The 71,056-nt window shown below is 53.7% G+C and overlaps 1 protein-coding gene across 1 annotated transcript; it reads right to left on the reverse strand.

The window, feature by feature from the left end:
• Positions 1-20,009: 20,009 nt before the first annotated feature.
• On the reverse strand, positions 20,010-41,384 carry FOXO6 (forkhead box O6). Its single transcript, XM_027108915.1, has 2 exons — positions 40,459-41,384; positions 20,010-22,200 (listed from the first exon to the last, which is right to left on the reverse strand). The coding sequence occupies exons 1-2, from the start codon at positions 40,870-40,872 to the stop codon at positions 20,935-20,937; spliced, it is 1,680 nt and encodes a 559-aa protein (XP_026964716.1). The 5' UTR covers positions 40,873-41,384; the 3' UTR covers positions 20,010-20,934.
• Positions 41,385-71,056: the final 29,672 nt, after the last annotated feature.

Here is a 71,056-nt window from a genome sequence, read left to right on the forward strand (position 1 = left end):
GCGAGGCTTGCACTATGTGCAACACTTGGGCCAATCAGCTATGCCAGGGGCTGGGTTTCTATAAGAACATGGCAGCTCACACTATGGCCGCAGGGCTGGAGGGGGCTAGGGAAGGGCTGTGATGCCCAAGAGACAGTGCGGAGCAGATAACACTCCCAATGTCTTTTACGTGGTATGTGTCAGCTGAATTCCCAACCAGAGAGATGGAAGGGAACCACGAGAACAAGGAAAAATTTGCAAAAGTTTGGAGAATTGAGCAGTTGTTACTTGGAGGCCCAGGAAGGGCAGCCAGAGAAAAGCCCATGGCCCCAAAGCCATCTACTGAGAGCAGAGGATAAAAACCATTGTCCCGATGGAGTTTGTCTGTGTGAGAAGCCAGAGGAACAGTGTCCAGACTCTTGGACTGGTTGGGTAGCGATCTAACTATGCATAACTGTAATATCTGGTAAAAGTTTGAGAAAGACCTTTATCTCCCCCAGAGACTGGGGCTGCCAGCAAAAGGGCTGCAGATGGACGCTGAATTTGCAAAGCAGACAAAAGTGCAAGTTAGTCAATTGCTTTCTAATGAGTTTCAGGCTCTGGAGCCACTCACTAGCTGTGCAGCCTTGGATAAATTAGGTTTCACATCTCTGAGCCTTGGTTTCCTCTGATTTAAATGGTGAATGTGTAAAAAAATAAAAATAAATAAGGAAAATGTAAAGTGTAAATGCAAAGTGTAAACTGAAATCATGTATGAAGGAGAGTGCTTCTCTCATAAGGTCAAGTGAAGAATAGATGATAGAAGGCAGGTAAAATACCTGCTCCAGAGCCTAGCACATAGTACGTGCTCAATAATATTATCTAATACTTTCATCACTGCTACAGAGGAGGTGTGTGAAGGGGGTAGGTCAGAGAGCGTTCCATTAACTTTCAAGTGCCTCTGAGAGGACAGTTTCAATACAGGAGGCTTTAATTTGCGGCCATGACTCCACCCCAGGCAACTATAACAGCAACTTTACTCTCTGATCCCCTGCCATGTGCCAGGCACTCTGCTAGGAACTTTACTTCCATTATCTCCTTTTTGAGCATTACCAGCAATGATTTGAGACAGTGTATCAGTTAGCTTTTGCTGCCTAATAAGTCACCCCCACATTCATAGCTTAAGACAACAACCACTTACAAAGCTCATGATTCTATGGTTGGGAAATTCAGCTGGGCTGTGCTTCTGGTCTTGGCTGGGCCCACACAGGAATCTGCAGTCCACTGCTAGTTAAGTGGCTCCACTTCTGAGAGTTGCCTGGCTGTCATCTGGGTGATGGGGATGACTGAGCCATGTGTCTCTATTCATCCAGTAGGATAGCCCAAGCTTTTTCACACAGCAGCTGGGCAGGGTTCCAAGGGAACATATGAAAGTGTGCAAGACCTCTTGAGGCTTTGGGCTCAGAACTGGCACTGGCACTTCTACTGCATTCTGTTGGCCAAAGCAGGTCATAAGGTCATCCCAGATTCAAGGGGACGGGGAGAAGCTCCAGAGTTCTATTGCATGGGGCATGCTCAGAAAGGGTGGAGAACTGTGGCCAATCTTGCAGTCTACCACAGATAGCGACTAGTATTACCGCCATTTCACACATAAGAAAATTGAGACTCAAAGAGGTAAAAATGTCTTGCCCAAATTATGCAGCTAGTAAGCGTGGCAGAGCCAGGATTTGAACTCAGGGGTCTCCATGCTCGACTGCACTGTGACATTTAAACTCCATTCTCTCAGGGGAAACTGGCGCAATCCAAACTGCCCAATCTAACAGGCACCAGAGAGCTTGACTGAGATGAGGGTGGCGCAGGAGCAAAACAAGTTGAGTTGAGGCAGGACAAGACCGGGAGATTCAGACAGAGCCTGTGGCCATGACAAGGATGCCAGTTTTGTGACATGGACTTCAGCCTGCCTCACAAAGCCACAGAACTCAACAGGACAGGCCGGAGCTGACCGTCTTCCAGGCAGAAACCTTGCCTGGGCCTCTTGCTGGCAGGGGCCCGCCGTGAGTCCTCGGTGAGGGAGCTGCCTCTGGTGTCTGCTACTGAGTTCCCTCCCAGACCACGGGTGGCAACAGCGCCGGCCAGAAGATGGAAGAGTCGTCACAGGTGAAAGTAGAGCTCTGTCCTCCCGAGAGCACACTGAGCTGGTCACTGTCCGTGCCCAGGTGTGAGCAGAGGGGTACTGGGCTGGCCACGAGATGCCCCACCTCCTCACCTCCACTGTGACCGGCCCCTCCCCCACAGAGATCCCAGTGCCAGGAGCACAGCTGTGCCCAGCCAAGCTGCCGGGTGCCAAGCCGGGCCTGGCGGACTCCCTCTCATCTGTCTCTCTTTACCAGGAACAAATGGGAATGAGGGAATCAATTAACAAGGCTCCTTAGCCAAATGACTGCTGCTCCCTCCTTCCCCAGCCTGTTAACCCTTTGCCTCCAAGGCTGGGAAGGGCTGCCCTGGCTGGCCGACCTCGCTCAGCCCTGGAGCCCCCGGCTGGATGCTGTGCTCCTGCCTTGGCTGTGACATTCAAACTCCATTGAACTTGGGCCCAGCTGCCAAGCTGAGGGACCAGAGCCAGAAACCTCCACTCAGCCTCGGTGGAATTGGGGTCCGTCTCCAAGGATACTCAGGGGCTCTGGCCCACAGGGCAGGCCTGGCCCTTTCTTTTCTCTCCAGAGACCTGGGCCCCTCTCCTGGATGAAAAACCCCTGAGAAGAAAGTTCAGGCCGGGAGGGTGGGTCACAGCCAAGCCTCACCTGGGGACCCCACTGGGAAAGGTAGGGGCCCAGGAGACAGGGCAGGACGCATCAGGCCGCACTCCGTAAGCCCTGACAACTCAAGCTTCAGAAGCAAATGGTCAGTCTAAGCATTCTCTCCAAGGAACTTAGACAGGCCACTGTGGTGGCCTGGTTGTCCGGAGTGCTGGGTTCAAGTTCCGGCCTGAGAACTGACATGGGGTCCGACAACGTTTGGAATGATTAATCAACAGGCCACTCTTTGTCCCACCCCCTCTCACTGAATGTCTTTATTTGTTCTCCAGGGGTCTTCCACCACCGCCACCGCTCCCTTCCCCCCACCCCACCTGCCAGCCTCGCGCCTCGCACTCAGGCTGTGGCTTGAGCCACCGCATTACACCATTCAGGGACTGCCACACATAGCCTGATCCACCATATGCTGTGGCATTGGGGTCACAGAGAAACGTAGACGTGCGCTCTTGGCCTTTTACATCCAAAAGACACTCAGATTCTAAGTTCAGACCGAAAAGAATTGAATGCAGCTTGCATGGAGAGAGCTATCTGCGCCCACCCCCTAGATTGGATAAAAGACTCCAAAGGCTGGGAAGGGAGCGGTGAAAGGGACCAGAGAGGACAGGTCAGCAGGGAGGACCACCCACCGAGCCCTGACACTGGAGAGTGAGCTCTGGGCCCAGCCAAGGCCTGAGATACATGTCAGTTCACCCATTCGTTCATTCATTTCACAAACGGACAGTGAGTGCCTTCTGTACTCCAGACACTGTTCTGGGCACAGTGGACAAGTGACAAGGGCCCTGGCCTTGGGCAGAGCGAGGCTGAGGACGTGAGAGTCACTCAGTGATGGCACTCAGCCATTTACCCACCTATTGTCCAGGAGGAGTGACGCCGTCTGTGCGCTGAGCCTTGTCTCAGCAACCCCCCACGTCATCCAATGGACACAGCCCCTTCCTGCCTGGCTTCTGTACCCCAGGACATTTGTGAGACCCCTGGGTGAAGGTGGGCCCAAGACAAGCCGGGAGCAATGGGGGAAGGGAGGAGAGGCCTGAGCTGGAGACTGCCCAGCAAGACAAGGTCATGCTGAAGCCACTGAGCTGCCCTTCCCTGCCCCTACAGTGTTTGCCAGTTTCCCTTCTTCCTGCAGAAGGGGATCTGGGCTGCTGAAAACTCCAGAAACTCACCTTGGGCCCAAGTTCAAAACTCTCAAGCCAGGGCTCCAACTGGCCGAGTATGAACCATGAGTCCATCACTGAGCCAATCAGCACTGCCCAGGAGGGGGGAATCTGTAAAGGATGGCAGCTCCCATTCCAAAAGCAGGGTGAGCACAGTGGGGAAATGGTTCCCTGAAGACAAAACCACCGATGTCCACCACACTGACCTTGGGCATGTGGAGATACATTGAGCCTCACTCTTCTGACCTCTACAATGGATCTAATGAGAGTGCCAGCCTCACTGGGCTGTCTTGAGGATTAAAGGAGATCATTCAGATGAGAGTGCTTCTCACACAGCAGGTACTGAAGAAATGGAAGTCAATTCTCTGGCCTCAGTCACACCGTCTCTAAAATGGGTGGGTGTCCAGGTTCATCTCCCCAGCCCCGATGCCCCAAGATCCCATGGCCCTGAGCCTGCATGATAAGCGTGAGTGAGCACAGACCCTCCTCTCAGAGGTCAAGAGCCCCCCTTTATTCCTCAGGACTGGGAAAGTCCTCCTGCTGCTCTGCCCATCCCCCACTTCAGACTCTCCACCTCCTGTGACTGCTCCCCAACCCTCTGAGTCCCTGCCTGGTGGGTGTCCTAGGGAAGAGCGCATGCAGGGCTGTGCAGAGCTGGACCACCAGAGTGCAGATCCCAGTTCTGCCTGTCGCTTAAAGGCTGGGAGATCTCGGTCAGGTTTCTTAACCCCTCTGTGCCTCCCCCATTTCCTCATCTGTAACAATGGGCGTGCTAACAATAGGCATCACCCCATGGGGTCGCTGTGTCTGTGGCCAGGCCGTGTAAGTGTCAGCTATTCGAGTTCTCTCTCTGCTGGCTCCCACTCCACCCAGCTGCGGAAGTAGCTTGGATGGTAAAGAGGGAGCTGAGCACTGGGGACAGAGCGGTGCCCAGACTGACTGCCGCACCCCCGGCCTCCTCAGTCTCCTCGAGTTCCCTGCCTGGTGGAGGCAGACACATCAACAGGCAATTTCAGTGTAGCATGACCAGGGCCACTCTCTAGGGAAGCCTGCCGGGGGCGTGGTTAGTGTGCACAAGGAGGGGCCCGACCCCGAGGAGGAAGGCCAGGACCTGCTGCGGGGCAGGCGACACCTGGAAGACAGTACAGGTGGGCTGGGTGAAGGGGGTTCAGGGTGGCGGTCCAAGCAGAGGGGCCAACAGTACAAGAAACTCAACCATGAGGGTGGGCCAGGAGACAGGTTGGTGGGGAGGACCCAGGGGGAGGCAGCTCCCACCAGACTGTGTGCCTGGGTGTGACTCTGTGATTGACTGGGGCCATTATGTGTATGTGTGTGGCTGTGTGGCGGACGGTGCGTTTGTGGGTTTGTTTCTGTGAGGGACTGTGTGTGAGGGTGTGAAATAGTGTGTTTAGAAGTGGGGCGGAGCTTGGCATGCCTGTTTGAGACACTTTAGGGTGTGACCACTGGGGGGGAAGTTGTATGTGTGTGATTGTGTGTCCATGGGTGTCCCTAAGCTGTAGCTATGTAGCTGGCTGGCTGTGACCAGGAGTGTCTCTATGTGAGGTGTGTGTATGTATTGAATATATACATAGATGTCACATGTGTGTGTCTGGGTGTGGGTAGTGTGTGTGTGTGTCTTTGTGTAGGGGTGTGTGTGTGTGCGTGTGTGTGTGTGTGTGTGTGTGTGTGTGTGAGACATATGTATACTGCTGTGTGTGGAGTCCAGGGCAATGAGAGCTGCTTCTCCCTCTTCCAGCCCTGCTGCAGAAGACACACACACACACACACACACACACACACACACACACACACACACACTCATGGGGCTGGGAGGGGTGGCTGCCCGTCGCTGCCACAGCCAGTCAGAACTTGCTAATTTGCATGTTAATGAAGCTCGGGGAGCTTTCCAGCTCGAGACTGACAGGAGCCCCCGGCACCCCCCTACATCCTCCCCTGACGGGCCTGGGAGGGGGGAGTGGAGAGGGCTGAGAACCGGCAGAGGGAAGAAGAGGCGGAGGAGGCTCTGGGCTGAAGCTTCCCTTTCTCTCTCTCTCTCCTCCCCCACCCTGTGCAGGCCCCAGGCCCCTCCACGTGGCCGCCGGCCCCTCGGCCCCCCTGCACTCTCCCTCCTGGCCCAGCTTAGGGAGAGGGGGCTGGGACAGAGCCCTGGGGCGCTGGCAGAGGCGGCTGCTCAGGGGTCCCCACGAGGTGAGGTGAGGCTGCCCTCCCCGGCCCCCTCCAGGGAGCACCCGGCAAGCCACCTGGGGCAGACGTCGTGGGATGCACATCTGAGAGCGAGAGCGGCTTAGTGCCAACACAGCCAGCAGGCCCTCCCTCCTGCCCCCCACCGCCATCAGGCTTCAGTGTGGCAAAGGGGGTCCCCGTGAGCTCTTCGGCCTGCACCTCTAGAGAAAGGGCTCAGTCCGCGTGGGATCAGAGCTCCTGCCCAGAAAGGGAGAGAGGCGGACAGGGTGGGGGGCAGGGATGGGGACGATAAGATGTGTAGGGAGACTGGGGTACAATGGAGGGTGCCTTCCGCCCGGCCTCAACCGGGGGTGTGCTCCCAGGGAGGGAAGGCTGGGTGGCAGGTGGGAGGTCAGAGCCCTCGCAGCTTTGATCAACAGGTCAGTCCTGGTTGCGAGGCTGTCTCCCGCTCAGTCCATTCCCTCTGCATTCTTGTCTGTCCCAGGGTCCTTCACCCCTCCCCTCCCCCCACACCCCTCCTGCCCGCTCCCCTCCTTCCTTTCTTAATCAGCCACCTCCCACAGGAGGCTGGGCTCTCTGGGGAGCCCTCCGCAGCAGGCTCCCAGAAACACTGTCTGGTTTTGTCTCAGAGGTGTGTCCCCTGCCTTGGCAGACAGACGGTCTCCGGCTGGGGGTCCTGGCTGCTGCCTCCTCAGCTTGGCTCCCAGCGGGCATTTCCTCCCCTTCTCCCCCATCACTCTCGGCCCTGGGTCTGGCCCGCTGCCCCCCCCGTCTCTCCCTGAGCCTGGGTCTCCATCTCTCCCTCCTTCTCTTCCCTGAATGCTCAAATATTCATCTTCTATCCCCGCCCCCCTCCCTCTGCCTTGCCCTGTAGGTCCCTGGGCACCCACCCCTGCCCCTGCCCTGGCCCCCAGGTGTCCCTTCACCAGGGCTGGGAGGCAGAGAGGTGAGGCTGCCTGAGGCCCTGGGTCTCTGCAGGTGAGAGGGGAGCCGGGCAGTTGCTGGTGTTAATTGCAGGGAGGATGTCTGGCAGAAATAAGGTGGTTTTTCTGCTTCAGTGACGACTGTTACAATCAAATTGTCCACAGACAATTAGCGGAGTGGGAGAAATAAGAATTAGATTTCTAATTATTTTCCCAGTAAAAGCCGCCTGGACCCGGTGGGTGAGGGGGAAGGGCTCCTCAGTGGAGCCAACAGGCACTCTGGTGGGCCCCGCTCCCCTGGGCAGGGGGCGCCTCATAGAAGCTCCCAAGGCAGGAAGGAAGGGGCAAGACTTGCCCCGCCAGGGGCTGGAAAGGGCAGAGAGTCTGGCCATGTGGGTCCCAGAGCCAGCCTCCATGGCCTTCGTTTGCTCGTTCCAAAATGGGGGAATCATCATTCCCAAGCAGCAGAATTGTGGTGAAGAGTCCAGGAGGTGAGGTGGAGACAGCGCCTGGCAGACATTGGCACGGCTCCGGCTCACACCCACGTGTGTGGACGTGCAAGCTCACACACTCACCCCCACACGGGAAGCCTCTCCTTCCACCTCCTCTGCTTTCCTGCATGGCAAGGCCTGTGTCTGTGACACAGGGAGGGGGCTCTTAGGGAAAAGGGGACTGAACCCAAAGAGAGCCTCACACAGTCAAATTCCTCTCCCCGATCTGTGAGCCTCCCTCCTCCACTTCTCTCAGATGAGGCTACCGATGGTGCCTCCCACCTGGGGTGAAGTGAGGGTTCAGTGACACTGGGGGTGAGCCTCAGGCCCGGCCCAGGGCACATGCTCAGTAAACACGGCTGATGGTGAAAGTACTGTCCAAGGCAGCCAGACCAGGCCCGTAAGGCTGCACACAGGGCTCTGTTCGGAGTGTTCTGGGATCATCAGACCCAGCCTTCATCGGGGGCCCAGACGCTCAGAGAGACGGACAGAAGACCAAGCTGAGAAGGACCCAGCAACAGATAGGACAGTCCTGGGCTCCTGTCTGAGCTGTGCCCTTTCTAGCTAGTCAGACAGCGTCCACTTCCCCTCTCTGAACCTCAGTCTTCTCCTCTTTAAAGTGGGAAGAGAGCAGTGGCCTCCTCAAGGAGTTGCTTTGAGGCTGTGACAATAATTTGCTCCTGGAACGTTCTTTAGGGGAGGGAGGGGCTGGTGGCACAATCACCTAGACCCGAACACAGTCGCCCCTTCCCCCCATGCCCCGCCACCGTGTCCGTGTCCTGCACGCAGACTCGGGGAGCGAGGGTGGGAGCCTCTGGGCCACCCCCGGCCTTCAGGCCCTGCCCCCCGTGCAGCTCAGCTCACTAACGTCCTCAGGGCCCAGGCCTGGTGGCAGCCAACACACCTGCACGCAGAAGAGCCCATGCACGCGCCACACCTGATGGCGCTCTCACCGTCACGTTTGTACATGCGTCGCACAGGCACACACACACACCCCCTTCCCGGGGCAGCCAGAACGTCCCGGAGTGAACTGAGGGGAAACTCACGGCCGCACCCACCAGGGCTGTGCTGAGGCCGGCAGCTGCAGCCCGGCGGCAGGATCTGGCATGGGTGAGGGGAGCTGCCGGGAGCCCCAGCTGGGCGTCAGGCAGGAGGGGCTCTCAGCTGCCTCTTGGGCTCCAGGCCACCTTCCCACCTCTGGGGCCAGCTGGCTGGGCTTGGCAGGGTGGAGGTCACCTGCCGGGAGGTGGCGAGAGCCTCTGCCTGTATTGCTCTACCCCTCCCCTATCGCCCTTCATTCAGCAACAGTGACGTGACCCCGCCCGCCTTCCCCCACCTTCGGTGCCGTCTTCCCCCTCCTCTCCCATCTCTCCATCTCTGTCTCTCTGACTCCCTCTGTCCGTCGCTGGGTCCCTGGATCTCGGTCTCTCTGGGCCTGGGTCTCCCCACTACCCCGGTGCTGGGCTATGTAAATGTGGTATTTCCCGTCTCATCAGCAGGGCTGCCTGCTTGGCTCACGTTTAATTTGATCCATGGCGGCGCCTCTGCGGAGGCACTCATCAAAGCAGGAAGACAATTAGGTGAATGTCAGGGTGGCCTAGGCCCCACGGGGCGACCAGGGCCTGGGACTGGGGCCCTGAGGGGTGAGGGGCAGGGGCCTGGCTGCAACCTTCGTCCCCCTAGGGGCCTGTCCATACTTGGCCCAGAGTCTGTGGGGTGGCCAGCTGCCTGGACGGCCCCAGCGAAGACCAGGCTCCCCTCTGCCCAGGACCTGGTGCCCCTGGACTTGCAGAACCCCCTCCCCACCCCCAGGCCACAGACGGCAAGGGGCCTGGGCATCTGTGTGACTACAGTCAGGTGGACTCCTGGGCTGGGCCCGAGTTGGGATCGGGAGACCGTCCGAGCTCTGAGCTAGTTCAGGGTCCACTGGGAAAAGCATACATTCTTTCCACAGGCCCTGCCCGGCCCGCCCATGCCGGCTCCGAGCCAGCAGTCCTCTCCTGAGCTTCAGCCTGGCCTTTTATCCTCCCTGTTCTGTCTCACTTCCACTCCTTCTGTCTTTAGTTCTCTGGTTATCTTTATTTCTCTGGTCTCTTCCCTCTCTCTGCCTCTTTTCTCAGTCTCATCCCTTTATTCCCAAACTCTCCCTGTTCTGTGTCTTATACCCACCCCCACCCCCCATCCGTCATCGTGTCCTCGGTCTCCTGGGACCTTCTAGCCTCAGCTACTTATCTATAATTCCCCATCCCTGTCCATGGCTGACCCTGCCCCAAGGGGTCACTTAAGACTGAACTTCTAGGTAAATCCCAACATGTCTCCAGCCTTGGATTCCTCCCCACTGCCCTCCACGCCCCTGTCCCCGGGGACCCCTGAGTCTCTGACATCTCCCACCCTACTGGCTTCTTCCTTTCAGTCGTCAACACATTCAAGTCTCTCCCTTCTTAAAAACAATAATAATAATAAAATACATTTTAAAGAAATACTCTCCTTGACAGCCCAACCTCTTCCACCACGGCCATCTCTCTCCTTGCCCTCCAGGGAAGCTTCTGGGAGAGTTACCTACAGTTGCCTCTTGACCCACTGCAAGCTGGCTTCGGTACCCCTCGCGCCCTAGAAACAGTCCTCACAAAGGTCACCAGCAACTTTCTTGTCACTCATTCCCACGATCACACCTCACTTGGATGCCAGGACGGCATCAGAACCACTGACCTCTCCTCTCTTCTTGACTCTCCCTAACACCCAAGACACCCTCCTGGCTTTGCCTCCACCCCTTTGGCTTGTCCCTTCTTGGACTCCACCTCTGCCCTGGCCTCTCACGGCTGCTCTCCATAGCTGTCCCAGATCCTCTTCTCCGTTAATCCTTCACATGACCCCCTAAGTAATTTAATCCATGCCTCACCACCCACCCAGGCTTCAGTCACCACTTGTGTCCACACCTCTGACCTTCTGCTCTAGCCTAGCTCTTTTTCCTGTGCTTGGGACCCAACTATCCTCTGCCTGCTGGTCCCTCCCTGCATGTTCCACGGCTCTTTCAAACCCAGGGCGGCCCAAACCAAGCTTTTCCTCTGACCCTGCACCCTGTTCCTCCTCTTGGTTTCCCCAGCTTGATGACTAGCACCTTCATCTCCCAGTTTCCCAAGTCAGAAACCTGGAGGGCAAGCCAGAGCCCCTTCCCCCACTACTTCCAAACAGTGGGTGATGATGGACAGCAGAGTCATCAAGTCTGCCTCCAAAACATTTCTCTTCTCTAAGGCCTTGAAAGTCCACCCTCACCTTCCCCATCCTCCCTAGGCAGACCTGCTCAAGCCAAGATGTTCTCATTATTCCCTTGGAGGCATCTTATGCTTCTCTACCTGTAGGTGTTTACTGCTCTTTATCCCCACATGGAATGCCCGCTTTCTCTTCTTTGCCTAACCCATGCCAAATCCATCTTGCCCCTCTTCTTGAAAGCCTAGCTCCAGCCCCCTGCAAGGAAGTCTCTCCTCTCTGCCCCAGCTGGCAGGATCTTCTCTCACCCTAAGCTCCTGGACCCTTCTTGTCTGGTCCATGCCTGGACACACATCATCTTCACTCTTCCTCCTGTACACACGTACTTCTACATTTCCCAGACTCCTTTATGGTAAGTGAGCCGTGTGACTGATCCTGGCCAATGAGCTGTGGACAAAGGTGAAATGGGCACTTCCTGGCCAAAGCGTACAGGAGTTAGTGCTCGACCTTCTAGCTGCTACAGCAACCAAGAAAGCCTCTTTTGAGATGATGGAGCCTCAAGATCAAAGCAGCATGGAAAGCTGACTCACCCCATGCAGGACAAGAGCCCTCAGATGCCTGGACCTGCAGCAGACTTTGCATAAGCAAAAAATAAACTTTTATCGCGTTTATCCACTGAGATTGAGGGGTTATTGGTTACCGCATCATACAGCCTCTCCTATCCAGACGAATACAGCCCTTTCTGAGTGTTATTTCCCCATCTCTAGCCTGAGGATAACCTTCTGCTCCTCACAGGGTGGTTGTGAGGATTAAAGTATTGAAAGATCCACACTCAGCTCCTGAGTTCCTGCTACAAGCCAGACTCAGTGTAAGTGCCAGACTATGAGATATCCTAGCTGGGCATGTGTTATGAACTGAATGTTTGTATCCCCCCCCCAAATTCATATGTTGAAGCCCTAACCCCCAATGCAATGGTGTTTGGAGGTGGGGGGCCTTTGGGAGGTAATTAGGTTTATATGAGTTCATAAGTGTGGAGCCCTCCATGATGGTATTAGTGCCCTCATGAGAAGAGGAAACATCAACCATTTGCAAGCCAGGAAGTGTTCCCACCAAGAACCAAACCTGCCAGCACCTTGATCTTGGACTTCCCAGCCTCCAGATCTGTCAGAAATGTTTGTTGTTTGAGGCACCCAGTCTGTGGTATTTTGCTATAGCAGCCCAAGCAGACTACGACAGCAGAGTTCCATTTATCAGAGAGAAAAGAAGCTAGCTACATTCAGCTGCTCAGGTTGCGTACTGAAAAATTCCGGGGGTGGGGCGGGGGCACCGACAAAGATTATAATGTGGAAGCCACTCCCTGGAGCTGTGAACTGTAGTAACCCTGTCGTATTCCCAGTCCCAGTGCTGTTCTGAACCCACTGATAAACATGGAGACTAATTTTGCTATTACAAAAGGAAGAATTGGGGGTAGGGGGGCTTGAAAAGGGCGCAGGAGAAACAGGAACAATGGTTATAATTTCATAATATTAATATAATAATAATAATATCAGGAAAATTTCACATCATGCTACTATGTGCCAGGTACTGCTCCAAGCCCTTTACTTAACATTTATTCATTTATTTCTCACAACAACAGCGCTGTGAGATAAACATCATCTTACAGATGAGGAAATCGAGGTAGAGATAAGACAGGTAAATTACCCAACATCATGTGGCTTATAAGTAGCAAAGCTACGATTTGAATCTGGGCATTTTGTTTTCAGAATTGCTCTTAACCCTTTTACTATATGGGTTCCTGGGAGGAAGGCAGTGTGGGGTTCCTCAGCCCCCTCCACTCTTTACATCTTCCATCCCTGCAACCCCCATCCCCTGCTACCTTGGCCTTGATGCAGAGTCCGGGACCACTTTGGCATCCAAAGGGCAGGGGATGTGAAATATCCAGAGGCCACCCCTTTGGCCTGGCATTGATAATTCATGATGGGAGGGATGGAGGGGAGAATTCTCCAAACATGTTCAAAGGTGGCAGATGGGCATAAACAGGAGTTTGGGCAGGACCAACTCCGAGCCTGAATCCTTTGGGCATAATAATAAAATCATAAATGCAAATGTGACCTCCCATGTGCTCGTAGGTTCTTCAGCTCTGTGACACATCATGCCACAGACAAGAACTCATTTAATTCTTACATCAACCCATTTCACAGATGAAGAAACCAAGGGTCAGAGAAGCCAGTTGCCCAAAGTCATTCAGCCATTAGGTAGCAGCGTCTGGCAGACCCCAGGGCTCAGGGACTGTCCACATCTCCAGCTACGCTCAGAAGTGCCAATCCTCCTAAGAGAACCCCCCATGTCCCCAAGGATACCTCCTACTGGGAACCAGGTCTCATGCAGCCTGGCAGAGGTCTATCTGCCAGGGAGAGCCTCTGCCTCACCCGCCCACCCGTGCGCTAGGGACAGAAGGGGGACTTTATGTGCAATCTGCCTGACTCTCCAGAAAGCACTTAGGTTTACGATGTGCATGAGATTGATCGCCAGTTGGCGCAGCTCCCGCTCGCTCAGTGCCAGCCCAGCGCTGGCAGGAGGCTGCCCTCCCACCCCCCCTCTCAAGGAGCATCAAAGCCGCCTGCCAAGGCCCCTCGTGAGGGTCCTTCTGCACTAACAAGTGCCGAGTGGAGGGGGGAGCTCTGCCCAAAGGCCTTTCCACGGCACATATACCCCCGCCCCATGGTAGTTAAATAGCTCCGGGTTTTATGCCAATTCCTGCCTCTTCTGCTTCCCCTCTAACGAGCTGATGCGTTCAAAGGCCCCACTAATTGGTGTTTGCACCTCACACACCACGATACTTCGGTAGTCACTTAGGACGTGGGTCCATTCGTCACACCCACGGTACAGAAGGTTGCTCACCTCACTGCATCAGGGTGCCCAGCCTATGTGTTTTTGCTCCTGTGTGCACATGGGGGCATGCCCGTGTGCCTTGTTTCACACGTGAAGGACGTGTCTGCACAGGCACACTTATGTGCACATGTGTGTATAAATGCTCCTTTGGAATATCTCTTGTGTATCTACATGTTTGTATGTCAGTGCACATGCACAGGCAAACACTATCATCTGTGCACATGGAAGTATGCGCTTGTGTGTGTGCGCAGTTCCCTGGGTGGGTGTGTTTGCATGCATATGTGATACAGCTTGTGTGTGTTTAGGCATGCACTTATGTGCTTTGCGTGTGTGTGTGTGTGGACATCTGCTTACAGGCAGGCATGTTCATGCGAATTTTTGCAAGTCAACTAATAAGGTATATGTTCATGCCCAAGTGCATCTGTAGTTGTGTGGGCTTGTATGCCTAAGCACAGGGAAGGGTAGACATGTGCATTTGTGTCCATAGAGGTGGGATGCAGGGATGAGGGAATCTCTCGTTGGGGTATCTACGTGGCATGCATGTACTTGGGCATTTGTATATGACATGTGGAGAAAAAGTGTAACACAGGAGTCAAGGGCTCACAGGCTTTGGGTCTGAGGCCTGGCTCTGCCATTTTCTAGCTGTGTGACTTTGGGATGATCAAAGAACCTCTCTGATCACCAGTTTGCTCATCTGTACAATGGAGATAATAAAATCATCTATCTCATATTGTTGTTATGAGGATCAAATGAGATAATACACACAGAGGGCTAGTCCGATCTTCCCTGCCTGCTGGGAACACCCACAGTGTGTAGAGACCGCCCCCCACCAGCCTTGTCTGGCCTCAACACGGAGCTGGCTGCCCAGGAGAGACCCTGCAGGCACCTGGGGAGAGAAATGGCCAGGCAGGCCCAGACCACACAGTAACAGCTACAACCTCTGAGATCTTTGTCATAACCAAAGTGAGTTCACACTTTTATTACCTACCTTTGACAGGTGGGAAACTGAGGTGCAGGAGTAGGTAGGAGTTGGTGGCAGAGCAGGGACTTGCTGTCAGAAGACACAGCCTACAGCAGGGCTGTGGGAAGCCAAGACGTCCCTCATTTCCAAGGGAGAGGGGGCGGCTTCAAGAGGGCGGAGTAATGCACACCTTCGTGAACCCCATGCACCGATACACAAACCCGGAGCAAAGGGGTTTCCTTACCTGTCCCAGCCTGGGGAGCCTGCCTCAGGGGAGCTTCCCTGTTGGGGACTCAGGCTGAGTACGGCAACCCCCAAGGTGCCCAGCCCTGTGCCTTCTGTAAACACAGCTGTAGTGGATCCACACCATTTACTCACCAAGACACTGAGGCCCAGAGAGGGGAAGGAGTTTGCTCAAGCCCGTAGGACAGAAAAGAACTAGAGAAGAAGCCCCCAGGAGGCAGGCCATGATTCTCACGCCTTGCTCTCCTCATTCACCATGCAGCCTCCACTGGCACTGACCAGGCTGGTGAATCATGGGTTGGGGCAGAGACCTCCCCACGGGCAGGTCACAGGGCCTTCCAACCCATCTGGCGGTCAGCCCAAGAGTCCACCGTGTCCCCATTTGGGGGAACATGGCCTCGAGACCTGGGCTCCTGCAACCACTATGTGTTATCTTTTTTTCCCTCATATTTTGCAGGGTGATTTTTTATGTTACTTTTTAAATTTAACAAACGTGAAAACTTAAAAAACAATCACAACCAGTGGCAGTAGCAGCACTGCACCCTTGCCAGTTGACGTTGCCACTGTCATTAACACCGCCATCCCCCAGAGTCATCACCACCTCCAGCATCAGTCTGACTGTGCCCCCCACCACCAATTCCCACCCCTTAGGCTGTCGCTACCCCCAGCCCTTCATTAATGACTCGGAATTGGTCTTCTGCCACCCTTTGCATTTCATTTCTCCTCCCACTCCCAGGCTCATTCCAGGATCATTTGACCTGAAGCCCTCCCCAGATCTGCATCCCTCCCTGCTCCCCTGAGCCCCTGGCCTCGCCTGTCCTGCAGAAACTGCGGGCTGGGCTTTGGCCCTGAAGTCCTCACTGGGGGCTGGCAGCCAACAAGGGAGCCAGGAGGGGCAGGAGTGCCGAGCGCCCCCTTCCCCAGGGCTGGTGCCCCACCCATCCAGCCGGCGGCCTGTCTGCCTTCCTGAGCTCATTAACTGCAGGTCACCATTCAGCAGGAAAGACAAGGCGTGGGTTCTGCGGGCGTTCATTAGCAGTGAGAGGAACAGTGTGTGTGAAATTAGCAGTCACCTGAGGACCTCGATAATTTCATAATTAGGAGGCCTAATGGCTCCAGCTCTGGAAGCCAAATGACTTAACCCCTTGCCTGCTGGGCGCCTAACCCCCAGCCCAAGCCTGCAGTCCCCTCCCTGTGACCCAGGCATGTTCGTTTCTGCCACCCCCATGCCCAGCACGAGGGTTGGCACAGAGGGACTGTGAAAGCAAAGTTTATGGAGAAAATGAATGAATGAACAAAAGGGTATCTGAATGGGGAAAGAACTTCAGCCCCCGCTGCCGATGATCGGGGAGGAATGACTCTCCATCTGCAGGAGGAGGTGTGTGGCTGTGTGCGTGCCTGTGTGTGTGTGCGCGCGTGCGTGCACGTGCACACGTGCAGGCATAAGGGCACACAGACGTGTGGACCTGTGCTGTCTGCTTCTAAGAACATTGTGTGTGTGTGTACACTCACATCTATGATATTCATTCTGCTGCCTCCTGTGCTCTGTGGGCGCTCTGTGATGGGGACCCACGTGCCTTCCTTGAAGCCAGACTCCCCTGGTACCATCTAAATAATGGCGACCCCATAATTTCTACAGGGGGCATTTGGTGGGAAAAGCAGGCCTAGGGAGTTGCCCTGAACCTGCATTTGCATAGCAAGTACACTATTTTAATTTAGACTGAATGTTCCATTTGGGAGTCTGGTGTTAATAAGGATGGGGGGGCACTAAAGTCACACCCTGTAGTATGTGGAGCTGATCCTCACAGCCTCCGAAGACCCCCAGCCTCTCTCAGCCTGCTCCCCTTCCTCCCAACCTTGCCCTGGTCCTGAAGAGGTGGAGGCTGAGGTGGAAGATGGGGTGCACTGGGTTCCGGGTTGGACCAGGCCCTCCCCAATCTGGGCACAACTGATTCTGAGGCTCTGGTGACCCTGCCTCCCTCCCTGAATTGTTGAGCAGTGGTTGGGGAAGAGGTGAATGTGGTGAGAGGGGAGGGGAATGAAGAAAGGGAGAAGAGGAGATGTGAGAAGAACAAGAAAGGGATGGAGAACAGGAGGGGAATGGGGTAGAAAGGCAAGTTGCAGAAAGGATGGTGAGAGAGAAGAAAAGAGGAGAGAGAAGATGGGAGGGGAGGGGCGAGGAGGAGAGGCAAGGAGTCTGAGAGCATTATCAGCACTTAAAAAGCGAGCAGCTCGGTTCTTCTTTGGCACAAATAATGGCTTTTTATGAATAAATCATGTGTCAGACGCCTCCCAGGGAGTGGGCATGGAGGGGGGCGCGTCTGCTGGGCTCCAAGTCTGGCAGGGAAGGGCCAGTTGCGGACCCCCAGCTGCAGGGGTATTGCCCCCTTTCTCCTGATGGGTCCCAGCAGGACAGAGCTGTCTCTGGAATTACCACTGGCCTGAGCCAGGCGGAGCTCAGCCATTACTCTGAGGTGGTCCCGCTGCTCCCTGCGCAAGAGTCTGGCCCATCCCAGGGTTGGGAGTGTTCCTCTGTTCCTCTCCCCTCCCCTCCCCTCTCGCAGCAGATCTGCCCAGAAGATGCTCCTGGCAGGGGGACACCAGCTCTAGTCCACCCGGAGAGAGGGATGTGCCAAGACAGGCAGACACACCCAGAGAGGGAGGCACGCAGCGACGCAGCGCGCACAGCTCACACAGGCATGGTCTCCACAGCCCCGGGCACACATGTGGGCACACTGGGAGCTGCAAACACTGTCATTCCCACAACACACAGACACACACACACACACACACACACACACAAATGCTCAGGCGTGCGCACACTCAGACAAGGAGACCCCAACCATCACTCAGCCTGCCCCCTCCCAGCATGTGCGCACGCGCGCACGCACACGCACGGGCCCACACGGACAGATGCGTATGGGGCTTCATGGACACACACAGACCTGCACACGCACAACAGCAGCCCAGCCTCCATCAGCCTAGGGTGGGGGCAGCTTTGCAGCCCAGATGGAGCCCAGACCCAGCTGGGCTGTCCCTGAGTCTGGTTGTGGGGTGGGGCTGAGGCATCACTCCCAAGGGAGAGCTCATCCCTGTGCTCACCACCCGGTGAGGACACCTACCACACCCCGCAGGGAGGTCTCGCCACCCTTCGCCAACTGAGCCCAGAACCAGTACAGGTCCTGCTGGCTCTGATCTCCTTTGTTCCTCTGCTCACAGCCACCTCTCCAGAGGTGGGCAGCCTGGCATTGGAGGTACACATTCGGGCAGGAACCCCAGCTCTGCCCCTTGCCAGGAGAGTGACCTCAGAGAATAATTCCAATTTTATTTGCTCCTCAAAACAAATCTGAGACTGGTGCTACTGCCCCATCTTTCAGACCAAGAAAGTGAGGCTCTAAGAAGAGTGTTGGGCACTCCTTTCTAGGACCAGGCCCTTTTCACAAATCCTAGGAGCCCACAGTGTCCTGGTCTTCCTCCCCTCCCTACACTGCTTCTACTCAGCCAGTGTATTTCCCTTCCTGTGCCAAGGTGCTCTAAGGTGTTCCTCTGAGCAGACCTGGCTCGCCTGCTCGTCCCACTCTGCACCACCCGCCAAGCCACTCCCAACACCTCCATGACAACCTCCGTACTCTTACTTCTCTGACCTCCCTCTCCAGCTCAGACACCTTCCTGGGCTTCTGAGCCCATTATCCAGCTGGACATCTCTGGGCCACCATGTTGCCCAATGCCAGGGGATGCCATTCACACAGTACATATGCTCCCAAACATCCATCCCAAATCTCAAGGGGTCCCATGAGGCATAACTCAAAGTGAGCTTGTCTGAGGCTGAGCGCACCGTCTTCCCCAGGGCTCCTCCTGCCTTGAAGTTCCCCATCTCAGTGAATGGCCTTGTCTGCCCAAGTGCCCAACCAGAATCAGGCATCGTTTGATCCTCATTCCCCGTATCCAATTCACAACCAAGTCTCAGTGACTCTACAGCCAAAATATATGTGAACTCATCCTTCCCCCTCCAGCCTCACTTCCCTCCCCCGTCCCTCCTGGTTTGAGTCACCGTCAGCATCTCTGGCTTGGCCACTGACCCTCTCCCATTGTTGCCCCTTCTGGCCCACCTGCCTCCCCATCATTGTTCATCTTTCCACCTCTGAGCTTTGGCCATGCTAAATTGCTTTTTGTTCTGGAATCCAAATGATCTCTTGACTCTGGATCTCTGATCATGCCATTCCCTCTGTCTGAATCCCTTCCCTTCCCAATGCCAACTCATCCTTCAAGGCTCAGCTGAGACAGCACCCCCTCCAGGCTCCTTCCCTGACTCCTCAAGCCCGGGATGGGTGCAGCTGTCTCATTCATTCCCACAACAGCCCCCTGCTTCCTCCATTCTTTACATCTCTGATCTAAAATCGCCCATTTACTCATCTCTGTCCCCCTCGAGCCTCAAAATTCCTTGGGAGCAGAGGTTGTGCCTCTGTTGCTCTCCATGGTAGCCCCAGTGCTTGGTATAAGACCTGGCACATAGCAGGTGCTCACTAAATTTTCCATGGATGAATGAATGATTGCAGGACCTGTGCTGCCACTTTACATATGTTTTCTCATTTACTGCTCACAAGAAACCCATGCAATAGGTGTACTAGCCTGTGGTCTAGACCAGGAAAGCAAGGTGGAGGCTGAAAACTTGCCCAAGGTCACACAGCTGGAAAAAGCAGGGAATAAATTCAAACAGAAGTTTGTGTGCCTTCAAAGGCCTCCTTTCCACCATCGCTGCCTGCCTTCCTAAGCCATTTTCCCTCTCTGACCGTTTTCTCATCTGTACAACGGGAACAAAAATTATACCTAATACAGGACCTGGCATGAACACGTTCTCAGTTAATATCTGTGCCTTCTCTCCCAACTCTGAAGCTTATTCAGGACAGAATATCCCCAGGTCAGAAACTTCCTGCATGCACACGTTCACAGAAACAGGTGCAGAGCTCCACACAGGCACATCTCCAGCATCCAAAACTCAGTAGGCGCTTAACCAGTGTGTTGAGCAGACAGACATCAGTGAATGCTGACACAGACTCAGACACAAAGCCACAATGGGCTCGGGCACGGGGACCCCCGCCTCCATGATCCCTACCAATTATCCTCTTCCTCCGCAGCTCCCCCTACTAGCCCAAGGCGCGAGAAATATTTAAAACAATTTTATTCATGAAAATATGCTGTACAATGCACTCTACACGGCCTCGACACGGCACACACGCACACGCACACGCTGACGGCACGGCCACGGTACACTGCCTACGATATGCGCCGGGGACGCCGCGCCCACAGACCGCCCCGACCGGACACTTATAAATATGGGAGAGAGGAGCCAGGACTGGCACGGAGAAAGGGGTGTCGGGTTGGGGGGCTGGATCCGGAGCTGAGGCCCACTGGGGAGGCTGAGACCAGTACTGGGGTATGGGGACGGGCGGAAAGGGAGAGGGACTTCCACCTGGGAGGGGAGAAACTGAGGCGGGCAAGGATGGGTGGGCGGGGCTGAACTGTGGGGCTGGAGGTCGGAGAGTGGTTTAGGGCCGGAGGACAGCTCAAGGTGAACAGCCAATAGTAGGTGTGAGTGTGTTTCCGGGAGGGGTTCCTGGCTTGGGGTGGGTGAGGCTAAAACCAGTGGGAACGTGTCAATTGGGAATCAGATTCGACTTTGGGGTGGGCCATTCGTCACGCGGGGGCCCCGCATAGGAAACTGAAGATTCGGAGACGCCCCCCCACCCCGCCCCGCCTCCCGGTTGGCTTCCCAGACTAGCACGGCCCACCTCATTCCTCCCTACTCCCACCCAGCCCGGAATCCAACCTCCACTCCCAGGCTTCCCGCCCTTGGGAGTAGGGGGAGCGGGTCTCAGGAGTCTGGGCAAGAATGGCAGGGTGCCCCAGCCCCTCCCTACCACTTCCCTCAGCGGTCAGCTTCCGAGGGATGTCTCTAGCTGGGATGGGGCTGCCTCCTGGATCCCCTCCGTGGAGCGGGAATGGGAGTGGGGACCCGGGGATCAGGATGGGAAGACAGAGGCCCCTGGGGGGGGCGGGGCAGGGCACCGAGGGCGCGGGAGGCGGCCCTCAGCCCGGCACCCAGCTCTGGTTGGGGGGCGGGGCCCCAGCCAGGCCGGGCGGCGGCGGCGGCAGGGCCGAGTCGAAGTTGAAGTCCATTTCGTCGCTGTCCATGAAGTCGTTGAGGATGATGGACTCGACGTCGCACTCGAGGCTCCCGCTGAACATGTCGAGGTCCAGGTCGGCCGGGAAGCGGTCGGGCGCGGCACCCAGCGGCCCTGCGGCGGCGGCCGCGTACGGCCCCGGCAGCGCGTCCAGCAGGAGGCCGCCGGGGGGGCCCCCGAAGACGGCCGCGTGGCCCGGCGGCGCCACTCCCGCCGCGCCCGCCTCGCCGGGCAGCGTCATAAGGCTGATGGGGTGGGCTAAGGCACTGCGCGAGGGCGCCGGCGGCGCGTACGGGGCCACCCCCTTGCCCGGGTAGGCGGTGGCCGCGCCCGCCAGTGCCAGCTCCCCGGGCGCGCCCAGCACCGGGCCGGCCCTGGGCGCGGGTGGCGGTGGCGGCAGCAGCGCGGGCAGCGCCCCCGGGCGGTAGGGCGCGGCGGCCGGCGCAAAGCTGGCCTGCTTGTTCTCCTGGATGGTCTGCATGGGCAGGCGGCGGAGCGCGCCCAGCGCCGGCGGCCCGAAGCCCCCGCCCCCGCCGTAGGCACCGCCCTTGCAGCCGCCGAAGTAGGCGGGCGTCCCGGCGCGGGCCCGCGGCCCGTAGGCATCCTGCGAGCCGTCCAGCAGCGCCTCGGGCAGCCCCGCCCCGCCGCCGCCGTGCAGGCCCAGCGGGCCCCCGAGCTCGGCCAGGCGGGTCAGCTCCCCCGGGCAGCGCGCACCCAGCGCGGGCGACAACGCGCTCGCCGGGCTCGGGTACATGAGCGGCGACGACGGCGCCAGGGCCTCCAGGGCCTCGTCGTCCTCCAGTTCGGCCGCTTCCCCGAGCAGGGGTCTCCCGCCGCCGCGGAAGTCGGCCCACGCCTCGTAGTCGTCGCTGGCGTGCGAGGCCGGGCTCGTGGCCCACTTGGCCGCGGCAGGCACGGGTCCCGGGGCTGGCGCGCCCTGGGGACTGTCGTCGGGGCTTCGCTCCGGTGCCTGCAGCTGCTTCTTCTTGCTGGCCTTGCCCTTAATGCGCAGGAACTTGGCCCCGTTGTCCATGGACACGGCCCTGCGCCGCGGGGTCTTGCCGGTCTTTCCGCCCTCAGGGTTCAGCATCCACCAGGAGCTCTTGCCTGTGCCCTCGTTCTGCACGCGGATGAACCGGGTGTGCAGAGACAGGTTGTGCCGGATGGAGTTCTGTGGCCAGAGACAAGGATAGGGGTGGGGGAGTGGGAAGTGAGGGGGTAATTGATGGGAAGAGGAGTGGGAGAAAATAGAGAAGTGAGAGTATAAGAGAACGGGAGAGGAGCCAAAAGGCGGAGGGGGAGGAAATAGGGAAGATGAAAGGGTAAAGGGAAGAAGGGGGGAACAGGTGTAAGTACCAGGTCGGACAAACTCAGACTATCCATCCTCTACCCCAGACCCGCCCCATCCTTCCCGCTCCCCTGCCCCACACAGGCACTGTCTGTAGGGTGAGGCCAGAGCTTTGGGTCTAGCCTTTCCAGGGAGGCAACTGCTAAGGGACCTGCAGCGGGGGAGCAAAGACACCCCCCCACACACAACTCAGCCAAGCCCCGCCCGGGGCTAGCCAGGCTGCCAGGGCCCCCTAGCAGATTATGTAAGGGCTCATGCCGCTGCGGCTCATTTGTCCTGCGGCTCATTTGTCCCCTCCCCACCACCCTGTCAGCCTGGCATGGCGCCAGGAGCCCGAAAACCCAGGGCTCCAGAAATCAATCTCGCGGTGACTGATTAAGCCCTGTTTAGAACTAATTGCTCTTTCGTGTGTGGGGAGAATAAATTACCTGCTTTAATTTCGTGTCTTTAAAATGCAACTGCAGGTAGAGAAGACTGTTAACCCTTTGCTGTGAGGGCCTGACCAGGGAAAGCAGAATAAGCTGGGTGTCCCCAAGGTGGGTAGAGGCCCAGACTTTCCCCCAACTTCTCTGAGCTTCTGTGAACTCCACAGAGGCCTTGGATCCCAGCAAGCCCCTCAAAGCACATCCACTGGCCATGAAGACCCCAGACCCCGCCTCTGCTCACTGCCCACCTTCAGGTCAGCCCAGGTCCCCTCTGGGCTGCAGCCCTCCCTCCCCTCCCCTCCCCACCCACCCGATGCAGAGTAGCTCTGCCCTCAAAGCCCCTTCCTGGTGGAACCTTCACAAAATCTCCACAAAGCACGTGGCATCAGGCCCATTTACAGACAAGAAGACCGAGGCTCAGAGAGGTGAAGTGGCTTGCCCAAGGCCACAGAGCCCTTCGGCTGCCCCTGGGCTTCCTTCCCTGGGCTTCACCTTAGGCACACCTACACGTATCCTCTTCTAAATTTCTGTTGGGCCCCATATCACTGCCTGCGTTTGCCAGGCCTGTCCTGGGGACAGAGGAAGGCTGGGGAGTCCACAGCTCCACTGACCTGGCTCCCCACAAGAACCTGGAGGAGTAGAACTTCTGCAGGGCCTACCATGCCCCACCTCTGAGGCCTCCCTGCTGGTGGCCTGGACCTCCTGGCTCAGGCACTGCTGTGGAAACAGCAGGGGTTTGGGTATCTGCAGGGCTGGGCAGGATGCCTGGCTCTTTTCAGCCACCTAGCTATGTGACCATGGCTATTGACTCAATCTCTAGGAGTCCATGCCTCAGTGAGCTCCTCTGAAAAAAATGGGCGACATCCAGTAACCACCTCAGAAGGCTGTTAGATCATCACCTGAGATAACGTGTGTGGGTGTTTGGTGAACACACCAGGTGCCCATAAACGCTGGTTAAATCCCTCACTCTGGCCAGAAGACTTCACTTCTTAGCTCACTCCACAGACCCGCTCTGTCTCTACAATCCTCAGTATCAGGCCCTGAGTGTAACTGCGCTGGGCACGAACAACTCTGGGGAGCTGGCATTACCCCATCTCGTGTACCAGGGCATGGAGGCCAGAGGCGTGATGTAACTTGCCCTCGGTCCCACAGGCGGCAATGCCAGGTACCACTCCAGATCTGCCCGGCGTACGGACCTGCTCTCATCCGCCCAGCTCCAGAACCTCTGATCCACGAGGGCTCTCCCTCCTGCCTCCTTCCCGCCTGTCTCCAGAAGGAGAGGTCCTCCCTGCTGCCCAGGGCACCCTCCCACCCCTCACCCCCAGTTCCAGGTACTCACCTGACTCTTCAGGGCCCCAGGCTCCCTATCTCTAGCACTTTCTGGTCTTGGGAGATAACAGCTAGGGCTTCAAGGCCCGTCCCAGCATAGTCCTGCCTGGCTTCTCCTGGGTCCCTGAGAGGAGGGGACCTGGACCCCCAGGGAGTGGTGCTCCCTGGAGTAGAAAGCCCCTCTCCTGCTCCCGCCCCTGCACCTGGCTCCCCAGCCCCTTCCTAACACCTGTGTTGGTTGGGGGGCGGGCTCAGAGGCCTCAGTTCTCCTCCCCTGGGGGATTATCTGCCTTACCAGAGGCTCCAGCTCCCAGCTTCTCCAGCTGGAGGTCAGTCAGGCTACACCTCTTTATCAGTGTCACCACGTGCCAGCCTGGTTCTGAGTGCTTGGGGGTAGGGGGAGGAGGAAGGACACCGCCAAGTACGGGCACCTCCCGAGTACCTGCCAGGTCAGCCCTGAGTACTGGAAGTACTGATAGAGTACATTCTGTCAGTCTCCACACAACGCAGGGATTGTGAGCCCTAGTCAAGATGAGGCGAGTGAGGCTCAGAGAGGTTAAGTAAGTTGAAAAGATCACACAGTTTAAGTGGCAGAGCCAGGCATTGATTTCAGGTTAGTCTCGTTCTGAGTCTAAAGGACCTCACGTTCCACCATGGCAGAGAGAACAAGTCAGAGAACTTCCAAAGAATCTTAGGAAACCAGTCCTCCATTTCTTCTGAAAATTTCCATGATGTAACCAACCCTAGAAGCTGGCAGTATGGGAAGCTGGGGCCATGTTACAAGGTCAAAATTCCTACAAGTCTTGTGCTTCCCTTGTAGAATTCAAAGGAATCTCGCACTGTACTCCGTAATACTTCCAAATTTTCTGAATATCAATAAAAATGTTTTAGATTACCACCAAGAACACATGTTCCAGGCCTATGAAGGTCTGCATCCTTCCCCGCTCTGTTCCCTGCCCAGCCAGGTATCCCTGAGCCCCAGCCCAAAACCACAGCTGGTCGGACCCAGAGAGAAAAAAGGACTTGCCCCAGTTCACCCAGGGATTCGAGCCCAGGCCTCCTGACCCCCAGCTTGGTGGCCCTCCTTCCCCGGCAAGCCTGACCTGGGGCCAGTCCCTCCTCCTCTCTGGGCCTGTTTCCCTCCCCATAAATTGATGAGATGGGCCACTGGATTCCAGGCACCTTTTCAGCCTGACAATAAAAAGTTCTTGGAATCATTCAGTCCGGAGGTTTTCAAACTTTTGTTTTTTTTTCAAGTAGTGGAACCTTTTTAGTGAATGGAATCTAATGCAACACTTGAGAGTCCAACACTCAAGCCATCGGAGGTGGGGCAGGGGTACCTGGAGCCCTGCCTGCTCGGCACCCTCCCTTGGCGCTCTCACTGAAAACGAGGCCCTTGCGGAGGGATTCTGCACGCCAGATGGATGGGGCAGTTGAGGCCTAGAAAGGCGCCGTGCCTCGCCCAGGGTCACCCAAGGAGGTGGCCCAGAGCCGGGCGAGGACCTAGGCCTTGGTCTGCTGAGCGAGGCTCTTCGTCAGGTGTGCACCAGGGCTGTGCCCCAGGAGGCAAGGCCAGGCCCTGCAGCCCATTCTGGGTACTCAGGTCCCAGCCACCTGGTACCCATCAGAGCTCCCGGCCAAGATCCAGTGGCAAGCGCCGATCACATCTCGCCCACAAGGCCTCCTGGGAGACCAGAGGCCACGGAGGAGGTGAGGGAGACGCCTCTACCAGGCAGCAGTAACCAGGGCTCCCTCTCAGAGTCACCTAGCAACCCGCCACCACAGCTACGGCCCCGGCATGCCCCGGTTCCCCTGGTGCGCAAGCTGGGCCCGGATTCTGGGGCCTCACACCTCCCACACCTCCATGCAGGCCTGGGGCAGGTTCCCAGGGGAGATGGGACCTCCCTGACTCAGTGCCTCAGAGACCATCAAGGGGCAGAGGGAAGGGACAGTAGGTGACATCCCATGCCCATCCTACTCTCCCTCAGAACCTGGGCGAGAGGCCAGCCCCCTGGGGCCTCAGGCACCAGGGAGAAGAGGCTGGTACGGGACAAAGAGCACGGGATTCCAGTCTTGGCTTCAACACCCACAAACAATGGAGCAAAAGATGCTTTGAACCTCCATTTCCTCAAACAGCTACCTGCTTGCACCCTGTTTCCCTCCAGGCAGCAGCTGGAGGGATCCTGTAAATAACGTGGACCACAACCAGTCCTGCCCAGAACGCTCTGATGCCCCCATCTCACTCCGAGTAAAGAACAAAGGCCTTGGCGTAGCCCACAAGCCCTTCCGTGACCTCCCAGGCTCCTGCCCTGACCCTGTCCTGCTGCCAGGAACCTGCCGGGCACCATCCCACCTTGGGGCCTCGGTCGCAGGGGCAACACTGTTCACCCAGATACTCACATCCATCTCTCATCTCCTTCAAGTCTCTGTTCAGATGTCACCTATGTGAGAAGCCCCATCCCACCCACTTTTTTAACAAGTGCTTCTCTGCCTTGCCATTTCTCGGCCCCCTTAGCCTGCTCTGAATTTTTCTAAAGCAATTAGCGCTTTCTAAAGTACCATATAATTTCTTTATATTGTGTTTATTATTTATTGTCTGGTTTCCCTTATATTAGAAAATAAGTTCCATGAGGGATTTTTGTCCCCCCTTTTTTTCTTGTAACCGGACCCCATGTGTTTGGTATACGCTAGGCATTTCATAAATTTTTGCTGAATGAAGGAGAGACAGAAAAGGGGGGGAACATTGTATGGCAAGGAGAATTAATGAGACTGTCAGAGTGGCTGGCACACGATAGGGGCTTCTCCAAACTGGGCTGAGAGAGGGGAATACAGGCCGGAATGGGAAGCAAGCATGGGGCGGAGAAAGGCAGGAGCGGTCGGAGCCACAGAAGGAAGCGCAGAGAGGAGGGGCTTCTGTGCAAGGGGAAGAAGGGCTCCCAGGGTGAACAAGGCGGCTGCCCACCCCAAGCCCCACCTGCTCGCTCCTGCTCCCCAGATAGACTTGGGGAACCCAAGGCTTGCTGTGGCCAAGCTCTCTCACAGCCTGGACCACGTGGGCCAGAAGACGCTGCAGCAGCCCCTGTGGGAACAGAATAACCTCGCCCTTGCTGACGGTGCCTCCCTCGTGGACAGGGTCTGAGCCATTTGGTAGCGGCAGCTCATCTATCCAAGAGGACACCCTCATCTATTCCCAGGACACCCTTCGCCCACGAGCGGTAATGCATTCATCTGACAGCACAACCCCATTTATCCAGCACACCAGTCCCATTTATCCAGCAAGTACAACCTCATTCGCTAACAGCACGCCATTCACCTGACGGGCCCCCTCATTTATCCAGCAGGACACCCTCATTTATCCTCCAAGTCAGAGGCTCTCCTTCCTCCTGTGGTGTGGCTGTGTTCCCTGATGGTGCAACCCGACTGATCCAGCGGGACATCATCTCTTCTACAAGTACACTTCATCCCGATAGTACAACCTCATTTATCTCATAATGCAGCCTCACCTTGCCTCCAAGTACCACCTCATTCCCTGACAGTACACCCCGTTTATCTTCCAGCACAACCTCATTTCTCCTCCCAGCATAGTTTCATTCCCTGATAGCTCAAGCTCCTCCAATCTTACTTCTCCAGCCAGAGCCCACCAGATCTCAGGGCTGAAGAGTAGGGGCAAAGAGGGGGAGTTTGGAGAGAGAAGAAGGGTCCCACCATTTGCTGTCCCCTGCCTAAAGAGGGCTGCATGGCACGATGACTATATCCAATCTCCCCAGGCCCTAAAGGGCCCACGGACTTTGAGTTCTAGGTTGCTCGGCCCAGCCAGCCCTCGACCATTGCCCCACCTCCCATTTGGTCCCCTCGAGAGCTAAAGAGGGCCCACGGGATGGATCCCCTTCAGCTCTCCAACAGGGGAAAAAAACCCACCTGATTCGATTTGTAGCGTTTGCTGATTTCTGTGGCATGGATACTCCCATCGTAGCCAATTTTAAGCTGGCAGCATGATGTCACTGAGTGCAGAACTGGGAAGAAGCGTGCACGATGAGCTCTCACGCGCCAGTGCAAGCCAGCTCTCGCACACCACTGGCCCGTGCTCAAATACCGAGGCAGGAGAAGGGCACCACCTACGACGTGCCAGACCCAAGCTCGATTCTCTAGATACGTTTCTTCTTTGAATCCTAACAGCCATGCAAACCGTGAGTAGGTAATGCTATTTTACAAAGTGGGGTTGTGGGGAGAACTGAGGCTCAGGTGGGTTAAATGACTCCTGAGGCCATGAAGCTGCGAAGTGATGGAGCCAGGCCTGGGTCTTGGGGCTGTTGGATTCCAAAGCTAAGGCTCTTCCTACCCACACCGCCAATGGGGCGGGGAACACTGCCCTGCTGCCCACCTCAGAGGCCATCCCTGCCCTGGTTCTCAAGCCCAATCTTCCTGGCTTTCATCAGAAGACAGGAGACTCAAGTCTTGTGCTCCCCACCCACAAGCCCCGTGCTACCTCCTGGCCTCTGGCACCGAGGGGATTCCAGGACCCTCCCAGTTCAGTCCTGGGTCTTGCGTCCAAAACCAGGTACGGATTCCTCTCCAGGCTCTATCGCTGTCCAAGGTTCAGCCCGGCCCCTGCCTCAGGAAGCTGACCCCAGCTATCCAGTGGGGTTGGTGATCCAGCTCCACCCTCCAGTGCCTTCCTGAGCAGAGATCACCTCTGGGGGGCATGAGTGCTCTGATCCCCTCCATGACTCCCATTTCCTTTCTCCCCGCTTCCTTCCCTCCTTTCCTGCATAAAGAAGGGTTAAGGGCTAGAGTTGGAATCCCAACTTCATCCATGTGACCTTGGGCCTCCCCCGTAAAAGAGGGTAACTATTGCAACGTCCGTGGGGGAGGGAGCGTGGCTGGGAACTGGATGAGATCCCACATGTCAAGAGTCTTCCTGACTCCCTGTCTCAGCCCCAGGCACAGCTCTCGTACAACACCCCACCCCCTCTGGCCCAGGAACACACCTGACTCAGAGAGAGCCACAGACTCTGGGGGAGGGTGGCCAGCGCCGGGGGCCGGGGGGCGGGGGGAGAGGGTCACTGGCTCTGCTGCCTGGAGTACTCAGTCCAGACAGGATTCCTGGCAGAAGGGGTGGCCTGGATGACCTCAGGGCCCTGAGGCCACATGCAAACCCTTGGTACTAGGGTGTGTAGTGAAGGAAGGGTAGAAGGGCAGGTGGGGGCATCAGAGCCACAGGTGTTGACAGGTGAATGGGCTTGGGGTCAGCAGTGGAACAGAAGTGAGCAGCCAGGGGCCAGGAGGAACCAAATGTCCAAAGCAAGGCGTGAGGTCAAGGGACGGGCCCTGGCGTCCCCCACCCCTGCCCCCGCAGAGACAACAGAACCCACACACCCAGCCTGGGCAGTACACAAATCAGCAGCAGAAGTCCCAGCTCACCCCTACTCAAAAGCCCATGGCTCCTCGTGCCGCCAGCGCTTGCGTCCAACTCCAGACTGACATTCAAGGGCCCTCTGGTGCTCTCCAGCTTCATTACCTCCATTCCCTTAAACCCATCTGGGACTCCAGCCACCCTGGATGTCTCACACCTCCATGCCTTCACACACTCTGTTCCCTGTGCCCTTCCCTCGCTCTCTGCTCAAGTGGTTCCTGCCGCTCCATCAGGGCTAGCTGTGCAGCATTTCCTAGCCCGCTCTGCAAGCCCCAAAGATAGCTGCTCCTCCCTTCAGTGCCACTGCAAAAATCCACCTGCACGCTGGAGTAGAACTCTAGGTGAGGCTGCCTCCCCACCTGAACTCTGTGGGGCAGTCCTTGGCTCACAGCAAGTCCACACATAGGTCGGAACTCTCAGCAGCCATGAACCACTCAGGCCGGGCAACTCTGTGTCGTTTCTGTTCAACAAGACCTCAGGCCGGAGCTCCAGGCCTTGTCTCCTCCCTCCCGGTTTCCCCTCCGGTTCCTGCTGCCTCTGCCACCTCCCTACTTCTCCCCTGGCTTCTCAGGAGACTTCAGCAACGTGAGAAAGGAAAGAAGCTACCATTTGCTGAGCACTCGGTGCGCTGTGCTGGCGCTCAACAATTAAAATCTTACTGAGTATCTGTAACAAACCTCTGAGCTCGTTTATTATCCTGACTTTACAGATGAGAAACTGAGGCTTCAAGAGACAACTGACCTGCCCAGGTGGGTGAGTGTTGAGGCAGGAATTCACACCCAGGGCCCTTGCTCTTCCTCCTACCCTGAGAGGCCTGTAGGGAGGAGCCTAGGCCAGACAGAAGCTTCCCTGGGGAGGGGGTGCCAGGTGCTGTCCACACTGGCTCAGCAACCTCTCCACAGACTCTTCCCTCCCTCTTCCAGGACTAAAGGGGATCCGTAAATGCCAGGCCATTCAGGCCTCTCCCAGCCTCTCCTCATCGGAGCCTCCTCCCTCCCTCTGCCGGCAGCACATCCAACACCCCTGCCCCCGGCCCTGGGAGCAGCTGCGGTGACCTCACCCAGTCCTGCCCCGGGCCTGGCTCTGGGGAGGGCTCAGCAGCTGTGCCCCAGCCCTACAGGCTGGCTCCTGGGGGGGGGAAGAGGGGGGGAAGAGTGGGCATGGTGCCAAGAGGACCATCTGCTCTCCCAGGGGCATGGCCACCCGCATAGACACTGCCCTCGTCCCCAGGGGCCGCCCTTGGCCCTCTGTCCCCATGCCGAGGGGCTCCAGGAGCTCGGGGCAGCCCACCCAGACCGGGGCATCAGCCCTCATCTGCCATCTGTCTTCTACTGGAGCCCGAGAGGCCCTTGCAGGGCATGTTGGAGCACGAATGTCCGCTGAAAAATGAACAAGTGCTCAGGGTAAGCTCTGGGGGCAGAGGCCAGAGGCCAGGGCTGGGTATGCTGAGCACTGCCTGCTCCAGCACCAGCCCTGCCGAGCCAGGAGCAGGTGACCCCCTAGGGGCTTGGGGGGGGCGGGCCTCCATCCACTCACATCTGCTCTGCTGGCAGGTGCCTCTGGCTGAGGGCAAGCCCCTTCCCCCACGGCCCCAGCTCAGGTTACAAAAGAAGGCAAGGCCAGCTGAGGACAGGGGGAGGGGACTGGAGGGGTGGAGGAGGCATCACAACTTCCCAGAGTGTTGGGGGAGGTGAACTCGGATCCCGAGATGAGACTGAGGGCCAGAGAGGGAAGGACCATGCCCAAGGTCGCAAAGCCCGCCAGTGGGCAAAGAGGAGCCGGCGCCCAGGGGCAGGCAGCCCCGGATTCGAGGGTGACCTTGAGTAAATCACTGGCCTCGCCTGTAAAAATACAGTGCCTAAAACCTGCCTGCTTGCTTCCCAAGGCCATGGGGAAGGCTCTGTAGGCAGAGCAGTGGTTGGACCTAAGGGCAGGATGAAGCTTGGACGTCCTGATCTTCTGACACTCCAGGGACAGAACGGGAGGGACTAGAAGAAGAAATCCTACCCCCGACCCCAAACACATACACAAGTCAGTGTCTCTCAGGGATCAGGGCCCAGGACCCCTACCCTACACAGCACATGTGGAGGTATCTCCTTTCCTTTCCCAGAGCAATGAATACCAATAATGGTATTTGCTAAGATTTCACTGGGGACTTTACATGTAACTCTCCTTACATGCAATTCTCACGACAAATCTTGGACATAAGTCTTATTATTATCCCACTTTGCAGAGGGGGAAACTGAAGCTAGGTTGCCCAAGGCCACACAGAGGGTAAGTGGCAGAACTAGGACTGCTCCTCCCTGCTTGCCTCCAGACTCCTACCCACACCACTCTGTCTTACCTCTGAGATCCTCAAGGCACCAAAGGGTGCTGCTTGGAATCTTGGGGCCTCCACCCTCTCTCAGGCTCACCTTCTCCCCTGGACCCCAGTATTGGGCCCACATTGGGCACCTGAGCCAGTCTCTCCCCCCACCCCCACCCTCCATACCATCCTTTCTGCCCATGGCATTCCTCATCCCCCACAGCTTGGAGTGCCAGCTCCTTGGTGTGGCATTCAAGGCCATTCGCCATCCAGCCCCTGCCTGCTTCCCCAGCCTCAAGTCCTGCTGGGCTCCGGTTAACACAGCCAGACCCTGTGGGGCTCCTGAAGAGTCCTGAGGGTTTGACTCCTTTGCCTGGTTCTTCCCCCTCACCTCCAAATTCCCGTAGCTCATTATCTGGCCCTCCATCATGACCCTGGGTAGTTTTTATCCTCGTCTTATCTCCCCAGCTGGACCTGCAGGCATTTCGAGGGCAGGGAGCCAGTCCGGTTCCTCTGAGCAGTGCTGCACACTGGGTGCCCAGTGGGTGTAGGCCTGGATTAAAGTGAGTAGAGGAAGAGGCCATCAGCCCTGGGGCCTGCAGATGGAGGGGGGCGGACAATGTCAGCTCCCTCCCTCTGGGAGCTCTGGATTTGAGAAAGGGTACCAGGGATCCCAGAGCCACCCCCGAGGCTGGAAGCCCCAGGGCCAAACTCTAAGGGAAATCAGAGAGACAGTGCTAGGGCTGGGGGGCAGGGGGGTAGTGGCCAGCCTGGACTGGCCTGGCCAGAGCACTCGGTTAGGGAGGAGTAGCCCAGGGGAGTTTCATTTCTGTCCCTTCCAGTGGGATACTGTGAGAGCCACTTTGTTTCTCTCAGCCTCACTTTCCTCATCTGCAAACCGGGGATAGTAGCAGTACCAGCTTCACGGTTTGCGGTGAAAATTAAATGGAAGCACACCTGTCATGGCATGTGGTTGTTCCACCCTGAGCTGGAAGAGTTCTCTGTGGCAGAGGCAAGGGTCAGAAGACCGCTGGGGTGGGTGATGTGGCCGTACAGGTTGACTGGGGCCAGGTAGCCAAGGCCTGGAGTGGCACGCTACAGCCCCAGGACTGGATCCTGTAAGACCAGCACCGCGCTGCACACATGGTCTCGCCTCCCCCATCAGACAGGGTTCTAGCAGAGAGCAGGGGCTGCGACTTTCCACTTCCTTGTGGGCCAGCGCCAGAGAGGCCTGCTGAGTACACGACGTTTCCCCTCCCTCCGGCAGCCAAAGGCTCTCAGTGGCACAACACATCAGACACGGAGGGCAGGCGAATGTACTGTGGTGTTTCAGTCCCTTGGAGCTGACTGCATGGGGCTCAATTCCCTGGAGGACCCAGAAAAAGAGTGAGGAGGAGAGATGTGGGCTCAATCTGGGCAGCCTGTTTAAAGAAGGTGGTCCACCCTGGGAGCGGAAGATGGGAGGGGGACTTCCCTGGAGGTCCAGTGGTTAAGAGCCCATGCTTCCACTGCAGGGGTTGCGGGTTCAGTCCCTGGTCGGGGAACTAAGATTCCACAAGCAGAAGCAGAGGAAGCTACCATCTAAGGCATCGGTTCAGAATCCGACCCGTCATCAGACAGACCTGTTAAAATATAGATTCCAAAGCCCACCCACTGAGAGTCTGATACAGAGGGACTGAGACAGGGGCTGCAGATTGCACTACCTAAAAGCTTCTAGGTGACTCTGCCAACAACTAAGGATTTAAGGCAGATTCTCAGAAAGACACATTGGCTTCCAGAATCACCTGGGAGGTAGGATTTTGTTCAAACTACCCAAGCACCCGCCTAGTTTCTGAGGGGTGTCCCTAGGGTTCAATCCATGAGAGTCGATAGCAGCCTTGGTGAGCATGTAACAATGGCAGTGGTTTGGGTTGAGAACTCCAGTGTCAGGTATAAAGATGGCAGTGTGAGGGCTGCCTGGGATCAGAGGCAGCAGGGAAAGTGGGAGGGAGGGCAGGGCCTGGACAAGGCCGGCAGAGGGCCCAGGGGTCCAAACAGAGCAGTTTGGGCTTGGTTGGCTCCCAGGGGAACTGAGGAGCCCTGGAGGGCTCTGGAGCGAGCATGAGTGAGCCCTGGGGCAGGAGGGCTGGCTGGGGTGTGGGCTGATACTACACTGGCATTGGAAGATGGCGAAACATGGAGGAAACAGGTCTGCATCTAAATCTAGGCTCAGCCTCGTCTCAGCTATGCTACCTTGGCCAAGTGACTTCATCTTTCTGAGCCTCCATTTCCTCAACTGCAAAATGGGGCTATTAACACATACCTGGCAGGAGGCAGGGAGGATGAAATGAGAGGATTTATGTGAAGTGCCCAACTGACTGCCTAGCATCCAGGCGTTAATCCTCTGAATTCTCGTTCCCCTTCCCAAAAGAGGCATCCCCCTTAGAGACCAGAAAGGCTTCTCTGCAAAGAGGGAGGCCCGGGGGGGGGGGGGGGGGGGGGGAGGGTGTGGGAGGCCCCTCCCCCACACGCCACCTGGCCCCCCTCCCACCTCCACATATGGGTTGGGGGGTGGGGAGAGGCAGCAGACAGCCAAACCCTCCCAAACAGGAGTTGGTTTCCATGGTAACCAGGATGCCAGGAGGAAGGGGGGCACTCCAGATCCAGCTGTCCCCCTGAGTGCCCTACCAGGGCCCCAGAGCCTCTGCTAATGCCCACCTAACACCCTGCACCCCCCATCTGCCTGCTCTGGTAGCCAGCTGGGACTGCCAGGAGCACTCCCTTCACTGTGCCCTGAGTTTGTCTGCCACCTGGGTACTGCCAGGGGGCAGGGTAGGCAGCCCCAAGCAGGAGTTCCCAGTTTGAGTCCATCCACACCTGTACTCACGTGCTTCCACCCATGATAAGTCCCATTAGGTACTCTGTGCTCTCGGTCCCAACTAACCCCTCATGGCTCCTAGAACCAGAGGGTTCGTCAGTCACAGCCCCAAAAGGGCCACAGACTGAGTGAGTTAAGGCCCTTTGGACACAGATGAGAGCACTGTGGACCAGAAGGGGAGAGAGCTTTGCTCCAGCTCACACACGCTAGATCAGGGTCCCCTACAGGTGCTCTGCCCACCACTCACCAACTCCCGACTCCACAGCTCCAACAGACCCCAAAGGGCTGAACTAGGACACCCTGAGCGATGCTCCAGAGAGATGGGTCATGGCCAGGGAGAAGGAAGGAAGGCCTAACAACTTGAAGGTCTTGTCTAGCAACAGAACGGGCAGTCCCAGAGCTTGCGGGCTTCAGGTCCCTGGGAGTGTATGAGAAAGGGATTGACCTGGGAAGGAGGCTTGGAAGCAGGTGATGGGCTCCACCTCTCTTGGAGATCCAAAGTCAGACTCAGGTGTGGAAGGAGTGGGTACCAACGTGTACCTGTTTCTCAGGTACCCACTCCCAAGCTGGGAGGCAGGCCACAGGCTGCAAATAGGAAAGGGGTGCTGAGGAGTCAGCCACAAGTTAAGGGGGACAGTGAGGTGAGGAGGGGGCTCCCCCTGCTATAGCTGGTGCACTTATATCCCAGAGGCTCACATCCACACACATGGCCCGCGACCACACCCTCACCCTTCACAAGACATAGAGAGACGGGCTTCCATAGCCCCCAGGACCCCACGGAGTGGCCACCAGCAGCTGCCACTCAAAGATGGGAGAAGGTGGGCTGCAAGAAACAAGCCTGCACCCTTTCCAAATCCCTCCTCTCCAGTCCCAATGGCACAGGAGGAAATGCTTGAGTTTGGGGGACAGGACGGGGTTCAGTTCCCAGGTCTGCCACTTCTTAGGGATTTGACCCTAAGACAAGTCACTTCACCACCTGGGAAACCGGGATGCTAACACCCACCTGGAAGGATGGAGGACAGGATTTGAGGGGATGTGGGCTTGGCTGGTGGGCGCCTGCTGTCCGGCGCTCTGAGCCCTTCCCCCTCTCTGGCAGAGCCCCTCCACTCCACTCAGTCCTGAGCTGGGTCCTCAGGGCGTGCAGAGAGGGGACCCCAAACCGCAGAAAGTGGCGGCTGGGGGGCGCTGAACTTTCGAACCCGCACACACCTCCCCCCCCAAGCGCCGTTCATTACCTTAACAGGAGTTAAAAATAACCGTCTCATCTCTTTAAATTAGTCTGTCTGCAATTACCGCCTGGCACGGCGCTGCCCGCCATCGTCCCGCTGGAGCGGCGCCAGGTGGCAGGCGGGGGCCCTCACCCTGTCTGTCGGTCTGTCTGTCTGCCTCCAGGTCCCCCCCCTTCTCCCCGCAGAGGCGCAGCCACCCCAGGGGCCTCCCGGCGGCCCTGCCTCCCAAGCTCCCCAAGTTTCTGGGGAGGGGGCCGCCGGGCGGGCCACGCGGCGGGCAAAGTGTGGGGCCTTCGGGGAGCAGAGGACTGGGGGGGAGGGGTGCGGTGGCGAGGGAGGGGCGCCGGGAGGCCCGGGAAGCCGGAAGGGCCCGCCGCGCGCCAGCGCTCGTGGGTGGGTGTGAGCAGGTGGCCGTGGGAGTCTGCCGGGCGTGCCAGCAACTGTGCCAGGAGCGGCTGGCACGGGCTCGTGCCCAGGAGGCGGGCAGCTGCCAGCCCCCCGCTCGTGCAGCGCGGGGGGTGAGGACACCCCCCAACCCGGGCTCACACCGCCTCTTCCCGCACCTCCACCAGCCCTCGGGGCTGGGGATCCCCGGAGGACAAAGAAGAAGGAGGGAGCCCTGCTGGAACGGGCTGGGGGGGAGGAGAGAAAGGGGAGCCCCTGCACGCACAACCACCGCTCAGTCGGGCTGTAGCAGGACCCTCCTCCCGGCCTCTCAGATCAGTCCCTCCCCTCTAGCCCCCACCCCACCTAGGACCTACTGGCCCGCCTGGGCCGGATGGGGGGGGACACCCCCCCTCCTGATCCCACCCCACAACAGCCAAGCTGCTCCAGGCACTGAGGGAGAAGGGAAATCCCCATCCACTGGGCTCCTCCCCCACCAGTCCTGTGGACAGGAATGGGAGGCACCCCGGCCTGGCCTGGGAGCTCCCAGGGGAGCTGGCAGCCTGGAAACACAAAAGCAGGCGGAATAACTCCAAGGGCGCTAAGTGGAAGGAGCACCAGGACCCAGAGCAGCCTGGAAGGCTTCCCGGAGGAGGCAGGTGGGGCTAGAGTGTCTGAGAGGAAGTAGGAGGCTCTACCTGGATGTGGGATATCCACACTTTTGGGACACTGGAGAGGGAGGGAGACTCCTGTCCAAGCCCTCGTCCCAGGCCTGGAGACCCTCTGCCCTGACGGCAACACTACCAGCCTCTCTGGTGGTGTTCTCAGCACCAAGCCCAGACTCTCTTCGGGCTTCAGCCTGTTGGGTGCCTTAGGCCTGCTGTTGGTCTTGCCTCCTCCAATTCCCCTCTGCAACACCTCTGAACTATCTTCCCACATCACAGGTGGGACCACAGGGCAAAGGCCAAGCACAGGGCCCTCACTCGGCCTTTCCCACGCCACAGCCCTGCCATCCCACGCTCCTAGCCCTGCCCAGGAGCCCTTGGTTCCAGCCTGGCACACCCAACAGTCTCCCAAACCCAACATACGCAATTCCACCTCCTTGCCTTTGCGTATGCAGTCAATATCCCTTGGAAGACTTTCTCCCCAATTCTACCCCCCGCCCCCCGACCCAGAGAAGACAGACCAGATCAAGTGCTCTCTGTGAGGGACCTACCCCACTCTCCCCACACCCCTACTCCCACCCCCACTCCCCGGCCCCCAGTCCTGCCTGCAAGACAGAGGGCTTGCGTGTGGAACTGGCTGAGCCCTGATGCATCCTGAAAGCAGGTGCAACGCCTTCCCCTTCGGTCCCCCCACTCCATCTAGCACAGGGTTCGGTACACTCCAGGGACTCAAGTGCAACACTTACGTGGGGGAGGGGAGGGAGGAAGGAACAATGGGGTCCCTGGCCCCAGCCCTGGCACCTGCGGTGTACCACAGGCTCTGCTAACCGGAGGGTGGCTGGGAGTTGGGAACGGCCCGCCACCAGGGCCCTGGAGGGACTGACTGGGAATGGGGGAACAGGCATTAGGAGGGACAGGAATGAGAGGGGAAGGAGGCTCCCTGGGGAGCTGGATGGGGGGTGGGGTAGAAGGAGGACAGCCACTGAGGGGATGAGATGGGAAAGGCCAGGGGCCTCTCTGAACAGCCCTCCTCCAGTGCCTTGGGGGTCTCTGCCAGGGCCTAGGTCAGGAGCCCAAGGCTGAGGCTCCCTCACCAATGCCCTAGCCCAGGACAAGCATTCCTGAGCCCAGGCGCAGGGAGAACCAGTGTGTCCCCAGCAGCGTGGTGCAGTGGAAACTGCATCCAATGGGCAGGCGGGAGGCCTGGGCCATCATCCAGGGCCTGCCGCTCACTGATGACCTGAGAAGAGTCCCATTCTCTTCCAGGGCCTCAGTCTCACAGTCTGAGAAATGAACTCATGGGACTAAATTATCTCCAAGTACCTTCCCAATCACAGTCTAGGATTTAGATCTGCCCCTGTTTGAAAGCTGTCAGTGTCCCCCTCCCTCATCCAGTGCCAGCAGGACACTATTCCAGAGGCTCTGGGTCCCTGGAGGGAGACACATCTGGACTGGAATCCAGTTTTCCCATCTACTGACTGTGTGACCTTGGGCAGCTCACTCCTCCACTCCCTGCCTCAGTGCCCAGCCCTATAAGTAGTGACAGTAAAACCCACCTCAGGGAGTGCAGAGAGCATTAAAGGAGATACCTGGCACAGATGCCTGAAGGTGCCTGGCACGGGGCTTGGCCCTGAGACCCTCAGTGAACTGCAGTTCTCTCCCAGCTTCAAGCCTCATATTCCCTCTTGCCATCTTCCCCATCATCCCTCACCCATCAAGCCCAGCTGGAGCTCTGCCTCCTGCAGGAAGCCCTCCTGGCTTATTCTGGCCCATAGTACCCTCCCTGGCCTCAGCACCCTCTTCACTATCCACGTATTTCTTCACTCTTTTACCAGACATGCACTGGTAGTTCCCAGTGCCAGGCTCTATGCTCGGAGCCGTGGGCACAGAGATTGTTCTGACACTGCCACTGTCTTCCAAAGCGGGTGGGGAAGGGAAATGAGACAGGACACAAAAGACTAAGACCTATGACAGGTAGGGAGAGGGCCAGAGAAGAGGGAGTCCTGAGCTAGCTAAAAAGGGTTAGGGAAGGCTTCCTGGAAGAGGCATCTGAACTCTGTGCCCTTGAGGACAGGGACTATCTACAGGGAGAAGTGAAGGGTGGGACAGTACATGGGAGGGAGGTGGGAGCAAAGCACAAGGGCAGGACCCATTTAGGAGGAACAAGTGTTCCGGAGGGGGCTGAGCCTAAGGGGACCGGAGAGAGGATGGAGAAGGAGACTCATGTGGGCCCCTCCAGCCTGTGTCCCCACCCAGTAGTGGCCACAGACAGACAGAGAAGCTGCCAGCGTAAAGCCTGAGAGCCATGGGCTCCCAGGGCAGAGCACCATGGCCCCTACAGTGCAGCCCCTGGGCATCTTGAGCTGTCCATGTCCGCAAGCCTCCCCTCCTCCCCCAGCACACCTCCTTCCTCTGACCCTGCCTATAGGCACCACCAGCCAGAGCCCCTTCCCTCCATTCAGGCATGCCTCCCTCATAGAGACCCCCCTCTCCCACAGGGAGTCTCAAAGCTCACAGGCCCTAGGCATGGCCCGACCCCCACCCCACCCCAGTCTGCTTTCCCCCAAAGGCATCGACTATCCCCACGCCCCAACAAGTTGGCCAGGGGAGGGTCTGGAGGCCACAATCCCGTCAAGACCCTGTCGTCGCCCAAGATGGCTCCCCCCTTTCCATTGGTTGGTACTGAGGCCTCCCTGGGGTGCCCCTCCCCTCTCCCCCTCCCCCAAGTGCATCTGGGCTCAGAAAGCCAGGGAAGTGGAAGACAGCCTGGGGTGGTCATGGGCAGATCCCCAGGTCTCAGTACCTTGCCCTCACACCAGCAGGGATCGTCACCAGCCCACCACGCTGAGCCAAGCAAGGGGGGCAGCAGCTGCCCCATGGAGAACTCAGATCTCAGGTCACCTGACCAGTTCCCCACCCTAGGCTGGCTGGTGCCCTAGAGTGAACTCCTGGCACCACAGAAAGAACTGTGGGCCTAGGGTCGCATTCCTCACCCTGCGGCCAGCTCCAGGGAGGGCAGTGGGAAAGATTTGGGAGGAAAGCAGCCACTGGCCTCAAGTCATTATGTCAGCTCTTTAAGGAGGGTGCCCTGGTGGAGAGGGTAAAACAAGAGTAACACAAAGCAAACTCGTGGGGTTAAGAGGGGGGTCCCCAATGTACGAGGCCCGAGAATAGGTTCTTCTGCTATGCCCCCAAGGATGGGGTGAGGGTGTCCCTCGAGAGTGCCTCAAAGTGGCAGTCCCTTGTCACCCCACCAGACCTCCCAGCTCGCATCCAGAGCGTGCACACAGCTGCTCCCAGCACGCCCCCGCCTGTCTGCCGGCCGGCCCCACGCCCTGGGCACACACTCTGTGACTCCTGGGGGTGCCCCAGGGCCTCCCTCTAGACCGCCCGCCGGGAGCCCAGACGCATCTAGCAGCCCCTGGAAGCCCCAGCCGACGACTCCAGACCCCCTCCCCTGCCGGACGCCCCCACCTTCCAGCCGGCCGAGCTGTTGCTGTCGCCTTTATCCTTGAAGTAGGGCACGTAACGGACCATCCAGTCGTAGATCTGCGAGAGCGTGAGCCGCTTGTCCGGGGCGCTCTCGATGGCTTTGGTGATGAGGTCGGCGTAGGACAGGTTCCCCCACGCGTTCCGCCGGGAGCTCTTCGCTTTCCGCAGCGGTCCGACCTCCGCGCCCAGCGGCGGCGCTGGGGCCATCGGCGGGGCCGTGGCTCGGCGCTCCGGCCCGCAGTCCTCAGCGCCCTCGGCCACCCCTGAACCCAGCGCTCCGTCCTCGTCGCCGACCAAGTCTGGCTGCGGCAGGGGCCAGGTACACGAGCGCGGCCGGCTCTGCGGCGCGAAGTCCGGGTCCACGTCCACCTGATGCGCTCGCAGCTTCGCAGCCATGGTCCCGCCCGGCTCGGGCAAGGACGGGAGGGGGGCTCCGCGGATGGTGGGCGGGCGGCTCTGGGATTTGCGCGCCCCGGGGAGGCCCGCGGGAGGGGTCCCTGGCGGCGCCGGCTCAACCGCGGGGCGCCATGGGCCGGGTCGCGGAGACAGGGGGCTGGACGCGCTGGGAAGCCCGAAGGGAGGGAGAGATGGGGGCAGTGAGGGAGCGGCGGCCCCGGAGCCCAGCGGGCACACACCTCGCCCAGCCCCGCTTCTAGCACCTGCCGCCTGCCTGCGCCTGCAGCCACCACCGCCACCGTCTTTGCCGCCGCTCCCCCGGCGCCGGCCCCGCACGCGGGCCCCGCTCTCCCGGGACGGGGCCGGATTGCACCATGCCGGAGCCCGAGCCCGTGCCGGAGCCCGCGCCGCCGCCGCCCCGTGAATGCCGCCGCCGCCGCCGCCGCCGCCGCCGCCGCCGCCGCTCCGGCTCCAGCGCCAGCTCCCGCGCCTGCCGCGCTCAGCGCCGGCTGCACCTCGGATGGGCGGGGGACGGGGAGGGGGCGGGCCCGGCGCGGGAGAGGGCGGGGCGTGCCCGCCCGCGGCCGTGGAATCCTCGGCCGGCCGGGTGCCCCGCCCGCGGGCTGGAGGTGGGGGGGCGGGGCTCCCGGCCGGGGGCGACCCTGCCGCAGCCCCAGCACGCAACAGCGCCGCCTACGGAGCAGGGGAGGAGCGGCGGGTGCGACCCCGCCCCCTACTTTGAGCTGGGGGAGGGGGCGCGGGGGCGAGGCCCGAGGGCTCTCATTGGTCCGCAGCAGGGCTGTCCCGCCCACGGACTCGGCAGGATCCCTCCCCGAAGCGCGTCAGCCGGTTATTGTTACAACCCGGGGTTTCCCGGGGCAACGGGGATGGGGCGGGGCTCAGAGCACTTGGCTCCGCCTTCTATTCCTGGGAGGAATGCCCCGCCCCTGTTTCTAGACACCCCCCATCACCCCCACCCCCACCCCGCCCCGGTGTTTCCAAGTCTTCATTCCAGAAACCTGGTGGGGTGGTTGATGGAGCTCTCCTCTTCTTTGTGCCCTGGGCTGGAGAAAGGGAGAGGGTCAAGAATACCTGTGTTCTGGGTCAGGCTTGGCCACAATTTTGGCTTCTCCATCTGCAAGTTGTTTTTCGTGGGCTTTCAGGGTGCCTGAAGTTTAACGTGTAGTAGAATCAACCTGGCGAGCTTGTTAAAACATATTGCTGTGCCCCAGTCTGGTAAGTCTGGGTTGGGGCTTGAGACTCTGCATTTCTGAGAAGTTCCCAGGTGATGCACCCTGGACCACACTTTGCAAACCACTGCTTTAGAGTCTGTGGGAGGCTCTTGCAGGGGCTGTTGGAGCAAACACTTGCCCCAAATTTCATCCTGTTTGGGGAGAAGTTGCTCGTTCATTTAACAGTTATATATTGAGCACCTTTGATGCACCAGGCACTGTTGGGGCTACTAAGGCAAGAGCAGCAGCAGAGACAGATGAGGTCCCTCCCTCATAGGCTAGTGGAGAAGTCAGATGTAAGTCAGATCATCATACAGCCTCAGAAGGAAGAGGTCGGATGAGCAGTTGGGCAGCCCATTACCTCATCCCACAGGGCCCTAGGCTAGGTTTCCAGGCAACACTCCACCTGCCAGCCTTTGCTTGGTGCATCCCTTCTGCCTAAAACACCCTTTACCCTCCTCAAGGTCCTCCGAAGATTTTCCCATTCCTCAAAACTCAGCTCAACTTATCCCTGACACCTTCTTTAACCCAGATCCCAGCACTTGTCCTTGTCCCTTGCTTGCCCAGACCACTGCTGCTCTGCCAGTAATATCTATGTCCCTTTAGCCCAATATTTCTCTTTTGCCAGTCAGGAAACTGAGGCCCAGAGTGGGCAGGTGTCTTGCCCAGATGGAATGGCCAGGACTAGAATCTAAGCTCACCAGCCAGTACCACATTCCTGGAGAGGCTGGAGACTGCAACTTGCAGAAAGTTCTCTGGGCAGTGGGAAGGCTGGTCCCAGACCACAGGAGACACCCCTCTCTCAAAAATTTCTTCCTTTCAGCTTAGGTCCCAAGGAGTAGGGCCAAGGGTGAGGGTGCGGGCAGCGCTGGAGGGGCCCCTCCTCGCCACCCCCCCCCCCCCGGGTGGGAGCAGGTCCAGCTTGCAAATGCCTGGCGTGGCATCTGCCTGAGTCACATCCCGAAGGCAAGGGTGCATGGGAACCATTGGCTGTCCCCTTTCTGCTTACATATACACACACACCCTCCAGGTGGTTCTGTTTAGAGTCAGAAGGGCCCTGAAATCACTGCTGGACCCCCTCCCACAGTTCTCGTATGCCCTCCCTGCCTGGGGAGCCCATGCTGAGGGCTGCCCCCTCAGGTACCCTGGAAGCCAGGCCGGCCTCCTGCTGGTCTTCAGCCCTGGCGTAGCCTGCTCTGTGAGACGGGGCCTGCTGGGGGCCATACCAGAGCTGGGAGGATCCTTAGCTGGGGGCCCTGGCACAGGCTGCCACTGCGGGGCTGGGAAGCCAGGTTGGCAGAGACGCCCTAGAGGCTGACTCAGGCTCTGCTCTGGCCCCTGCCCCTCCCAGTGTCCACAGCTGCTGCCTGGAATCTCCTCTGGGACCCACACTGGCACACTCAGCCCCCGCTCCCCCGCTGCCACACACACACACTCACACCTACCATGCACACCAATGCTCATTTTTCTCTACTCACAACTTGGTTCCTGCTCACATGTTCATTGTAAGGCTGTATAACATAGTGATTAAGAGTATGGACAAGTTCCTTAATTGCCCAAAGCCACTATTTCCTAATCTATAAAGGAGCATCATCATAGCACGAACTTCAGAGGCTATTTGAAGGATTCCGTAAAATCGTGAAAGTCAGCACGAGGCTCAGAGTAAGTGCTCAATAATCCTAGCTGTTATTATTACTGTTGGTGTAACATCTTCCCTCTCTATTTGTCCCAGGTCACACTGTCCCACCTGCTCTCACCACGCACGCACTGGTGTCCCCTCACACACTCGGGCTCACTCGCATGCACACTTGCCTATGTCCCTTACACGTGTGTCCCAATTCTGCAGACCCTCAAGTTCCTGTGGTTCCAACCCCAGGGCCCTCCCACTCCCCTTCCCTCCTCCACACTGGCTCTCAAGCTCCCAGTTACCCTCCCTACCACTCCCACATTCATTCCTGCTCACAGACAAGCCCCCACTTGCTCACCCTCGCTTTCCTCCCCCTTCCACACACAGGCACGTTTGCTTCTGCTCACACCTTCCCTTGTACTTAAACTCACTCACATTCCAATGCACACACACTCGCTCACTCACACACAGACACGTGCTTTACCCGGTCAACTTACACTTGGATCACAAAACCTGTGCACATACACCCGAACGATCCCAGGGCACGCCTTGGTACCTCAGTTGTCCATCCCTCCCAGTGACAAGCAGGCACTACCCACCTCTCCCGAGGCACACTGCCCTCGGCAGACCCCTTCCTGAGCCACGCACTGACCCCCCCCCAGCCCCGCAGGACTGTATCCTCCCAGCTGCTTCCCCTCCTCCAGTCTCAGCTCCCCAGCCCCTCCCAGCTCTCAGAATAGCCCCTGCCGCTGTCGCCACCGCCACCTCCACTGCTGCCACTGCTGAGCTGTCAGGGCCCGCCAGAGCCCGCTTCCCCAGCACGGTGCCAGCTGTCTCGGCTCACTCGGGGCAAGTGAGGACAGAGGACAGGCTTCTCTGAGGTCTGATGGGCGTAGCTGCTCTGCACCCCCAAGAACCCCCTTCCAGAACCCACCTGGAAGACAGTCAGCTTTCGGGGGAGCCCAATGCCACTTGCCCAGCATTTTCCCAGTCCCCAAAGGACTTTGCCTGTGTCCCTTTTGGTCCTCAAAAGCCCAGAGAGGGCTGCCTCTCCTTCATGGCTGAGATAAGCCGAGGTCTGGGGGGAGGGGTTTGGTCAAGGCAGAGCAGTGAGTTGGGAGCAGAGCCAGACCAGGGCCAGCCATTCCTAGCCCCTCCTGGGGGACTTGAGGGGACCCTCCCCTAAACTGCACAGAGAGCAAGAACCACCCCCCTGCCCCCACCTGCCGGTACTGAGAGCAGAGCCTGGTTGACATTTGATGCCACAGTTGTCAGGAAAAGAGAACAGCACAGGGGTGATGTCTGGGGACGCCTCTGGAGGGGGAGGGGCTGGTGCCCAGCGGAGGCCTCCAGGGGTAGAAGGGGGAGCGTCTGCAGAAGCCAGAGGGGACATCAGGACAGCTGGGAGAGCCTCCAAGGCAGGCTCAGGCCTGGCCCAGGGACAGTGTCAGGGAGTGGGCGGGGCTGAGCTGAGGCTGCTGGCTGAGGGGGACAGTGCAGCCGGGGAGGGCACTGAGGCAAGGCCCGAGGCGCCTTCAGCTGCCTTCACAGTCCAGGCCTGGGCCAGGGAGTCCTGCGGGCTCGGGGAGGCGGCTTAGACCCGTGGCTGCTCCGTGCCCAAAAGCATGGGGCCCAGGTCAAGAGGGCCTTGTGTCCCCCTGGGCCAGGAGTCTGTACCGCCACCGACAGTGGCAGAGAAGTAGTGCTGAAGTGAGCTACTCTTATAGGCCAAGCCTGTCCCATCCACCATCCCACTTAACGCTATATCCTTATCCCCCTAAGTTTTATTGAGCACTTGCTAAGTGCCAGCCCCTGCGGAGTACCTGCCAGGCATGATACTCCTTGGGAGCAAGAACTCTGCCCATCTCGTTCACGGCTGTGTCCCCAGGAGCCAAAGCGGGGGCTGGAACAGAGACTTTCAATAAACATTTGTGGAATGGCAGGATAAACGCATTGTATTCTCACAACCACCCAAGAGGCAGACGCTATTATTCCCATTCTCTAGATGAAGAAAGGGAGGCTCAGAGTAGGGAAGTGAGTAGCCTGCTTCCCTGAGACTCAAACTGGAGTCTGGGTTTGCTCCTTGCACAGCACTAGAGGTAGGGGAAAATGAGCTTCGGGGCAAATCACTTCCCTTCTCTGAGCCTCACTTTCCTCATCTGTGAAATGGGAATGGCTATACTTACCTGTAGGGGATGATTAATCCCACCTGTGTAAAGTGCACAGCACGGAGCCGGCAAAGAGCAAATGCTAGACAGATGTATGCCCCCTTCATCCTACTCCGTGTTGGGCTTGCCTGATATTCTAAATTTCCACACAACCACACCTGGTATCCATGATGCCTGTAAGTCACCCCTTTTTCTGTACAACAGGAAGGAGGCGTATGAGTTTGCTGGGGCTGCTGTAACAAAGTACCGAAGCGGCTTAAAGGAACAGGAATTTATTGTCTCACAGTTCTGGAGACTAGCAGCCTGAAATCAAGGTGCTGGCAGTGCCACGCTCTCTCTGAAGCCTCTAGGGGTGAATCCGTCCTCCCCTCTTCTAGCTTCTGGTGGTTGCTGGCAATCCTGGCATTCCTCATCTGATAGACACATCACTCCTCTGCCTCCGTCTTCACGCGGCGTTCCTTTCCGTCTCTTCTCCACGTCTTCACATGGCATTGTCCTCTCTGTGTCTGTCTCCTGCTTGTGATGACACCAGCCACACTGGATTCAGGGCCCACCCTACTCCACTGTGACCTAATCTTAACTAATTACATCAGCAAAGACTTTATTTCCAAAAAAAGATCCAATGCTGAGGAAGGGCGTGGATTGGGGGTGCGGGGAGACACTATTCAAACCCAGTACAAGAGGTGTAAATGGAAAAGGTGTAGGATTTGGAGACCCACAGAACCAGGTTCGAATTTCACCTCCTTCACTAGGAGGCTGTTTGACTGTAGACTTCTCTGAGTCTTGTTTCTTACCCATGTAGAGCGAGGACAGCAACTCTGACCTCCCAGGGATGTTGAAAGGAAATGATGAAATGAGCGCTTGACAGCCATGCCCAGCAGAAGAAGACCCGCATCTCACTGTGGCCTCACTGCCCTGGCCCGCCCCGTCCTGCCCACGTGACCTCTCCTCGGGATTGTCCTGACCTAGCCTGTCATTTTCCTGATCCAGTGATCCTGTCAGAACACTGAGCTGCAGTGTTCTGCTCCTGGCCCTGCTAAGTCACTTCTCTGTTCCTCAGAGCCTCTGTTTTCTGATCAAACAGGTGAGAGGCCTGGAGCAGATGATCTCAAAGGTTCCATCTGAAGCTGAGGCTCGCAGAGCCCTGATACCTCCTCACAGAATATTAGTCTGGAATTCTATAGAGCCGTGCCTGTTCAGAGAAGGAGTCCTAGGGAAGGGAGTGAGGTTTCTAGGAGAAGGTTGCCTCTTCCAGCTGCCCCCATCTTACCAGGTCCCCTGCAGCCCACCAGGCCATGGAGGCAGCAGACTTGCCCAAGCCAGTGAGACTCTGCCTGTGAGGAGCCCCCAGAGGGCCGCCAACGGCCCGCTGGGTTTGCTGCTTCTCCCCTCGGCCACAGCCGCAGCCCCATTGCTGGATGACAGGTAGCTATGGAGAGAGGCAAGTGCCAGCCCCATCAAGGACTTCCTGTGCAACCCTGGACTGGCCCCTTACCTCAGTTTCCCCATCTGCAAAATGGGGATCATAACACTTACCTCCGGAGTGGGCAGGAGAATGAAAGGAGATGATGTGGAGAAAGAGCTACGTAACCTCTGGGGCATTGTGAGGATGTCTCTCTCTGGCCTTCAGCGTGGCCTTGCCCTCTGTCTCCTGGGCCCATGCAAACATCACTACCTCCCCAGCCTGACTCTCGGCCTGAGGACCCACAGCATGAGGCGTGCTGGGAAGAGAGGCTGTGGAATCCCAGTGAATTAGGATAATCAGAGCAACCAGTCCCCCTGAGACGCCGGCTGATAGGAGGGTGGAGGCCAACAGTGACAGAAGGCCTCCTGTGTGCCAGGCACCGGGCCATGTGCTCTCACTCATTTCATCCTGACAGCCACACTCTGGAGCCATCGGCACTATTCCCATTTTGCAGATGGGGAAACTGAGAGCATCTGCTAAGGAAACTGAGGCAACAGCTGCTGGGGAAACCTCACAGGGTAGTTGTGAAAATGATATAATAATAATATTTAATAAATATCATCATCGGGGACTTCCCTGGTGGCGCAGTGGTTAAGAATCCTCCTGCCAATACAGGGGACACGGGTTCGAGCCCTGGTCTGGGAAGATCCCACATGCTGCGGAGCAACTAAGCCCGTGCGCCACAACTACTGAGCCTGCGCTCTAGAGCTCCCGAGCCACAACTACTGAGCCTGTGTGCCATAACGACTGAAGCCCGTGTGCCTAGAGCCCACAACAAAGAGAAGCCACCGCAATGAGACGCCCACACACCACAACGAAGAGTAGCCCCCGCTCGCCGCAACTAGAGAGAAAGCCCGCGCGCAGCACCGAAGACCCAACACAGCCAAAAATAAATAAATAAATAAAGTAAATGTATAAAAATAAATAAGTAAATAAATATCATAATCATCATTATCAAGTGCTTACTTATCTTACTTATTTATCAAGTGTAGCCTCTATGCTAACTGATTCCATGGTTCTGCCTTGAGCCTTAATTAACCCTGAGAGGTTGGAAGGGGCAGCAGAGGCTCAGAGAAGTAAAAGAACTTCTCCCAGGTCACAGAGCCAAGAGCTAAGACAGAGTTTTCCAACCCCAAACCTGATGTTTTCACCACTGCAACTGCTTTCTCTCACCTTGTTGCTGCCTACACAGGTGAGTAATGCCACGTAGTGGCGGCACAGACTGCCCGAGCCAAGTGCAGCTGACAGGGCAGCAGAGATGGGATATGCCATCGTTTCTATCCATGTTTGGTGAAACATGCTCAGCCCACACCCTTAATTTCTACTTTTTAATCATTGCAATTTGATACTTGGACGAAGTGAGGAGAAGCCAAAAATGTAGTCCATGCAAATGATATCACTTTCCTAAGCTCTCATCACCCAGGAGCCCAGATATGGCCCCCTCAGGTAGCCTGGCCCTGCCCTGCCCAGCACCCTGGGACCTGGGTCCAGCCCCAGCCTTCCTCGCAGCTGCTCCTCTGGGTGCTCTGCATGGCCCAAGCATGGCCTACACTATAATGACTGCAACTCTAGCTGCAGGTCCAGGCCAGCTGAATGTATCCATGTTCTGCAGCTGCCTTTCGGAGACCTCCTCACCCAGTAGAGGGACCTAATGCCATATACTCTCACCCCAGTCCTGGCTGTCTTCTGTGTGCTTGTCCTTAGCCTTCATTTTATCTCCTGGACTCCCCTTCATGGCTCAGCATCAAAAGAGCACAGGAATTGAGCCCAACAGGCCCAGGTTAGCTTCCTGGCTCTAACTCGGTGACCTCGGGCACTTCTTCTCCCTGAGCCTCAGTTCCTTATCCTTAGGCAACTTTGGCAATACCTACTTCACAGGACTATTGTGAGGATGATGACAATAATGACCAAGATAATAACAATAATACTTGTCAAGGGCCTAACAAGTGCTAGCTCTATGCTAAGTGATTCCATGGCTCTCACTGATCCTTTATCAGCTGGAGAGATTGGTATTATTTTATTGTCATCCCCATTTCACAGGTGAAGACGTAGTTAACAGAAGTTTCCGGCATATATGAGGCCCTTGACAAGTATTAGTTCTGTCTTACAGCTTTTGTTTTTTTCAACAGTCAAAATTCATAAACTAAATCAGCTACGTTCAAGCCGTGCTGGGATACACAGCCATTGTTCCCACCTAGGACATCTATACGTGTCCAGCTTGCTCTGTGACTCCAGCCTGGCAAACTGCATGCCTGGACTGCTCCTTGTTCTGAGATATCTCATCCTCAGACCTTCCCAGCTGAACCTGTGAAGAGGCTGCATGGGGATCAGGAGACGTGGCCCCAGGGCCAGCCCTGCTAATGTTTCTCTGCACCTTTTTGTGCCTCAGTTGCTTTGTTTATGTCTCAGGGGAGGGTGGTTGGAAAGGAGTGGTAGACAGCAGGTGCTCCGAAACTGTTGGTCCACAGCCTCTCCATCCAATTTAGTCATGTGAATCAGTCAGAGTTAAAGATCAATCCAAAATACTGACCAGCCCAATACACAAGCGAGCCATAAACACAGGGAACCAACCAAGGGTCAAGTGTGGAGAGGAGGGGGCATGGGCTCTACTTGTGGGGCTGGACGGGCCCTTTGTGCCCACAGTGCAGCAGGTGCAACCCACTTTGCCTGCTGGGAAGCATAGTTACCCCTTGTATTCTATTGGAGTAACTATCCTCAGTTTAGGTTTATGGTTCATCTCTTCTCCCATTTTAAAACAAAACCCTTACTCCTTTCCCTCAGTTGATTGTGCTATTGTTATCGTATGTGCCATTTTATATAAACTGGAATCCCCCCCAAGTCCCTTTTTTGGAAGTGGACGTGGAATGAAGGATGGATGAGGGCGAGAAGCACAGGTGCAGGAAGTAAGTCACATGTAGGGTAAAGACGGAACCAAGGCATCATCCACTCCCACCCGACAAACTCCCAGCATCCTTCTTCCTCTGAGAAGATTCCCAGACCCCTGTGGACATACCAGTCCTTCCTCCTCTGTTCCTGGTGCCTGTTTCTTGTTCTGCTCACGCTGGGCTGTACTTATCTGTTCCCACATCTGTTTACTGGTCTGTGAGGTCCTCTAGCACTGGGTCTTATCCTACTCATGTCTCAGATCCTGCACAAGACCTGAATGGGGGGAGGGAGGGGGTGGGGAAAGGGAATAAGAGAGGCTTCACAAAGGTGAAATATTTGAGATGGGTCTCCTGATAATTCCCTGAGCACTTATGAGATGCCAAGTGAGCTTTCCAAGAATAAGAATGACATATCCAGAAAAACATGTACCTAAAGGGCCTCCTACAGAGACAGGCACGTGATAGGCACTCAAGAAGTGACAGCCATGGTTACAGTAGGGAAACACTGGAGGCCACCTGGAGGAGATGACGTTATGCCACAGCCACGCAGAGGAAAACTATGTAGCTCTTAAATAGAATAAATAGCACCTCTAGGTGCTAACACAGAAAGGTGGCCATAGTGTGACATGAAGTGGAAAAAGTAGTAGTGCCTACAACATGCCAGGCACTGTGTATATTATGATTCTGTTTCTATCAGTGTACACATGTACACTACATATGTACATTCTATTTGCATGTACGGATGCACATATATAAAAAGTGCTCTCTATATATAAAAAGGATTCTCCCAAATTGTTAAGATTAGTTAGTTCCAATCAAGAGCCAATATTGGGGGTTGGGGAGAGCCTTCTGTTTTACTTTATATAGTCTTGCATTATTGAATAGTTTTATAACAAATTGAGAACAATGAAAGAAAAAAGAAGTAAATGCTATAATGAGTGCCCCAGGAAGAGTCCAGCTGACAACCCCAGTGACTTGGCAAAGGGGTCCAGCAGCCTGGTCTCTATGCCTCCATCACCTCCATCACCTCTGCTGAGTGCAGAGGGTAGGTAGACACTGAGTCTGATGGGGAGGCCCATAGGAAAGGTTCCAGGGAACCAGGGAAACCAGAGTTAGGTAAATTGCCCTCCACTGAGGAGGGATGAGACTGGTGACCCCTCTGGAGACACAGGGGTCAGGTCAGATCCATGAGTATCAGCCTCAAGCTTAGGAGACTGACCCTGTGCTGGAGCTGAGCCCTGCTCTCTCTGTGGGCCTTGAGACAGAGTCATGAGGACAAGACCCCATGCTCTCAGATCAGGCGGGAGCCTTAGAAATCATTAAGCCCATTGCCCCCTCGTCCCATTATCTGGATGGGAACTTAGTCCCTGAGACGGTGTAAGGCATCTGGGTAGGGGCAGAGCTGGCCAGAATGGAGGCATCATGATTCTAAATGGGAGATCTTCCAGGCTCCCTCAGAGCCTCCCAGGTGGGAGGGGCATGTTGAGTAGAAAGAGTATGGATCTTGGAGACAGACAGACCTGGTTCTGGACCTTGATGCCTACCCTTGAGACCCTAGAGCCTCAACTGCCTCCTCAGGAAAATGGAGACGACACTCCTCAGCCTAGCTGAGGGTAATTGTGAGAATTGAAGACAAGTTTAGTAGAACTTAACATGTGGTGTTAGGGGTGCGTGGTGTCTTTAAGAAGAGATGGGAATTTATGGATAAGGACAAGGGTAGCTGGAGATTTGGACTCTGGTCTTTAGGGTTCACGGCCTGATATACCTTAGAGAATAAAATCTACACCCAGTCCAGGCAAGAAAAGGTGGAAGAGGGTAACAGTTAAGAACTCGGGTCTGGAGTAAGTCCCTGATGCAAATTCTAGTTCATTTCTAATCATGGGCCATCTCTAGGCCTCACATTCTTCATCATAAAAATGGGGATAATAGCAGTTCCTACCTTTCAGGCTTATCATGAAGATTAAATGAAGTAATGCATGTATTAGTAAATTACCTAGTACAGTGCCTGGCACTATTTGGGGTTATAAGGCAGAGGCTCTCAAGCCCTTTCTACCTGCGAGAAAAGGATCCAGAGTTCCTAATAGACATCAGGTTATGGCTGGAAGAAGAGACCATCAGAAACAGGAGGTGTGTGGCTTTGGCAACCACGAGGTGGAGTGGTGCAGAGGGCAAAGGCCTAAGAGTCAGACAGATTCGAGATGAACACTAGCATCGCCATCTTAGCTGTGTGACTTCTAACAAGTTACTGCACTTCTCCAAGCTTCAGTTTCCTTACCCCCCAAAATGGATTGCTGTGCCTGTTACTGCTTGACCAGAACATATGAGAGTAAAACTCCAGATTCCTTTGCCCAAGCCTCCCTCCCTCCATCTCCTTCTTCCCCAGCTCCTCCCTCCCGACCACCATCTCACAGTCTCCAGAACAGAGCACTGGGCTTGGAGTCTCAAAGACTTGCTTTCCAGACCCAGAACATCAGCTGTTACCTGTGGGACTTTGAGTAAATCACTGTGCTTGGCAGAACCTCAGTTTCCACGTCTGGGATGGGGAGATTCCTCCGTCTTCGCAAGGTTACTGTGAGTAACAACTGAGGCAATAAATGTGAACATATGTGAACGTGCCTCACCCAGTACTTTGAATAAATGTTCACTGTTCACTATGGCTGAATCTTTACAGTATTTTTTCTTTGGGCCACTTTTACATTTTACAAGTCATTTTAAGAACAACTTAATCTTATTCTCCACAGCCAAAGAATCACCTTGAAACTGAACATGGAAAGAACGTGTATATTGAGTCCAGGGCCTGGCTTCGATCTTGGGTCTAGCTCGTAGCCTTGGCCAAGGCCCTTCATCTCCCTGAATCCTAGTTCTCTTAGCTATAAAGAGGCACTGAATTTATCTGAAGGAAACCAAAACACTGTTTCGAAAAGATATCTGTACCCCCATGTCCATTGCAGTATTATTTACAACAGCAAGACATGGAAGCAAGCTTAGTGTCCACAGATTGAAGAATGGATAAAGAAAATGAGATGTGCATGTGCGTGCGCACACACACACACACACAGGAATATTATTCAGCCATAAAAAGGAGGAAATCCTGCCATTTGTGACAATGTGGATGGAACTTGTGGGTATTATGCTAAGCGAAATAAGTCAGACAGAGAGAAACAAATACTGTATGAACTCGCTTGTATGTAGACTCTAAGAAAAAACTAACTCATAGATATGGAGAAGAGATTGGTGGTTGCCAGAGGTGGGGAGTGAGGGGTGGGCAAAATGGATAAAGGTGGTCACAAGCTACAAACTTCCAGTTATAAGACATGTAAGGTAGAGCATGATGACTATAGTTAACAATACTCTTGTCTATCTGAAAGTTGCAAACAGAGTAGATCTTAAAAGTTTTCATCACAAGAAAAAATTAGTTATAACTAGTGTGGTGTGGGTGGTAACTCAACTTACTGCAGGAATCACTTTGTGATGTATCCATATATCAAATCATTATGTTGTACACCTACAACTAATACAACATTATATGTCAATTATATACTATTTTTTAAAAAAAAGAGGCAATAATAATACCTACTTCACAGGGTTGTTGTGAGGCTGATAATGACAATAATAATAATAACAACAACAGATGTAGGAGAGGGCTGGGACCTGGCCTCACAATCTCCCACCAGGGTAGGCCAGCTCTGGAGCGGTAGACCAGATACCCAGGCAGATGGAGGCGTTTCCATCGAGCAGACCATCACTTGCAAACACACCTAAAAACATTGCCATCACCTGTGCTTCAGCTGTTACTCCAGGTGAGGGGGGAGCAGGCTTGGGGGCTGCAAGTATGAAACTGGGTTCCCAGGTAACTCCCAGCACAGCCTCTCGGCAGACAATAGCTGTCTCTTGAAGCAAGGTCTGGAGTTTGGCTGGGAGGGTCTGAGGATGAGATATCTCAGAACAAGGAAGCAGCCCGGGCATGCAGTTTGCCAAGCCGGAGTCACAGAGCAAGCTGGACACAAGCAGATGTCCCAGATGGGAACAACGGCTGTGTACCCTGGCTTGGCTTGAGCATAGCTGATTTAGTTTACGAATTTAGACTGTTGGAAAAAAAACGAAAGCCATGAGACAGAACTAGTACTTGTCAAGTGCCTACTGTGTGTCAGAAACGTCAGTTACTACATCTTCACCTGCAAAATGAGATGACAGCAAAATAATAGCAACTTTGCTGGGTTGATTAAGGATCAGTGAGAGCCATGGAATTACTTAGCATGGAGTCTGTATTCCATGAGCTCTTGGTAGATAGAAGCCCATATTATCATAAGGCATAGGGCAGCCGGGAGGTGGTTCACTGAGCCAGCGATCACAAGAAGGGGTGGGAACTTCAGAGGAAGTGATGGATTTGGTTTGGGGGCACTGAGTTGGAGGTGTCTGCGGGACAGCCAAGGAAGACATCTGGCAGGCATTGATGTAAAGCCTAAAGGTCTGGGATGAGGTGGGGACAGGAGATACGAACTTGGGAGCCCTTGGCACCAAGATGGAGAAACCATGGGAGGGGGTTAAGACCCTGGGGTGATGTGAAGCAAGATGTGAAGACAGCAAAGAGCTGAAGGATGCCAGCGTATTAGGGGGAGCAGAGCAAGGGCAGACTGTGAAGGGCTCCAGGAACTGCTAAAGGAGCCTGGGAAGGAGCAGGCAGGGAGCTAAGAAATGGTGGACTCGTGAAAGCCAAGAGAAGAGAGTAGTTAAAGAAGAAGGAACTGGTAAATAGTGCAAATGTTGCAGACAGGTCAAGAAAGCAAAGCTTAAAAGAATGTGCTACAGTATAGGTTTTCTCAGACCAGTGCAGGCCAAAAAGTGAGGCAGCTGCTGCTCCCAGGGAGGGCGAGGCCAACCTCTAAAGCTCACGTAGGAAATCCTAGCACACTTCCCTGGTGGTCAGTGGTTAAGATCCTGCGCTTCCAATGCAGGGGTGTGGGTTCGATCCCTGGTCGGGGAGCTAAGATCCCATAGGCCTTGGGGCCAAAAAACTAAAACATAAAACAGAAGCAATATTGTAACAAATTCAATAAAGACTTTAAAAATGGTCCACATCAAAAAAAGAAAACTTTAAAAATAATTTAAAAAAAAGAAATCCTAGGCAGTCAAGGGGCCTCGAAGTGGAGCCCAAAGGCCCTCGAGAGGCAATGTAGAGGAGGGAGGTGCTGAATCCCTCTGCATGAGGCCTTGCCATGTCTCTAAACAGCTCTGAGCCTCTGTTTCCTCAAATATGAAAAGGGGGTAATATGCAAACTTTATAACAGGGTTGTAAGAATTGGATGACATCCTTTTATAAGATACCTGGTACATAGTGAGCACTCAACAAAAACTAGTGCTTTCACTCCAAACCAAGAAACGTTAAATTCAGGTCAAGTATCCTTTTTTGGGGAACACAGGGAATACTTTAGAAAGATTCACACTGTCACACCTGTCTTACTTCCAAAGACTTGGTGATGGGGTACCCCAGGCATGACCGCCAAGCTCCCCTCCAGCCCCGTCCTCCCGTGCTCTCCCCAGAGAGAGGTGGTCATCTGTGGATGATCCATCCATTCAGAGGACAGTGGGGAGCCTGCCTGGCCAGGCTAAAAAGCCCAGTGCCTGGGGAAAAGGCAAGAAAGCTGTGCAGAGTGTAACAGAGGCGCCCAGGCGAGGTCCAGTTTAGGAAAGTAAGTTAAGTTGTTCTTAAAATGACTTGTAAAGATTCGGTCACAATCAACATTTACACCAAGTACTGACAGAGTCACGTCACATATATTTTTTCAGTCATTACTCCCAGCAGCTTGTGTGGAAGGGGGAATTCTCCCTACCCGTGACATGGAAACTGAGATTCTGTCAAATAAAGTGATTTGCTCCAAGTCCCACAGGTGACAGATGATGGCTCTGGGATTGGAAGGCCAGGAAGGAGAAGCCAGCTGGATTTGAGAAGCTAGGAAGGAAGCAGATGAAGGGAGGGAGACTTGGGCAATGCGATGTCTGGGTTTTACTGTAATAAATCCTGGTGGAGTGGGAATAAGTACAGGGAGGGGCAGGGACCTGACCACACAACCACCCACCTTCATGGGACAGCTTTGCAGAGACAGACCAGACACCTGAGCAGATGGAGGTGTTTCCACCTAGCAGACCGCCACCTGCAAATACACCTCAAAACACTGCCATCACCTGTCCTTGGTCTGCTACTTAGGGAGGGAGTCGTGACAAGGAAGGAGGCAGGTTTGGGGGCTGCCTGCCTGAGATGAGCCCCGCTGGTATCCGTAGTGGCCAAGAAGCCAGGAGCAACCAGCCCACCACAGGCCCTCCGGAGGGGGGAAGGGGTCAGAGCTCTCTGAGCTTAAGTGTCTTCACGAGGGAAACTGAGATAAGATAGCCTACATCACAGGGCTATCCCAAGAAATATGTAAGAGAACACATAAAGGGCACCTGGAGAGTTCCTGACATAGAGCATGTGATTCTCTTTCACTTCATACTTGTCAGATGAGGAAACTGAGGCTCAGAGAGGGGCAGTGACTTGTCCACGGTCAGATATCTAGTGAGCTGGTGATGGAACCAAGCCTAGGAGCCAGATCTCCTAATAGCCAGGGGCCCTAACCCTCAAGCAGTAGATTATTCTTTCCTCCTGGATGGGGGTGATGTGTTAGCCACAACACCCTACCCATTCAGACCACATTAACAGAGGTAGAGTCTAGACCTGCCTCACACCTGTGTCCAACACCATAGCCACTAGTCACAGGTGGTTACTAAGTACTTGAAATGTGGCTATTCCCAAAGAGGATGTGCTCTAAGTGTGAAAACACACCAGAGTTTGAAGATTTTGTATGGAAAAAAAAGTTTGATATCTCATTAATGATTTTTATGTTGAAGGATTTATGTTGAAATAATATTTCGGACATATTGGGTTAAATAAAATATAGTTTTAAGTTCATGTTACCTATTTCCCCTTCCTTTTTTTTTTCTTTTTTTTGCCACACAGCTTGCGGGATCTTAGTTCCCCAACCAGGGACTGAACCCGGGCCTCCAGCAGTGGAAGTGCGGAGTCTTAACAACTGGACCACCAGGGAATTCCCACCCCTTACTTTTTTTAAGGTGGCTACTAGAAAATTTAAGATTGCCCACGTGACTCACCTTATATTGCTGTCAGACTGCGCAGGTCTCAAATGTAGGAGGAGATGGGGCTCCCCCTCTCTGTGCAGAGGAGGCCTGAGTTGAATTCTAGACCGCTCATCTCAAGAGGCACAGCGGCAGGGAGGAGCGTATCCAGAGAGAGCGGGGGAAGCAGAATGAGGCCGCAGCTTTGCACAATGCCAGGGGCACCGCTGACATCATGGTCCAGTGGGGCTGTATTCAGTGACCCCACAACTATGTCATGGAAGGGACAGTTGAAGGACCTGGACTGGTTCCATATGGAGAGAAGACTTGGAGAGGGGACGTGATCCCTGTCTCCAAATAGCAAAGGACAGTCACGGGGCCAAGGGAGCAGATGTGTTCCGTGTGGCCTGAAAGAGGAGAGCTGAGGTCTCAGGGGGAGCTTCAGGAAAGCAAACTTCTGCTCCGGGACAGGCCAGGACCATCCTCAGCGGAGGGTGAAGGGAGCCTGGTGAGTTTTTCTTAGGAGGGGTTAGCATGGAAGGAAGAAATGTTCGATGACCTACAATGAAATGTCCTCACACCTGGAGGCTCTGGAGCACCTCTGGGTGGGTGGCTGCCCCAGGCAGGTCAGGACAGAGAGGTTCCTGGGGTTCCAGCCTAATAATAATAACACTACAATAATGGCTTATTGAGCGTCTACTAGGTACCAGGGGACGGTACACATATTACTACTATTCCTCTCACACACCCTGATGAGGCAGTTACTACTTCCCCTACTAGGTAGATAGGGAAACTGAGGCTGAGATAGGAGGAGTGGACAGGAGCCTTGTCCAAGGTTATACATCTCCTGGGCGAGCTGGGATTTGAACCCAGTCTGGCCGGTAGCAGTACCCTCAGGCATGGGGCAGCCTCCTTGGGGAGCCAGAGGGGCAAAGGCCAGCTGAGCTGGGGGACTGGCTCCTGGTTCACGGGAAGCCAGGGCCCCACTGGGCTCTCCAATTAGTGAGAGCAGAGAAATCAGAGGCAGCAACAAGCTCTGCTAATGAGCTGCCACATTAAACAATGAGTCACACTCCCATACGGTGCCGCTCCAGCCCTAACCCGGAGCAAACAAGCTGTGAGAAACAGTTTACAAAACAGCGAGGTGTGACTGTCTCCCTGCTGCCACCCGCTGCTGCCACCACCACCAGCACTGCAGCCACCACCCAGCCCACCGCCCACAGGCAGACACAGGCGCAGAAGAGAGCCTGGGAGGGGCTCCCAGCCAGCCCTGGCTTCCGAGCTCAGGGGAGTCCCTGTCTCCGAATGGCCCCAGGACACTCCCTAAGTTGCAGCTTCCACTGCCATTCTTGCCATCTCCTGAAATGCTGGGGGCTCTGTCATTGGACCACTCTGTGACCTAGGGCAGGTGACTTAAGCTCGGTCTCAGTTCCTTTATCTGTATTATGGGGATAATAATAACATCTAGCTCATATTCCAATTGTGGTGTTTCAATGTGATCATCACATGAACTGCCTGGCACCCAGTAGGTATGCGGTAAACACTGGATCCTTCCTCCCCCCTTCCCCATGTAGGGAATCCAGCTCAGAGCCAGACTCATAGAAGGCTCCCAATAATAGTGACTGCTTTCCTTGTCCTGTCCCGTATTATACTTCTTTCTGTCCCTGGCCTACCCCCTCCTAAACTGTGGGATCCTGTGAGCAGGAACCGTCCTACTCATTTCCACAGCCCCAGGCCCAGCACAGGTGAAGTTGAAGAGCAACAGGCTTTGGGGACTGATCCCATTTCACAGATGAGGAACTTTATGCTCAGAGCAGTTAAGTAGCAAGGGGTGGTGGCTTTGCAGTGCATCCACTCGGCTCAGCTGGACTACATTTCCCAGAATTCCCTTTCCTCTAAGGTCCTGGTTAGAATCTCCTAGTGGTTCTGCTTCTCTAATTGAACCCTGACTGATACACATGGCAAAGGTTCCACAGTTTGTTACTGATGGAGCTGGAGTTCAAAATGTTTGCCTGTCACTCAGCTCTAGATTTTCAACTATTCTACTGGGTAATAATAGCTAACACTTACATAGTAACTATGTCAGTTTTATCTCATTTAATTCTCATAACAACCCTATAAGGTAGTTTTTATTATTATCATTCCATTCTTACAGGTGAGGAAACTGAGGCACGGAGAGGTTAAATAATTTGTCCAAGGTCACACATTAATAAATGGGGAATCTGAGAGTCAAACCCAGAAGTCTGGCTACACGACCCATCTTTTTATCTGTTACATTATTCTACCTCTCAACTCTAGTATAACTCTTTCTCTAAGCCCCAATTCTCCTCAATCTATAAACTGGGGATAATCATACCTAACATATAAGATTATAGTGATAATTAAATGTGAAGATGTAGTTATAGGGCTTCTGGGAAGATGAAACAACAGGGGGTAGATTTGCCCTCTGTCCCTAGCAACTGAAAAGCTAGATAAAGTAAAGGAAACAGCAGTTTTCAGATACAACATCAGGCAGCACAAAATAGCAATCCCTGAGAGAGGAGAAACTAATGAGGTGAGCCCTACGATTGCCAGCTTCTTCCTGGAGAGAGTTTCCAGGCTGAAGCACAGGGAGCAAGGTCCCAGCTGTCTCCTTGCTTTGAGGAGGTAGAGCAAGGAGTCTGGGGAGGCCAAAGCAACTGGAGTTCACAGGGCAGAGAACTGCAGAGGAGAGAGCTTCTCAGAGAGAGAGAGCTTCAATGATCTGTAAAGAGTTCCCCTCAAGCCTTCAACTGAATATTTAATAGCACTTGTATGTGAGGAAACTACCCAAGTTTGAGGAAAGAACATCTCAGAGAAGCAGAGGAAACAATTTCCAAAGTACACACAAAACCTGGAATGCTTTGTATCCCTACCAAGCAGAGTGAAAGACCTCATAAATCATGGGGCATCAAGTTGATTATTTAGAAGGGTATTGCTTCAGTAGTGGAAAAACGGTAATCATCCTGCCTGATAACGTTGAAAAGCAAGTCTCAGCAGAATCAAACTCTTTTCAAGCAACTTGACTGCATCCTAGAACAAAGCTCAAAAATATTTAATACACAATACTAAAATGGCCAGCACACAACAAGGTAAAATTCACATCTGGCAACCAGCCAAAAACTACCCTGCGTGCAAAAAAGCAGGAAAATACAACATATAATGAGGAAAAAGTTAATCAACAGAAACAGACCCCACAATAACAGAAGGTAGAATTAGTATACAAGGAAATTATGTACAATCTAACAATATAACTATATTCCATATGCTCAAGAAGCTAAAGTAAAGATTGATCGTGTTAAGTAGAGACTGGGGGAAATGGCCGAAATCAAACTTCTAGAGATGAAAAAATACAGTATCTGAGATGAAAAATACACTGGATGGGATTAACAACAGATTTGATAACACAGAAAAAAGGATTAATAAATTTGAAGACATGGCAATAGAAAGTATCCAAAATGAAATAGAGAGAAAAAAAATTAATGGACAGATTATTAATGAGCTGTGGGACAACTCCAAGAGGAATTACACTATGTGTAATTGGAGTCCCCAAAGGAGGAGGGGAGCCAGAGAATATTTGAAGAAATAATTTTCAAATTTGATAAAAACTATAAACCATGAATTAAAAAATCTCGGTGAAAATCAAGCACAAGAAACATGAATGAAACTTCACCAAGGAAAGTTTATGGTTGTAACTTTACAGTAATAAAGTTGCTTAAAACCAGTGATAAGAGAAAATCTGAAAAGCAGCCAAAGAAAAAGAAACACGTTACGTACAAAGGAATAAAGATAAGAATGACAGCAGACTTCTCATTGGAAAGAATTCAAGTCAGAAGACAGTGGTACAACTGTCTTTAAAGTACAGAATGTAAAAAACAAAATCAAACCAAACCCATTAATCTATAATTCTATACACAGTGAAAATATATTTATAAACAAAGGTAAAATAAAGACTTTTTCCAAAATGAAAAAAACTGAAATAATTAATCACTAGCAGACCTGCACTATAAGAAATATTATAGGAAGCCCTGAGACAAAAGGAAATATGATACCAGAGTGAAATCTGGATCTTTTTTTTTCTTTCTTCTATATTTTATTGCATTTTATTTAATTTGATGTTTTTAATAGATATTACATTTACATAAAGAAGCAAAACAATATAAAAGTTATATACTGAGAGTATGGTTCCCACCCTCTTCTCTCCTCCCTTTTAAAACACTTTATTAGATTTTAAAATTTACCCTTCCAAGGTTTCTTTATGCAAATATGAATATTTTTGTTCCTCTTCATTTCTGCCACAGAGGTAACATCCCAGATACATTGTTCCATTTAAGGTCATGGGTTTAAATACACATTGTTCAGTCTTTACTTTGAAGAATTTCAAAACAATGGGAAACACAAAAGAATAAAGACCTCTGGAAATTGTAAAGCTGTGGGAAAATACTTTTTTCTTATTTAAAATAATCTTTAAAAGATAATTTATTGGTTAAAACAAAAAGAAGTATTTTGGGTTTATAACATATAATGTAAAATATGTGACAAAAAGAGCATAAAGGCTGGGAGGGGGAAAATGGAGGCATAGTGTTGTAAAGTTCTTATTCCAAACATGAAGTGATATAATACTACTTGAAGGTAGACTGGGATAAGTTAAAGATGTATACTATAAACCCTAAAGTAACTACTTTAAAAATACAGCTAATTAAGCCAATAAGGGAGATAAAATGAAATTTTAAAAAAAATACTCAATCAGAAAAAGAGGGGAAAGGGATCAAAGAACACATGGGACAAATAGAAAACAAATAGCAAGAAGATAGATTTAAACTCAATCATATCAAGAATGACGCTAAATGTAAATGGTCTAAAAAACACAATTAAGAGGCCAAGATTGTCAGATTGTTTATTCAAAGCAAGATTCAACTACATATTGCCTGCAGAAACCCATTTGTAAATTTAAATAAAATATAAATTCTATCAAAAACTTATAGATTTGCAAGGATAAATAGGAAAATACACAATTATATTTGGAAATATTTTAATATCCTTTTCTCAATAATCAATAGAACAAGCAGGCAGAAAATCAGCAGGATATAGTAGACTAGAATAACCAATTTAGCTTAACTGACATTTGTAAAACACTTCACCCAACAACAGTAGAGTACATGTTTTTAAAGTGCACAAAAAACATTTACCAAGATAGGCCACATTCTGACTATACAATAAGTTTCAATAAATTTACTGTTAGTCAAAGTATGTCTTCTGACCACAATGGAATTAAATTAAAGATCAGTAAACAAAAAGACACCTGGAAAACCCCCTCAAATATTTAGAAACTCAGTAAGATATTTCTAAATAACCCATGTTTCAAAGAAGAAATTAGAAAGAACATTAATATATTGAACTAAATGAAAACGAAAATATAACATATCAGAATTTGTGGAATGACACTAAAACAGTAGTTAGAGGGAAATTTATAGGACTAAGTACCTATAATTAGAAAAAGAGAAAGATTTCAAATCAGTGTCATCAGCTTCTACCTTAAGAACCAGAAAAAGAAGAGTAAATTAACCCCAAATCAGCAGAAGAAAAGAAATAACAAGAACAGAGCATAAGTCAATGAAATAGAAAACAGAAAAATAATAGGGAAAATCTATACAATCAAAAGCTGGTGCTGTTGTTGTTGTTGTTAGAAGATCATTTTTCCAAATGACTGTTGGAAAAATACCAAATGAATAGGATGCAACAGAGCACAAACTTTGGAGTCTGACAGTCCAGACTTCAGTTACAGCTTGGATATTATTAATTATGTGATTTTATACATGTTTCCTCATGTATAAAATAGAGTTAATAGTACCTGTCTTGCACTTTCATATCCAAGTACACCTTGTTTCATTGTGCTCTGATTTATTTCATTTTTTTTACAAGTTGAGATTTGTGGCAATGCTGCATCGAGTGAGTCTACAGGCACCATTTTTCCAAGAGCATTTGCTCGTTTCATGTTTCTGTGTCATATTTTGGTAATTCTCACAATACTTCAAAGCCTCCACCAACAAAAACTGTTATGACTTAATGAAGGCTCAGATAATGGTTAGCATTTTTAGCAATAAAGTATTTTTTAATTAAGGCATGTATATTGTTATTTTAGACATAATGTTATTGCACACTTCATAGACTACATTATAGTGTAAACATAACTTTTATATGCACTGGGAAACCAAAAAAATTCGTGTGACTTGCTTTATTTCAATATTCACTTTACTGTGGTTATCTGTAACCAAACCTGCAATATCTCCAAGGTATGCCTGTATTGCTAGTGGTGGTGAAAATGTAATACAGTTGGCCCTTTGTATCCATGGGTTCCAATCCACAGATTAAACTAACTGCAGAGCATGTCTCATGTTTACAGTCTGTGGTTGGTTGAACGCACGGATGCAGAACCTATGGATAAGGAGGGTCGACTATAGGACTTGAGAATCATCGGATATTGGTATCTGAGGGGGGTCCTGGGGTCAATCCCCCACCTATACCAAGGGACGACCAACCCCTTAGAGCCAAATTTGTCAATATTTATCAAAAATTTAAATGCATTTACCCTTTTGTCCAACAGTCCCAGTTCTGGGACTCTATTTTTTCAATAGCTCTTTTGAGATATAATTCCCCTAGTACACAATTCACCCATTTAACATGTAAAATTCAATGACTTTTAGTTTATTCACAGAGTTGTACAACCATTACCACAATCTATTTTGAGAGATTTCTATCCCTCCCAAAAGGAAACTCCATGCCTATTAGCAGTCACTCCCATTTCCTACCAATTCCCTCAGCCCTAGACAACCACTAATTTAATTTCTCTCTCTATAGATTTGCCTGTTCTGAACATTTCATATAAATGGAATCATACAATAGATAAGCATCTGTGACTGGCTTCTTTCACTTACCATAATGCTTTCAGTTTTCATCTATGCTATAACATGTATCGGTACTCTATCACTGTTTATTGCTGAATAATATTCCATTGTATGGATATATTACATATTTATCCATTATCAGTTGTTGGACATTTGGATTGTTTCTAATTTAGGGCTATTAAAACAACACTGCTATGAACATTAATGTAACAAGTTTTTGTGTAGACATATGTTTTCATTTCTCTTTAGTATATGTGTAGCAGTAGAATTTCTGGGTCAAATGATAATTCCACTTCTAGCATTTTGAAGAACTTCCAAACTGTTTTCCAAAGTGGCTGTACCATTTTATATTCCCACCAGCAATATATGAGAACTCCAATTTCTCCACATTCTCACCAACTGTTAGGGATCGAATGTTTGTGTCCCACCCCCCTAAATTCATATGTTGAAGCCGTAACCCCCAGTATGGCTATATTTGGAGATAGGGCCTGTGAGGAGGCAAAAGGTTAAATGAGGTCATAAGGGTGGGGCACTAACTCTATAGGACTGGTACTCTTAGAAGAAGAAGAAGAGACACCAGAGCATCCTCTGTGTGTGTGTGTCTGCACAAAGAGTCCATGTGAGCACACATCAAGATGGCAGCGATCTACAAGCCAGAAAGAGAGGTCTCACCAGACACCAAATGACCTGACACCTTGATCTTGAACTTCACAGCCTCTAGAACCCTGAGAAATAATTTCTATTGTTAAACCAACCAGTCTGCAGTATTCTGTTACAATAGCCTGAGCAGACTAAAACACCGACACTTGTTATTGTCTGTCTTTTTTATTATACTATCTTAGTGAATGTGAAGTGGTATCTCATTGTGGTTTTGATAGCAAGTGATGGTAAGCATCTTTTCAGGTGCTTATCAGCCATTTGTATATCTTCTTTAGAGAAATGTCTGTTCAAATACTTTGCCCATTTTTTCAATTTGGTTATCATTTTATTGTTAAACCTACAAATACTCTTATACTCATATAAAATGATGCATATGAAGTCTGTTTGTTGTAACAAATTGGAAATAACCTGGGTGTCCATCATTGGGAACTGTGTAGTTCATCCACACTATGGAATATTATGCAGCTGTAGAAAAGAAAGAGAAGGTCACAGAGTAATTTATGAAAAGTACCCTGGGATATATTGTTAAATGAAAATAAACAAGATGTAGAAAATAAACAAAATGTAAAAATAAAAAGTATATATTAAAATATATATAGTATTCTTCCTTTTTTAAAGAAAGAGGGAGAAATAAGAATATATGTATATTATTAGCTTATATTGCAATAAAGAACCGTTGGAAGGATCCACAAGGAATTTTTTTAAGTGATTACTAATGTGGTAGAAGGTAGGTAATGAGGTTGACAACAACAGGGATAAAACTGAGACTTATTGTATAGTTTTATGTAGTATTTTGATTTTTGAAGCATTTAAATGTGTTACTTATCCCAAACACTCAAGATTGAAATATGAGAGTTTAAAATTTCAGTAAAGTATAGCAGGTGTTTCCCCGAGATGTAGGCCTCATTCTGTTCCCTACAGATGGACGTCCGTCATAAATGGGAGGAGGGTAGGGCATGGCCACACAAGGTTCCTGGCTTACATCATTCTGGATCCCAGAAGAAAGAGAAGCATTTTCTCACCCAGCATTTTTAGATAAAAACCTCAAGGAAGGACCCGGTTTGGTTCTGCTTGAATCACATGCTCATCCCCGTGGCAAGAAGCAGGAACTGCAGTTTGATGCCCCATCAGTACCACAAGGAGTGGAAGTACAGTGAGAATGTCATTTCTTCAAAGTAAGAAAGATTCTATTAACAGAGGGGGCAAGGGACACTGTACAGATCAAAGCAGCAGGCATCTACCTGAGCAGGGGAGACAGGCCATATAAAAAGACAATTCTTAGAATGTGGTGCATGCCATGACATAGGTGGGCAGAGTGTGCTGTGAGAGCCCAGAGGAGGCAGCAGTCTAGCCAGGAAGACTTCTCGGAGGCGGTGATGCTCTGGCTGAGTTTTAGATGAGGAGCAGGATGTCTTCAAGGAAGGGGAAGAAAGGAAGGGGAAGAAAGAATATGGACAGTGTTCCAGGCAGAGGGAAGGGCAACATAGCAAAGAGCAAAGAAGGAAGATGGTATTATGAGCTGAACTGTGTGCCCCCCAAATTTATATGTTGAAGCCCTAAACCTCAGTACCTCAGAATGTGGCTATATTTGGAGATAGGGCTTTAAAAGAGGTAATTAAGTTAAAATGAGGCCATTAGGATGGGCCCTAATCCAATCTGACTGGTTTCTTTAAAAGAAGAGGAAATTTGGACATACAAAGAGACACCAGGGATGGGTGCACAAACAGAGGAAAGACCATGTGAGGACACAACAAGAAGGCAGCTGTCTGCAAGCTAAGGAAAGAGGTCTCAGGAGAAACCAAATCTGCTAACACCTATTGCTTATCTTGGACTTCTAGCCTCTGGACTGTGAGAAAATTAATTTTCAATGTGAAGCCCCCAAGCCTGCAGTCTTTGTTATGGCAACATGAACTGATCAATGCAGGCAGCATGATGCATTTAGGAATTTCTGGCTGCTCTGCCTTCCTGGGCCACAAGGTGTGAGGCAGGAGTGACAGGTTCTTAAGCAGGACAGTTACAAGCACAACTCTGATCTGGGAAGCATGTAGATTAGTGGATATAAAAAGAGCTTATGTTTCCTGAGTATCTATTTTGCCAGACATTGTGCTCAGTTCTTTACATGCATTCACTGGTTGAATTCTCACTACAGTCCTCTAATTGCTGCTATCACCCCTTGGTACAGTAAAGAAACTCAGGCACAGAGAGGTTAAGTGATTTGCCCAAGATCACACAGCCAACAAGTGATGAAGCTGGGATTAGAACCCAGGTTGATCTGACTCCAGCCCTAAGGAGGAAGGATACTTAGAAATTGGTGCCTGCCTGAAGTAGCGGGTAGTGGAGGAGGATGCAGACAATGATGGGTTTTGAGCCCAAGTGCCCAGTGGATGGTAGTGCCACGGGCTTCTGAGACCCGGGGGAGGGAGGGTTTGAGACTTGGGAGATAGTGTAACGTGAATAGGTCAGTACATGAGACTTGAAGCCAAAAACCTGGGTTCAAATCCCAGTGCTGCTTCTACATGTGGCCTTGGCCTTTCTGAACCTCGATTTCCTCATGTGGGAATAATAATGATATCTATCTCAAAATACTCTATAAATGATATCTAACATTCGTGTTTTCTGAAAATTCTCAATGATCATAGCTACTGTTGCCATTATAACCACAGGGAGCATGTGGGAAGTGCTGTGTGCTCTTGGGCAGTGCATTTGACCTCCAGACATATTTGCTTCTTCCTGGAGCTCTCCCCACCCCACCCCACTGTGGCAACCCTTCTGTGCTTCAGGGCCCAGGCCTGCTTCCTCCTGGAAGCCCTCCCCACTGCTACTGCTCAGGGCCCTCTGACACTTCAATAACTTGTCTCCAAGTAACTGTTCTGCCCTGGTTCATTGCTGAGGAAGGACTCCATCAATGTCCATGGTCTCCCTCCCTCCGTCCCTTCCTTCTCTCCTTCTTTGTCACTCTTCTTCTAGAAACCCGAGGCATCCTTGCCATCAGGCCCTGCAATGTGATCACCTGGGTGACAAGAAACCCCAGTCTCACTTCTAAACACCTTTGCTTTCCTAAAACCCAGTCACAAATTGGAGTGATGTAAAGCAAAGAGTGTCAGAGGTGGGCCTCTGAGACTTGGGTGGAGCACAGGAGCCCCACTCCCTCGCAGGTAATGGCCCGGTTAGCTGTCTCAGCCTTAGCTCGGCCCCCTTCAGACACTGCATCCTTCATTCCTGGGGCCTGGCTTCTGACCTATAGGGGCTCTCATTTCCTCCATGTGAGCTTTACAGAGTAAGAATCAGCTGATCCAAAGCAGATCTCCTAGGGTCTGCCTTGCTCTCTGCTAAGGAACAGGGACTGATCAAGCACCTACGGAACGCTGGGCCCTGTACTAAGCACAGCCAAGAAAAAAGAAGAGAATCAGAGAAACAGCTTATCCCTGGGGGCTGAGGGCAGGGCAGGGAAGTGGGCTGGGAACCAGGGGAATAGCTCCCAACTCCCACACCCCCTACTTCAACAGTCTCCACGGGGTGAGAGGCCCAGGGGGCCTTCTGTCGGGGTGGGTGAGGGTGAGGGAACACTCTTCCAGGCAGCAGCCTCCCAAACACCCACCCTTCTGTGCCCCTCGTCCCTCACCCTCTCCCATGCTGCCACATTTTTTTTTAATATAAATTTATTTATTATTTATTTATTTATTTTGGCTGCATTGGGTCCTTGTTGCTGCACGCAGGCTTTCTCTAGTTGCGGCGAACAGGGGCTATTCTTCGTTGCGGTGCGCAGGCTTCTCATTGCATTGGCTTCTCTTACTGCAGAGCACGGGCTCTAGGTGCGCGGGCTTCAGTAGTTGTGGCACACAGGCTCAGTAGTTGTGGCGCTCAGGCTTAGTTGCTCTGCGGCATGTGGGATCTTCCCGGACCAGGGATGGAGCACATGTCCCCTGCATTGGCAGGCAGATTCTTAAGCACTGCGCCACCAGGGAAGTCCCTGTCACACTTATTAAATGAGATAATCTGAGCAAAGCACTTAGCATCCTGCCTGGCTAACAGGGAGCTCTTGATAAATGCCTGTAGTCACACCCTGTCCCCCACATACTGTCACACTTTCAGGCACTTGGACTCCCGCGTGCCGTTCGCTTTCCGATACACCTCTCATCCTCCAGCTATACACACACACACACACACACACACACACACACACACACACACACTCACACACAGGTGCACTCATGTCACACACATACACACCCTCCCACCCCACCCCATTTTCTCTCTGTCCTGAACTCCCCCTAGAGGCGCGTGGGCCAAGAGGCCAAGTGGCCAGCACAGGGTGGTGGGAACAAGCTCGCTCCCGTGGCCAGCCCCATCACAGAGACCTGAGTGTGGAGAAGCCTGGAGAAGGGGACCGGAGGCTGGCAGGAAGGGTGGGAAAGGAGGCAGGCGATGAGGAGGGCTGGGCCAGGCTCACCTCAGTCTTTTCAAGTGAGAAGTCTGAGCCTGAGACCAGTCTTTGAAAGCAACACTGGGGGTGGGGGACAGAGGACGTGGCCCGAGGCATATTGAGCCTCCACAGGACCAACCTAAGCTGGGAGCTCGGGTTTGGAAGGGCCATCGCTGACCCACAAGGCCTCTCCTACCTCAGGTCAGCACCAGGACCCTGCACCTGATGGGTCTCAAGGCTGACAAGGGCCTGGGAGGGTGAGAGGGGAGGAGATCAATGACTTTGCCCTCCTCCCAGCTCTACCCCCAAGTGTCATGTGCAAGAACCGTGATCCTTGGACAGAGTCAGAGACAGACAGGCCTGGGACAGACAGACAACCTATGGAAATAAACAGGAATGGCGACCTGGGTACCGGAAGAGCAGGAAGGGGAAGGGAGGGGCTGAGCTCCGGGCCCCAACACATACTCAATACCCTCCGTGGACACTCAACATGGACACCCGACACAGATATATAGACACACAGCACAGAGACATAACCCAGCTCAACAAACGCAACGGATACACCGCACTTAGCCACACTGTGCAGACACCTCTCACCCAGCTCACACACCCACATACACACAGTACACTCAGACACAGCACCTCTCACCCAGCTCACACACCCACATACACACAGTACACTCAGACACAGCAGTGCACTGAGCATCCCGAGATTCACTGGACACACACCCCAGCCAAAGCCCCACACAGCCAGCAGAGATGTTCCCTCCGCCCACACTGACAACCAGGCGCACACTATTTAGGACACAAAGGCATAGGCACACAGACATATATCATCTCAGGGACACACACACATGTCCAGACATGTCGACACTGCTCCCCCCACTCCGCTAGTTCTGGGGTTCTCCTTCCTTTCTCCTCACTGCTTTTGCTGGTCTCTGTTTCCATCCTGTGTGTCTCTTCAAGACTTATTAGGCCAGAACCCTTCAGTCCTTAACACTTCCCCATTCCTGGCCTCCTTTCTGTGCCAAGGATTCATGGATGCGTGCACACCGTGAGGTCATGGGGTGCCCTGGGGAGCAGTCTCGGGCCAGAGGGCGTTCCCCTGTCACTTTCATCATCTGCAAGGCTGAGGGTAGGGATTTCAGCAGGTGGCTGCCCCTCACCCCAGATCTTGGCCTCCTGGTTCCTTGATCAGCCCACTGGAAACCTCCCCCACCCCCCCATCTGCTCCTCTGGCCGCCTGCTTGCAGTTCCAGAACACGCTGTGCTTTCCCTGCACCTTTGTCTTGGTACAAGCAGCTCGCTCCGCCTGGAGCGCCCTCCCGACTCCAGCTGCCAGTACGCCTCATATTTTTGAATTTCATGGACCAGTTAAAAACTTCAAAAGGAAGTTTGGGAAATGACAGAAGGTTGCCAAGTTTTCATTTCATTAGGAAGGATATTTAATATATAACTACCATCCTCGATCCACCATCGTTTCATAAAAAGAACGCTTTAATACCAACAAAGTAGGAAGGCCCTAATCTCAGAATAAAGGGTCATCCTTTACCTTGAACACATTAGCTTTACGTAAAACCCACAGCATTGTCCTTCTTCTTCTCATTTCGCCCATGAAGCACTGGAAACTTCATCACAGATCATGTTTGGAACCACCAAGTCCTCAGCTCACGGGGCACCTCCCCCAGGAGGCC

Source organism: Aethalodelphis obliquidens, unplaced genomic scaffold, assembly GCF_003676395.1.
Source record: "Aethalodelphis obliquidens isolate GAN/ISIS:26980383/991018 unplaced genomic scaffold, ASM367639v1 scaffold9, whole genome shotgun sequence".
NCBI lineage: Eukaryota > Metazoa > Chordata > Mammalia > Artiodactyla > Delphinidae > Aethalodelphis > Aethalodelphis obliquidens.

Coding starts and splice junctions, on each gene's coding strand:
- FOXO6 (XM_027108915.1), bottom strand. CDS start 40,872: ATGGCTGCGAAGCTGCGAGCGCATCAGGTGGACGTGGACCCGGACTTC. Junction 22,201..40,458: donor ACAGCTCGGCCGGCTGGAAG/GTGGGGGCGTCC, acceptor CTCTGGCCACAG/AACTCCATCCGGCACAACCT.